Source organism: Lactuca serriola, chromosome 5 (assembly GCF_051521515.1).
Source record: "Lactuca serriola cultivar US96UC23 chromosome 5, Lser_US96UC23_V15, whole genome shotgun sequence".
Classification (NCBI taxonomy): Eukaryota; Viridiplantae; Streptophyta; class Magnoliopsida; order Asterales; family Asteraceae; genus Lactuca; species Lactuca serriola.
This window is the reverse complement of record NC_136412.1, coordinates 5,156,651-5,228,739: the sequence shown is the minus strand read 5'-3', so window position 1 is coordinate 5,228,739 and position 72,089 is coordinate 5,156,651. Positions and strand designations below refer to the sequence as shown.

General features: G+C 41.6%; 2 protein-coding genes, 1 long non-coding RNA gene and 1 other non-coding gene across 5 annotated transcripts; 1 reads left to right on the top strand and 3 right to left on the bottom strand.

The window, feature by feature from the left end:
- Positions 1 to 37,324: 37,324 nt before the first annotated feature.
- Positions 37,325 to 38,903, bottom strand: LOC145055778 (uncharacterized). The gene is made up of 3 exons (XR_013685341.1): positions 38,734 to 38,903; positions 38,473 to 38,542; positions 37,325 to 37,587 (listed from the first exon to the last, which is right to left on the bottom strand). It is a non-coding gene; the product is annotated as an uncharacterized LOC145055778 (long non-coding RNA).
- A 4,059-nt stretch (positions 38,904 to 42,962) lies between these two features.
- Positions 42,963 to 43,069, bottom strand: LOC145055971 (small nucleolar RNA R71). Its single transcript, XR_013685513.1, has one exon. It is a non-coding gene; the product is annotated as a small nucleolar RNA R71 (small nucleolar RNA).
- Positions 43,070 to 44,022: 953 nt separating this feature from the next.
- On the top strand, positions 44,023 to 47,928 carry LOC145049300 (uncharacterized). The gene is made up of 3 exons (XM_078997727.1): positions 44,023 to 45,402; positions 46,099 to 46,592; positions 47,418 to 47,928. Exons 1-3 carry the CDS (start codon positions 44,023 to 44,025, stop codon positions 47,926 to 47,928), a joined length of 2,385 nt encoding a protein of 794 aa, XP_078853853.1.
- A 10,011-nt stretch (positions 47,929 to 57,939) lies between these two features.
- On the bottom strand, positions 57,940 to 59,406 carry LOC145051845 (LYR family of Fe/S cluster biogenesis protein). Of its 2 annotated transcripts, none has more exons than XM_078999671.1 (3): positions 59,197 to 59,406; positions 58,692 to 58,814; positions 57,940 to 58,367 (listed from the first exon to the last, which is right to left on the bottom strand). In XM_078999671.1, exons 2-3 carry the CDS (start codon positions 58,795 to 58,797, stop codon positions 58,228 to 58,230), a joined length of 246 nt encoding a protein of 81 aa, XP_078855797.1. In that variant the 5' UTR covers positions 58,798 to 58,814; positions 59,197 to 59,406; the 3' UTR covers positions 57,940 to 58,227. The 2 variants fall into 2 exon arrangements, with proteins under 2 accessions (XP_078855797.1, XP_078855796.1); XM_078999670.1 differs by having other exon boundaries at positions 58,692 to 58,818; positions 59,197 to 59,405.
- Between the last annotated feature and the right edge of the window lie 12,683 nt (positions 59,407 to 72,089).

Below are 72,089 nucleotides of genomic sequence, written 5' to 3'. Positions count from 1 at the left end.
GTTAGAGGGGGGTTAGAGGACTGGAGTTCAAGGTAGAACTCGCCGAGTTGATCTTGAGACTCGACGAGTTGAGTCGGGGTGGCCCCGCGATTCATGCCAGGTATAACTAGTCGAGCAAGGGGAGAGACTCGACATGCCAAGCAAGACTAGAGAGACAGTGGACACGTGTAGACTCGCCGAGTCGCCCAAGTGCACTCGACGAGTCGGGTCAAAGTTGACCGTTGACTTTTGTTGACTTTTAGGGTTTGGTCAACAATGGGGCCTTTGAGCCAAGAGAGGGGTAAAATGGTCTTTTACCCTTCTGAGGGTGCTAAGAGAGGGTTGCGTCTAGTCCCGAGAGTTACATTTATGAGAGTATTTACTTTATGTGATTAGGCGGAGGCTAGATCGTATTTCTACCGAGTCAGAGATTTACCGAGACATCTGAGGTGATTCTTCTCACTATACTTTACCTAGTGTGGTAACAGAGTTATGTGATAGTGTATTTTCGAGTTATGTGAAAGTGTATATGCATGTTATTTATGTGTTGTGATTTATTGTGATATTTGATATGCATGATTCAGAGTTTACAGAGTAGGACCAGTGGGTCCATAGAGTTAGGGTCAGAGGGCCCACAGAGAGTTGGGGTTGGAGGGTCCTAATGAGACACATTGACCAGAGGGTCAACAGAGATATAGCCTTGAGTGGATAATATGTGTTAGAGTGGTATTTTGGGGAACTCACTAAGCAATTATGCTTACAGTGTTATGTGTTATGTGTTTCAGGTACTAGCGATGATCGCGGGAAGGCGCCGACATGATTCGTACACACGCACACCGGAGTTTATATGTTTTTGATCTTGGGGTTTTGTATTGAGATAATGTTGATACAATGTTTTGAAAAGTGAATGTGAATGATATTATATGGTTTTTAAAAAGTGAAAATTTGTTTAAATTTTTACGGTGTTACAAGTTGGTATCAGAGCCTTGGTTTGAGGGATTCGGACGCATCTTCGGGCGTATCTGAACTCAAACTGAGGATTTGAGGAAATTTTTTGATAAAAAAGTAAATTTTTAAAGAGTAAAAAGGAGTTTTGAGACAAACAGAGTAGAGCCGTGTGTACGATCAGCCAGCGCTCGAACGGTGATTTCCCAAAATACCCTTGCAATAAGTGTTATAAGATATGTTATGCTATGCTATATGATGAGTTATGTTATGCATGCTAGAGTAGACTAGGTATTCTTATTAGGACTAGAGTGGCCTGATATGTGATGCCTTAGTCTAGGAGTTTTGCTGCTAGAAATGCTTGTGGAAGTTTAGATAGCAGCGAGGAGCTTATGAGAGATCTGCTAGTAAGTAGCACATGAGTAGAGAGAGTAAAGTACTTGGGATTTAGGACTCTGGGAGGAGGACTTGGGATGAATGCTGATGCGATGTGGACGGTAGTATTGGGCCCGTACTACCGAAGACACCGGATCAGTGCGCAGTCCAAGTAAGAATCCTCAGAGTACTAAGGAACAAGTAGGATGGAGTTTTCGAGTGTGAGTATGCTCGAGTGAGTCCCTAATATTCCTTATGTTGTATTTCAGAGAGAGATCATGGTAGGGACACGCCACACACTAGAGATCAGCAGTACGAGTGATGAGGAGATCCGTAGGATCATCCATGAGGAGGTGGCTATGGCCATCAGGGCAGAGATACCAGAGATGTTCGGGTCTATCAAGACCACTCTGATAGAGACATTTGACGAGAGATACGCTGCTCTTTCTGAGGCTGCGGTTGCTGCGGCCACTGCAACTATAGCTGTGACTAGGCCGCAGGGTGGTGATGCGTTGCTGTTCCGAGAGTTCAGCAACACAAAACCATCGGAGTTTGATGGGACCCAGGACCCGATTGCAGCGATGAGGTGGATTTCAGAAATTGAGGAGTGTTTATTTACTTGCTCATCTCTGGAGCATTTGAGAGTCCGATTCGCGTTGAACCAGCTTCGCTTGGGAGCGAAGGACTGGTGGAAGTTTGTGACGGTGCATTATTCGCCTGCTGAGTTTGCTGCAGTGACCTGGGAGAGGTTCACTGCTATGTTTCGAGATGAGTACGTTCCCCAGGTGGAGAGGGAGCGTTTGGCCCAGGAGTTCCTAACCCTCAAGCAGGGTACTAAGTCTGTTACAGTGATTACGAGGATGTTCCATGAGCGGGCGATGTTCTGCCCAGAGCATGTGTCCTCCGAGCAGGCACGTATGAGCCGATATCTGAGCATTTTGAAGAAGGATATACAAGAGTTCGTGGCGAACTCGACATACTGGACATTTGCTGAGCTTCAGGAAAATGCCTGGAAGAGGGAGATAGAGCTGGAGACCCAGGCTAGGGAGGAGGCTGAGTCTCAAGGGAGAGATCGGCGACCGGCGCAGTCTCAGCCGGTAGCCAAGCGGGCCAAGCCTGCTGATTCGAGATCTAGGAGTCAGAGGATCCGCACTTGTGGCAAGTGCGGCAAGAGCCATGAGGGGGTGTGCAGAGCGGGGTCTTGCTACAAATGTGGCAAGGAGGGGCATATGGCCAAGGATTTCCCTAAGGGGTTGGCAGTATGTTTTCACTGCAACCAGACCGGACACCGGAAGGCAGAGTGTCCATAGTTGCGAGGGACAACTCAGGGAGCATCTTAGGGATCTGCCCCTGCTGCAGTGAGAGCTACAGACAGTTGGCCTGTAAAGGCCGAGGCACCGAAGGCACGAGGGAGAGCCTTCCAGTTGACCACGGAGGAGGTCCGCGCAGCGCCCAATGTCGTGGCTGGTATGTATTCTTTCATGTATTTATTTTGATAATGAGATATTGTGCTTATATTATGTTATGCGTAGGTACTTTTATTGTGATTTTGTACCTGCCTTAGTGTTATTTGACTCGGGTGCGAGTCGATCTTTTGTATCTTTGGCTTTTAGCCAGCAGATCAGTATTAGTCGGGAGGCGTTGAGTCGACCTCTGAGAGTTTCTATAGCTGACGAGAGAGCGGTGTATGCCACAGAAGTGATTCAAGATTGTGTACTCGAGATTTTTGGAGTGGAGTTTCCAATTGACTTAGTCCCTATCGCGATGGGAGATGTCTGTGTCATCGTGGGCATGGACTGGTTGAGCAGATTTGGAGCAGTTATCGATTGCGAGCGTCAGCTAGTGACCATACGAGACCCTAGTGGGGGAGTTCTTACGGTGTACGACGAGGGTACACGTTTTGGGTCAGCATTTTGTTCGGCCGCTAGAGCGAGACAGAATCTACAGCAGGGCTGTAGGGGATTTGTAGCGTATGTGATGGATATGAGGGTTGATTCAGAGAGATCAAGGTCAGTCGAAGAGGTTCCGATAGTGCGCGAGTTCCCGAATGTATTTCCGGAGGAGTTACCGGGTGTGCCTCCCGAGAGGCAGGTAGAGTTTAGTATTGACTTGGTTCCGGGGGCTGCGCCTATCGCCAAGGCGCCTTATCGCCTTGCGCCTCCAGAGATGCAGGAGTTATCCTCGCAGCTTCAGGAGCTATTGGGGAAAGGGTTTATTCGGCCGATCAGTTCGCCATGGGGAGCGCCTATCCTTTTTGTCAAGAAAAAGGATGGTTCACACCGGATGTGCATTGATTACCAAGAGTTGAACAAGCTGATGGTCAAGAACCGTTACCCATTGCCGAGGATCGATGATTTGTTTGATCAGTTACAGGGAGCATCTTGGTTCTCCAAGATCGATTTGAGGTCTGGATATCATCAGGTGAGGGTGCGAGATGAGGACATCCAGAAGACAGCGTTCAGGACTCGTTATAGGCATTACGAGTTCGTGGTGATGCCTTTCGGGCTCACCAATGCACCGACAATGTTCATGGATCTCATGAACAGAGTGTGCAGGCCGATGTTGGATCGCTCGATGATCGTGTTCATCGAAGACATATTGGTGTATTTGAGATCCAGAGAGCAGCATGAGGAGCATTTGAGGGAGATCCTCGAAGTTTTGAGATCGGAGAGGCTTTATGCCAAATTCTCCAAGTGTGATTTCTGGTTGTGAGAGGTCCAGTTCCCAGGGCACCTCGTTAACCAGAAAGGGATATTGGTCGACCCGGCCAAGATTGAGGCAGTGATGAGTTGGGAGGTGCCGAGGTCACCTACCGAGATCAGGAGTTTCCTAGGGTTGGCTAGTTATTATCGGAGATTTATCAGGGATTTCTCCAAGATCGCCATGCTACTCACCAAGTTGGCCCGGAAGGGTGTTGCTTTTTCATGGGGCCCAGAGCAGCAGGCCTCCTTCGAGACACTTCGCCAGAGACTATGCGAAGCCCCGGTGTTAGCCCTTCCGGAGGGGATGGAGGATTTCGTAGTGTATTGTGACACGTCGATATCAGGGTTGGGAGAGGTGCTTATGCAGAGGGGGCATGTGATAGCGTATGCATCAAGGTAGCTGAAACCTCATGAGTCGAGGTATCCCACCCACGATCTGGAGTTGGGGGCAGTGGTGTTCGCCCTCAAGATCTGGCATCACTATTTATATGGGGTTCGGTGTACCATATACACGGACCACAAAAGCTTGAAGTACTTGATGGATCAGGCCAACCTGAATATGCGACAGAGGAGATGGTTAGACGTGGTAAAGGATTATGATTGTGAGATCCTGTACCACCCGGGTAAAGCTAACGTGGTAGCCGATGCCTTGAGTCGCAGGGTAGAGAGCGTGCCGATGCGAGACGTTTGCATGAGATTGTCAGTGATGACTCCGGTGTTGGACACCATTCGAGAGGCCCAGGCTGAGGCCATGAGACCGGATAACTAGAAGAGAGAGCGAGTTATCGGGCATGTATCGGAGTTCGTTACCGATAGCCGGGGCTTATGACATTTCAGGGTCGGATTTGGGTACCGTTTGTGGGCGGAACGCGTACCATTTTGATGGAGGAGGCACATTGATCGAGGTTCTCGATCCATCTCGGGGCCACTAAGATGTATTTAGACCTGAAGAGAGAGTATTGGTGGCCTTGTATGAAGAGGGATGTCGCATGGTTTGTAGAGAGATGTTTGACCTATCGCAGGGTTAAGGCCGAGCACCAGCGTCCACATGGTAAGATGCAGCCGTTAGAGATTCCTGAGTGGAAATGGGAACATATTACCATGGATTTCATCACCAAATTGCCGAGGAATGCGAGAGGTGTCGATGCAATTTGGGTGATTGTGGACAGGTTGATGAAGAGCGCTCACTTCCTTGCTTTCAGTGAGAGCTCTTCCGCAGAGAGGTTGGCAGAGATGTACGTGAGGGAGATGGTATCGTGGCATGGAGTGCCGATCTCGATTGTCTTAGATCGAGATGTGTGTTTCACTTCTAGATTCTGGAAGAAATTTCATGAGGAATTGGGTATGAGGATGCATTTTAGTACCGCATACCACCCACATACTGACGGGCAGAGCGAGCGGACGATTCAGACGCTCGAGGACATGCTCCGAGCATGTGTGCTGGATTTCGGCGGGAGTTGGCACACGTATTTTCCCTTGGCAGAGTTTTCCTACAACAACAACCATCATTCGAGCATTGGTATGCCACCCTTTGAGCTGTTGTATGGGAGGAGGTGTCGGACCCCCATTTGCTAGGGATAGGTAGGGCAACGTGTGATGGGTAGTACAGAGATCGTGCTTCAGACGACATAGCAGATACAACAGGTCAGACAGAGGTTGTTGACCGCTTAGAGTTGCCAGAAGAGTTTTGCGGACAGGCGCCGGTCCGAGCTCGAATTTCAGGTCGGCGACTTCGTGCTCCTGAAGGTCTCTCCTTGGAAAGGAGTGATCCAATTCAGGAAGAGGGGCAAGCTGGGACCCTGATATATTGGTCCTTTCAGGGTGATCGCAAAAGTAGGCAGGGTAGCCTATCGGTTGGAGCTACCTGCAGAGTTGGGGCAGATTCATGACACCTTCCACGTGTCGCAGTTGAGGAAGTGTATAGCCGACGAGTCGGCAGTGGTACCATTAGAGGATATTCAGGTGGATGCGAGCCTGAACTATGTTGAGAGTCCGGTGGCGATTAAGGATCGGGAGATCAAGGTTCTAAGGAACAAGGAAGTGCCTCTGGTGCAGGTCCAGTGGCAGCATCGGAAAGGGTCAGAGTTGACTTGGGAACCGGAGCGTGAGCGGCATCCAGAGTTGTTTGCAGAGTGAGACTTCGAGGACGATGTCTGATTCTAGTGGGGGAGAATTGTAACATCCAGATTCCTAGGTATATTATATTATTCATTTATTTTGGAGTTTGTGGAGGAACTCGGCGAGTTGGTGCTTAGACTCGCCGAGTAGGGTCGCGGATTCTTATCCGGGTTCATGACGGGACTCGGCGAGTTCACGAGTGGACTCGGCGAGTCCATGCTATTTAATGAAACCCTAATTTCCCGGGTTTGGGACCTATTTAAAGGCCCTTAGGGCCGTCATTTGCGGCTACCAAACCCCAGAGAGAAACCCTAAAAGAGCTAGAGCGTTTGTGAGAGGAAAGGAGCCATTTCTTGATCTTTGTGGTTGATTCTTGCAAGAAGGAGGTGATTCCAGCTTAGAGGAGACCAAGGAGGTTGTGCATCTGTGGATTTCGAGCAAAAGACTTCATCTTTGAGGTATTATATCGCCCCTTTATCTGTCTTGTTGAAGGAATCCATAGAGGTAGAGTTTTTATGTCCTTTATTGGAATGAATTATGGGATTATGGCCCCTATTCATATTGAGACTTCAGATCTGGACCCATAGTGGTCTAATGAGCTTATTCCAGCTTGCTTTATGTTGAGCTATGGAGGTAATGAGCTTAGGATGTTATTTTTGGGGCTAAATCACCAAGTGAAACCTCCTAAGCGTCCCATGAGTGTCAAGATTCGAGCTTTACGTGTTTATCAGGCTTGGGAAGGTCAGATCTATGGACCAAAGGAACAAATCTGACCTCAGGAGATCTATTGAGTTTGTACATGCCATGGACTCACCGAGTCCAAGGGAAGACTCGGCGAGTAGGGTTAGGGTTTCCCGTAAATCAGTTAGTGAGTGACTTGCCGAGTTGGAGGAATGACTCTGTGAGTCAGAGGGGGGTTAGAGGACTGGAGTTCAAGGCAAAACTCGCCGAGTTGATCTTGAGACTCGGCGAGTTGTGTCGGGGTGGCCCCACGATTCATGCCAGGTATAACTAGTCGAGCAAGGGGAGAGAATCGACGTGCCAAGCAAGACTAGAGAGATAGTGGACACGTGTAGAGTCGCCGAGTCGCCCAATTGCACTTGACGATTCGGGTCAAAGTTGACCGTTGACTTTTGTTGACTTTTAGGGTTTGGTCAACAATGGGGCCTTTGAGCCAAGAGAAGGGTAAAATGGTCTTTTACCCTTTCTGAGGGTGCCAAGAGAGGGTTACGTCTAGTCCCGAGAGTTATATTTATGAGAGTATTTACTTTATGTGATTAGGCGGAGGCTAGATCGTATTTCTACCGAGTCAGAAATTTACCGAGACATCTGAGGTGATTCTTCTCACTATACTTTACCTAGTGTGGTAACAGAGTTATGTGACAGTGTATTTTAGAGTTATGTGACAGTGTATATGCATGTTATTTATGTGTTGTGATTTATTGTGATATGTGATATGCATTATTCAGAGTTTACAAAGTAGGACCAGTGGTCCATAGAGTTAGGGCCAGAGGGCCCACAGAGAGTTGGGGCTGGAGGGTCCCAATGAGACACATTGACCAGAGGGTCAACAGAGATATAGCCTCGAGTGGCTAATATGTGTTAGAGTGGTATTTTGGGGAACTCACTAAGCAATTATGCTTATAGTGTTATGTGTTATGTGTTTTAGGTACCAACGATGATCGCGGGAAGGCGCCGGCATGATTCGTACACACGCACACCAGAGTTTATATGTTTTTGATCTTTGGGTTTTGTATTGAGATAATGTTGATACAATGTTTTGAAAAGTGAATGTGAATGATATTATATGGTTTTTAAAAAGTGAAAAATTGTTTAAATTTTTACGGTGTTACACATAACGCAATAAGGTGCGCCTTGACACGTTATTTGAGCACCATGCTTAACAAACCCGCCTTGGATGTTTTCGTAACGGCTACACCATGCCTTGCGCCATTGCACGCCTTGAGACACGCCATGTACCACTTTTTAGAACCATGCCTATAGTATTACGTTGTAAATTACTAGAGATCACAAATTGCAAGAAATATCAACGTACTTTATGCTCACGAGCAATGTACTTTTTTTTACCTATAGTAACTACGTACTATATATCAATGTACTTTATTTTGTACCCATAGGAGCAACATACTTCAAATTTTTCTTTTACGTTTAATACAAATATATCAAATGAGCTTTCTTTTACATATTGGCATCATCAGCAGTAAACTGTAAGTATATTGCTATTATATGTAAAGAAATAAAAGTATGTTGTTAATATGGGTAGGGAATTGTAAGTACTTGCAATAAATATAAAATGTGTAAGGAAATGTAGGTACATTAGTACATTGTTCTTAAGGGCATAAACTAAAGCACATTGCTTGTTTTGGTAAAAAATGTAACATACATTGCTTAGTCCTGCAACTTTCCCATTTTACATATACATGGATAATCAATATTCTCATAGCATCTAGATAATCAGAAAATCACAATCATACAATTTTATCCAAACACCTCCACATTCCACAATTTTGTCTATTAAAATCGCTTTCATGGGTCATAAACTATATAAAAAAAATTAATCCCAAATTTTGTTAATACACTGCACTTTTAGTGATCTGTGCACACTTCTTTTAGCATTAGACCCTGATCGATGCCAATGAGAGAAAATTACAGTTTTTTGTTCGACATAGAGGTGGAACAAGCGAGACAAAGGCAAAATCAAATACCTTCCTCGTCCTCATCACTAAAAAACTTAAAAAAATTAAAATTGTTATAAGGGCAGTTATGGTACTTACTTTCATTAGTATTGACACCCGGAAGAGCAAAACGAAACAGAAAACCGTCATTAGATTCTGAGATATCAATCGAGGTCATTTCCCGTGACACAGTCGGAAAATAAACCTAGAATGAAACAAGTTCGCAAGCAACGAACTTGAGAAGAAGCGTTCTAGAAATCTACCGGAATAGAGAAAATCACGATCTTAAAAAAAAACAAATATATTGTTATCTTGCAGCTAAAATAGGTTCTTTATATATACAGAAGAACAATAATAAAAAGGAAATAATAATAAAGGAAATAACAATAATAAAAAAGGAAAACTATTAAGTCCCTCCTACATCAGTCTCCTCCACCTCCAAAGAACTTGTCCCCAAGTTTTCTTTTGGATAAAGAACCTCATCTGCATGATACTTGTGAATGTCAACCATGTTAAAAGTATTAGAAATGTTCATAGATTATGGGAGAGCTACGGGATAAGCATCATCAATGATCTTCCGTAACATTGTGAATGGTCCATACTTGAATGGTTGTAGCTTGTTATACGTGCCAATTAGGAACCTCTCTTTACGGAGGAAGACCATCACGTCATCTCCTTCTTGGAAAACCTTATCCCTTCTACGCATATCAACAAAAACCTTGTTCTTCTTCCCTGTAGCCTCTAACTTAGCTTTACCGACTTCTTTAATAACTAAAATCTCTTCAGCCATAGTCTTAGTTGAAGTACTGACCCCAAGAGCCTTAGGTAACTTAACCAAATCAACCATATGATTAAGAACAAAATTATATACTAGAAAAAAAAATGTGATTTCCCTATCGTAGAATGCAATGCACTGTTGTAAGCAAATTCAACTTGAGGCAAGGCCAAATCCTACTGTTTTGGTTTTTCTCCATAAACACTTAGGATCATATTCCCCAAATTTCTATTGGTTACCTCAGTTTGTCCATCAGTTTGTGGATGAGCTGTAGAACTCCTAATTAATGTTGTCCCAAATATCCTCTAAAGAGTGATCCAAAAATAACTAAGAAACTTGGTGTCTCTATCAGAAGTGATGAACTTAGGAAATCCGTGAAGACGCACAATCTCTCTAAAAAACAATTTGGCTATATGCATCAACAGTCTTCTTGCAAGTAATAACTTGTGACATTTTGGAGAACCTGTCAACTACCACGAACACAAAATCTACACCTCATTGTGTACAAGGCAATCCCAACACAAAATCCATAGATAAGTCTTGCCAAATATCATCTTGAACGGGTAAAGGCATATAAAGACCGATATTTTGAGACTACCCTTTTGAAACCTGACAAACATAACACCTTTTGACACTAGTACCAACATCTTTCCTCAAGTGCGGCTAATAATACCTCTCCTCTAGGCCAGTAATGGTCTTGTCTCTACCCAAATGTCCACTAAGACCACCACCATGTAAATCACAAATTAACTTCTCTCTCAATGACGAACAAGGAATGCACAACCGATCTACGTTAAATAAATAACCATCCAGGATGTGAAAATTTGTAGAAGTATGGTTTGCGTTGCACTTGGCCCATAACTCTTTGAATTCAACATCTATTTCATACGATTCCTTCATAAGCTCGAAACCCACAACCTCCTGTGATAAGGTAATTAACAAAGGTGCTCTTCTACTTAAATCATCTGCTACTTTGTTAGTATGTTGAATGATAAATGGAAACTTTTACAGAAAACTTACCCACCGAGCATGCATTTTGTTTATCACCTTTTGGCTGTGAAGAAACTTCCAAGCTTGGTGATCAGTGAACAAAATAAATTCTTTTTGAACCAGGTAATGCTCCCACTATTTTAGAGCTCTAAATACGACATAAAATTCCTAATCATATGTACTCCATTTCTGTCGAGCCTCACTCAATTTCTTGCTGAAATAAGCTATTGGTCTTTTCTCTTGAGACAGAAAACACCAATCCCTACTCCACTATCATCACATTCATCTTGGAATATTTTGTTAAAATCAGGTAATGCAAAAATTGGTGCAGTGCAAAGCTTTTCCTTAATTATAGCAAAACTTTTCTCTTGTTCAACGCCCCAATGAAACTTTCCTTTCTTTAAGCACTCAATGATATGATAAGTAATACTGCTAAAATTTCTTACGAACCTCCTATAGAAGGTAGCAAGTCCATGAAAGTTGTGTACCTCGATGACTGGTTTAGGGGAAGGCCACTTCCTGATAGCTTTTACTTTGTCTTCATCAGCATAAATTCCTTCTTCTCCAATCACAAAGCCTAAAAAGAGCAACTTGTTTGTGCTGAATGTACACTTCTTCAGATTTATGTACAATTGGTTCTATTGTAAAACCTGTAGCACCATTTTTACATGCTCCAAGTGCTCTTCTTTGGTTTACTATAAATTAGAATATCATCGAAATAAACCACTACAAAAGAACCGGTGAATGGGCGAAGAACCTGATTCATCAGTCTCATGAAGATACTAGGGGTGTTTGACAACCCAAAAGGCATCACTAACCACTTGTATAACGCATCTTTGCTCTTAAAAGTCGTCTTCCATTCATCTCCATGTCTAATTTGGATTTGATGGTATTCGCTGCGAAGATCTATTTTGGAAAAAACCTTAGAACCAGTTAACTCGTCAAGCATGTCTTCCAATCGAGGAATTGGGAACCGATACTTGATAGTTATCTTGTTGATGGCTCTACTATCGAAACACATTCGCCACTGGTTTCCTTTCTCAGGAACAAGAAGGACTGACACTGCACATGGGCTCATGCTCTCTCGAATGAATCCTTTCTTCAGCAAGTCTTCAATTAGTTCTCTCAAAATCTCATTTTCTTTAGGACTCATACGGTAATGGGGAAGTTTTGGTAAGCTCGGTCCCGGAATAAGGTCAATCTGATGTTGAATATCACGTATATGAGGCAATTCTTACAGTAGTTCTTCTGCAATCAACTACTTGAAATCTTTCAAGATCTCCAATACTTCTTTTGGAATTACTATTTCCTTTTTTACCACACTCATCAATCCTTTAACTACCACTGGACATAAACATTTAGGTGTTGTTTGTTTTTTTCCTAAAAAACCTCTTCTAACCATTTATTGTTGCGCTACATAACACTTGGCCTTTCGCAGCTGTTTGTTTTTCAAAAGACTTCTGACTTAAAAACTGCTGCTCATGTGTTGTGTGGCGCAACACTTGACCCTATGCTTCAAACCTCTTCACACTTTACTTTAACTTATTGCAGCAGTCTGCTGAGATTAAAAAACAATCAAACTTTTTTTACATGCTGCAGCTGTTTGGTCCCCCTCTTCTGCTACAAAGGGTTGCAGAGGTGGTTTGCAGACTTCAGACATATTCGCTTCAAAAAAACAAACGGCACCTTAGTTTCTTTAATTGCCTCATTAAGTTCTTTTCACTTTGTGTCATAATCAAGAAATCAAACTTCTTTTTCTCGCTCTAGTCAAAGTGTGAGACAGGAGCCATATCAATCTTGTGTCCGCTCAATGTAAACATTAGCACATTATCTCTTCCTCGATATTGAAACGACCCAAAAATACAACCCAAAAATTTCTTTTAAAAACATTATCAAACCATAATATAAATGTCATATAATAAAAACCAGTATCATGTGTGTCAAACTCATCATAAAACTATCTCAACAACTAAATGATAAGAAAACATCAGAGTAACTCCCAGGATAAAGTTGAAGTTGTGGTGTGTGCCATGCCATCATCTCGAGCTCTTCCCCTTACTAGCGGAAGTACCTGAAACCAACAACTGAAAATGTAAGCACAAAGCTTAGTGAGCTCCCCCAAACTACCACATACCATGCAATAACATATAAAGCACATATTGGGCCTTGCCACTGCATCAGACCGAAGTCTAGAACTAACCAGGGCCTTGCCCTCTGCATCGGACCGAAGTACGAAAATTACATCGGACCGAAGTCCGGAACTAGCCAGGGCCTCGCCCTCTGCATCGGACCGAAGTTTGGAATCTGCATCGGACCGAAGTCCGGAACTAACCGGGGCCTCGCCCTCTGCATCAGACCAAAGTCCGGAAACTGACTGAACATAGCATAGCATAAGCATATCATATAGCATAAACATATATACTGCATACTACATCAGACCGTAGTCCAGAACACATAACACATAATCCTGCCTGAATCACAAAGACATCAGACATACTAAATACTGCATCAAACCGAAGTCCGGAAACTACTGCTAAAAAAAGGGCCGACATTGTGGCCGTAGACCCGTTCCTACTGGAAGGAAACCCACCTCGTAAGTTGGGTGATGAAAATGCTACTCGGGAACTCTCTGCTGCTGCTCCGGTAACTCTCCGGCTACAATTCCCATAAATACACTCGATCAAATATTGATAACTAAACTTAGGGTAAAATGACTATTTTACCCCTGGACAAAGTCAACATCCTAGTCAAAGTCAACTCCCAATTAACCTGACTCGCCGAGTTGGGCCGCCAACTCGCTGAGTTCCTGTCCTCTTTTCTAATCCTCTATTCGCTTCTACTCGTCGAGTTTAGCAAAGACTCGACGAGTTCTTCTTTGATACTAACATCGAGTTCATCTTCATCTGACTCGCTGAGCCGTATGAAAAACTTGTCGAGTCCTACTTCATCCTATGAACGTGTCCAGCCTACGACTCGCCGAGTCGTATGAACAACTCGTCGAGTCTGTTCTTGAGGCAAGACGATTGCCTTGGACTCGTCGAGTCAGGGCGTAGACTCGCCGAGTCCCTCCATTACTAGATATGTGTCTCAACTCACTGAGTCCATTTCTCACTCACTATAACCACTCATGACTCTCAAACAGGGAAAATCGGAGACTCGCTGAGTCGTCAGCTTAAAACGCATGCAATCCCGTCTCTACTCGATGAGTCGGGCTTCTGACTCGTCGAGTACCTCTTAGGGATGTCAAAAACCTCCATGGGACCCTGTTCCCGTCGGACCCCGATACTGTACGGGACTAATTTTTAAAAAAATCCAGGAGTGGGGGCGAGATTAACCCCCGTTTATTTTCGGGACCGGGGTCGGGAGTGAGTATTTCCGTCCCGTACTATCGCGAGGGCCCCTTTTATATTTATATAAAAAAATATATACATATTTAATGTAAAATACAAATGGAAATCTAATTTTAATTTTAGGGCTTCGCACCGCTTCAACTTTATTTGGTCTTCCCAAAATCCAAATCACGATCGGATCGATTGACGACTACCTCCGACTGGATTTGTCATATTTTGCATTTGTAATGTTGGATTTGTCTTTGTAAGATTGTTGGAATTGTCGTTTTGTAATATTGGATTCGTAATGTTGGATTTTAAGTTTTTAGTTTCTAAAAGATTAAGTTTTAAGGTTTTAAAGTTACTAAAAACAGACTTTTTGCCTAAAACAAAGCAGTTTTTTAGCAAAAAAAATCCAATTTTAAGCCTATAAACCGGGGGAACGACGGCGGGACCCGGGGCGATGGAGGTAGCCGAGGACGGGACCAGGGGTGGGGGCAACAACTGATTTCGGGGGTGGGAGCGGGGGCAGCTATTTCCGCTCCCGTTTACCCCCGTTTGCCCTCGTTGACATCCCTAGTACCTCTTATGAAATGAAAATACTTTATTTAAATTACATACCTAAAATGGGGCGTTACAACTCTCCCCCACTTATCTTAGACTTCTTCCTTGAAGTCGGCCGCTGCTGAATCCAAAAATAAATCTGGATAATGCTCCCTCATCTCCTCCTCGGCCTCCCACGTCCACTCTGAAACCTTCCGGTGCTGCCACTGCACCTTCACTAGCTGGACTACCTTGTTCCTCAAGGTCTTCGTCTTCTGATCCTAGATCGTAACGGGTCTATCGATGTAATTCAGGCTGCTATCCACCCGAATATCCTCCAAGGGTACAACCGTCGACTCGTCCAACAAACACTTCCGCAACTGAGAAACATGGAAAGTGTTGTGGATCTGGCTAAACTCTGCTGGAAGATCTAACCGATAAGCAACCTGACCCACCCGGGCCAAAACCCTAAAAGGACCAATGAACCTGGAGCCCAGCTTGCCCCTCTTCCGGAACCTGATAACACCCTTCCAGGGTGATACCTTCTGGAGAACCATATCGCCCACCTGAAACTCCAAATCTAAACGCCTCCTGTTGGCGTAACTCTTCTGCCGAATCTGAGCAGTCTGTAGCCTGCTACGCACCTGCTGTATCAACTTCGTGGTCTTGAGTACTACTTCCGTACTCCCCAAGACTCGTTGACCGACCTCACCCTAACAGATCGGGGTCTTGCACTTCCTCCCGTAAAGCATCTTGAAAGGAGGGCGGTCGATACTAGCGTGGTAATTGTTGTTATACGAAAATTATGCTAATGGAAGATACGTATCCCAACTGCCACCGAAATCTTATACACATGCCCGAAGCATGTCCTCGAGAGTCTGAATCGTCCTCTCGCTCTGCCCGTCCGTCTGTGGGTGGAAAGTGGTGCTGAAATGGAGACGAGTACCCATCTCGTCATGAAACCGCTTCCAGAACCTGGAAGTGAAACGGACGTCTCGGTCTGACACTACCGAAACAAGCAATCCATGCCATGCCACTACCTCACGCACATAGATATCAGCTAGCTTCTCGGCCGATATACTCTCCTGAATCGGTATAAAATGTGTGCTCTTGGTCAGCCGATCCACTATGACCCATATCGAATCAACTCCCCGTGTAGTCCTGGGAAGCTTAGTGATGAAATCCATGGTGATGTCCTCCCATTTCCACACTGGAATGTCTAACAGATTAATCTTGCCGAGGGGTCTCTGGTGTTCTGCCTTGACCTTCTTGCAGGTCAGACATCTCTCCACATACCAAGCCACGTCCCGCTTCATGCAGGGCCACCAATAATCGGGTCGAAGATCTCTATACATCTTCGTCGCCCCTGGGTGGATGGAGAATCGAGACTTATGGGCCTCGTCCATCAACACCTGCCGTACTCCTTCCCCAGTACGGCACCCAAACTCTCCCATGATGGGTCAACAATCCTCGACTGTCATAGTCGAAGGAAGCTACTCGGCCCACAATCCTCTCACACTTCTGTCTCTCCTCCTTCAGGCCCTCGACCTGTGCCTCTCTAATATGCTCCAACAATGGAGTAATCACTGTCATCCTCAGGCATATATCTCTGATTGGGGCGTTACCGCCTTGCGGCTCTGGGCGTCGGCCACTACGTTGGCTTTGCCCAGATGGTAAAGGATCTCACAGTCATAATCCATTACTACGTCTAACCACTGATGCTGCCTCATGTTCAGATTCGGCTGATCCATGAGGTACCTCAGACTCTTGTGATCCGTGTAAATGGTACAACGGACCCCATAGAGGTAATGTCGCCAAATCTTGAGGGAAAACACCACTGCCCCCAACTCTAAATCATGTTTCGGATAGTTAGCCTTGTGATGCTTCAACCGTCTAGAGGCATAAGCTATCACACAACCTCGCTGCATCAAAACCGCTCCCATGCCTATGATCGATGCGTCACAGTAGACTACGAAGTCATCTACTCCCTATGGCAGGGTAAGAATCGGTGCCTCGCACAGTCGCCGTCTGAGGGTCTCAAAAGCTGCCTGCTGCTCAGCTCCCCCAATGAAATACCACCGACTTCTTCGTCAGCCGAGTGAGCGGAACTGCTATCTTGGAGAAGTCCTGGATGAATCTCATGTAATACCATGCCAGACCTAGGAATCTCCGAATCTCAGATGGAGTCCTCGGGACCTCCCACTGCATCACAACCTCTATCTTGGCCGGATCAACCAATATACCCTTTTGGTTGACGAGGTGTCCAAGGAACTACACCTTGCGCAACCAGAACTCACACTTGGAGAACTTCGCGAAAAGTATCTCCTTCCTTAATGTCTCTAGAACCTCTCTCAGGTGCTCCTCGTGCTGCTCCTGAGACTTGGAATAAACCAAGATGTCATCTATGAATACTATCACAGACCGATCCAGCATCGGTCTGCATACACGGTTCATGAGATCCATGAACGCGGTTGGAGCATTGGTGAGCTCGAACGGCATCACCACAAACTCGTAATGACCATAGCGGGTCCTAAAAGCGGTCTTCTGCACATCCTCATCTCTGACCCGCATCTGGTGATATCCTGACCATAGATTAATCTTGGAGAACCAAGATGCTCCCTGAAGCTGGTTAAACACGTCATCTATCCTCGGGAGTGGGTAACGGTTCTTCATCATTACCTTGTTCAGCTCCCAATAATCTATGCACATACGGTGCGACCCATTCTTCTTTTTCATGAACAGTGTAACGCCCGTAGATCCGGGCTAGCCAATTTATAGATAATAGGGGACGAAAACGACTTTTAGACAAAATATTATTTATAAGGAATAATCTTAACCAAGTTTTAGAATATGTCTCAAGGGTTCCGTACATATAAGGAACGCCGAAATCCGAGTTATAACGAAGAAGTTATGGTCCGTCGAAGTTTTACAGCAAAACCGACACGACACCGGGAGACGTAAAAAGTGGATTTATGATAGAGTGAGTTTTAGCCTTAGTAATCTAAAGCAATGTTGTATCATATGTTAAACCGAGAGCGTGCATAAAAAGAACGCCTAAATCTGACTTCGTATGAGGAAGTTATGATTTTTCGAAGTTTCAGTTTAGTAGTGTATAGTCCGAAACTCGAATTTTAGTTCGAGCGGTTTTTGGCGTACACGAACTAAATTAGAGTTAAAGATCTCATTAATAGGAACTCAACGGTAAAAAGACAGATGAAAACGGAGTCCGTATGAAGGAGTTACGAATTCTCCGCGGTAATTTAACAGTCTAATATCCTCCTACTGTTAAATTTGAGATCGGTCGAGAATTAGCCGATGAAGTCAAAATTAAAGCTATAGATCTTGTTTTTACCTACGCGTGGATATAAAGAACGTCGAAAACGGAGCTCATATGCGAGAGTTATGATTTTTCTAAGTCGGGAGGCTGATACGTGATATTGGGTGACGTGGCACCACCAGAATTGGACATGTGGCACCACCAGAAGGCCACCACATGCACCAACTCGGTGAGTCTGAGTCATGACTCAGCGAGTCCATCAGAATTTTGCACTATAAATAGAGGTGACGGGCATTCCAACTTCCTCACACCTTCAAACCCTTCTTTCTCTCTCTAGAACTTCTCTCTAAGCCTCCCTAACCCCCCAAAAGCCTAGCGAACCTCCCTAGCACCCGAAGGAAGCCCCAAGACTCCCAGAGTCCCGAGAAAAGAGCCTTTCGGCTCGGGAACGTTGCTTCAGCGAAGCCCGGTTTTCGAGAAAACTCATTGTAAGTGAGCTATGTCTATCCTATCTTTAGTATAGCTTATGTTTCAATATAGTAATATTCTTAGGACCTTATAAGGAGTATTTGGGCTATTATTATGGGTTATATAAATATTTTTTAACGCTTATATAATAGTAATAATATATAGGGTATTAATTAGTCTTGGTGAATATTAGACTAAACTCTAGTGGTAATGATACTAGGTTTTGACCGAGGAAAATTGTGTTGAGAGTAACGAAGTGTTGTCCGAGTACCGAGTCACCACCGTATCAAATGAGTGCATAGTCACTTTCATGAACATGATTTTAATACAAGTATTGATTGAAGTATTAAATATATGCTTATGTGCGAATTATTTGATGTTGCCTGAGATACGTGTTAAAGAACATATCTGATTATATATGATGATTTAGGATAAAGAGTTAACCTAAATTAATTATGAGGAATATTGGGTAGTAATTTCTTACGAGTATGAGTGAGTTATACTCAGAGAATAGAACCTTAGTATATGTCATTGATCCGGGAGCATGGATTAGACATAGTCATTGTCCCTAGTCCGAGAGCATGGATTAGGCATAATCATTCATCATTAATCCGAGAGTATGGATTATTCGTTCATCCCTAGTCCGAGAGTATGGATTAGGCATAATCATTTGTCATTTATCCGAGAGTATGGATTAGTCATTCGTCCCTAGTCCAAGAGTATGGATTAGGTAAAACGATTAATCTTAGGTCTGAGAGTAGGGATAGTCTCGTTGTGAGGATCGACGGGGTGAGATAGGAGTTGTTTATATATATGGTAAATTGTATATTTTGTGAGTTCTAAACTATATATATGGTATAACATTGTGGGATTGAAATCCGTATGTACTCACCAGGTTTTCCAACCTGACCCACTCAGTTTATTTACATCACAGGTGTCGATATGAAGTTACATTACACTGAGAGATCAAGGAGATGTAGATCACTGGTGTTAATTATTGTAAGTTCTGTTTATGCTTATGTTCCTGTATTGACGATGACATCCCAATGTTTTAAAATAAAAAAGTACTTTTCTTCGGAAATGCTTTGATAACGTTTTTATCATGTTTTACTGGGAATAAATTCCGCAACATTTTTATTATAAGAAGTACTCTGATTTTTATAAAGCATAAACAAAATCGGTCTTTTCTGGCCGAGAAATTGGGGATGTGACAATTGGTATCAGAGCATTAGTTTAAGCGAACTAGGAATAAGGATTTATTTTCTAGACTTAAACTTAGGATGCTAAGCGATGATCGTGAGGAGTGTGTCTAATATATTTTAGGTAGTACACATGAATAAACACAAGCACTAGCTTATTTTAGGAATGATGCCTAAATTGCTTTTATGTGCTAAATGATTTGTGATGCTTTATGTTATCGTTTGATCGGATCTATGGTCTGTTGCCGACCGGATCTGGAAACTTTATGTGTTCAGGTTTCTAAACGTTTAATTACGATATTAGAACTGGCATATAACTTTTCGGAGTAATAAGGAGGATTACACGTCTAAATCTTCTCTATCTATTTTCTCGTCTTAATGCACTGAACGCATACTTTCGTAAACAAAGCATCATGGTGAAGATGCATAGAGAATCGAGTAAATAGAGAAAATGAAAAGGCTTATGATAGTGAATGATACGTATCAGAAGATATCATAAGAGAGGTATCTTGCCTTTAAAATACTTCTGATAAAATAGCAGTACGTCTAGAGAAGTACGGTACATCTGAATGTACACATTTGATTGACGGGATGATAGAATGATTGGGGGGATGATAGAATGATAAAATGTCATTGGCAGTAATCTCCGCCACAGTCTCGGTAGTCTGAGTAAGATCCTGAAACTCCCTCGCTAACTGTTGCACCTCGATGACCGGTGCAAACTCTGCTCTGAACCTGGTAGTGAAATCAGCCCAGGTCATGGCATCGAAAGCTGCGTCATCTCCATTGACATGTCCGACCTCCTCCCACCAATCTCGTGCCCTGTCCTTCAGAGACAAGACTCTAGTCTGACCTTGTCCCCCTCGGGACATCTGTTGGTGCGGAATGCGTTGGCCACGTCCGCCAACCATCTAGTACTCGCGATGGGGTCTCGGGCCCCATGATAGTTTGGGGCTCTACAAGCCCGAAACTCCCTGAACGTGAGTGTGCGCGACCCCATCATGGCCGCCACCTCAGCACGAAATGTGCTCAACCTGTCGTCCATAAGATCCAAAATACCTTCCTTGATCGAACCGAAGATCACAGGAGTCCGATCAAGTATGATGTGAGTAATCTCTGAGGAGAGAAACTCCCTAGTCTGCTCATCTAGATGCTCGGCCCCCGAGCCTGATCTTGATCCCTCGTCGGCTCCTGAACTGCCGACTGTTGGCCTAGGTCATAACACCACCATTTTGAAACACACAATGAAAAAAAGTTAGTAATACTGATATATCTCGAGGGATCACTACTACTACAAGTTCCCCGGTCTCGTCTCAGCCTTCCTCGACTCAAGTACGGATCCTCTTCTTTTAGTAGTACGGGCCCATACCACCTTCCACATCTATCCGTACTTTCATCAAGAACTGCCTTGACTCCACCAAGTCACTTCTACCGCTACTGATCTCTGCTACTCTCATGCTAGGCTTGCCGTATGGAACCTTTGACTCCAACCCAACTAGTCCTCAGCTGCTGAAGGCCTCTTTGTATTGCCAGTTAGCCACCACATGGATACCATCACATGCAACGAGGCTTAGACAATCCTTCGAGTAAGTGACTCATCCCTCACTCTGAGATTATTCAACCCTGATTGCATGTGACTTAACGTACCAACATAATAGCTAACTCCCATCACTCCGAGTCCCACAAGGCACAAAGCAAGCAGCATTCAGACAAAGGAAACTAACTCAAGCAAATCTATTCTCATAACAAGAACCTGTACTAGCATACTCTGCTAAGCTCATACTACCAGACATAACCTAAACAGGCTATCCTACTTCTGTCTATTCAATACTAGCATGCAATTCTCATAAAGATGAAACACATAAAGTAGGCACATAAGGCATCATCCCTAGTTCCTTAGTCCTATTCTAGCATGTTGTTCTACTGAAAATGAAACTGATAATCATAACATAACTTGTATGGGTAATTTTGGAGTACTTACTTGAGCTCGGCTGATCGCATGCACCACACCCTTTTTCTCTTTTCAAAACTCTTTTTCTTTTTAAGTTCTCTTCTTTTCAAAAATTCTTTCGAAAACTTTTTTCTTTTGAAAACCTTTTTACCATTTCCTTAGTTTGAGTTCAGACACACCCGGAAGTGTATCCGAATCCCTCAAACCAAGGCTCTGATACCAACTTGAAACAACCCAAAAATTTCTTTTAAAAACATTATCAAACCATAATATAAATGTCATATAATAAAAACCAGTATCATGTGTGTCAAACTCATCATCAAACTATCTCAACAACTGAATGATAAGAAAACATCAGAGTAACTCCCAGGATAAGACTGAAGCTGTGGTGTGTGCCATGCCATCATCCCGAGCTCTTCCCCTTACTAGCGGAAGTACCTGAAACCAACAACTGAAACTATAAGCACAAAGCTTAGTGAGCTCCCCCAAACTACCACATACCATGCAATAACATATAAAGCACATATTGGGCCTTGCCCACTGCATCAGACCGAAGTCCGGAAACTGCATCGGACCGAAGTCCGGAAACCAGGGCCTTGTCCTCTGCATCGGACTGAAGTCCGAAAACTTCATCGGACCGAAGTCCAGAACTAACCAGGGCCTCGCCCTATGCATCGGACCGAAGTTCGGAAACTACATCGGACCGAAGTCTGGAACTAACCAGAGCCTCGCCCTCTGCATCATACCGAAGTCCGGAAACTGATTGAACATAGCACAACATAAGCATATCATATAGCATAAACACATATAATGCATACTGCATCAGACCGTAATCCGGAACACATAACACATAATCTTGCCTGAATCACAAATACATCAGACATACTAACCACTAAATAAGACCGAAGTCCAGAACTACTGCTAACAAAAAGGGCCGACATTGTGGCCGTAAACCCGTTCCTACTGGAAGGAAACTCACCTCGTAAGATGGGTAATGAAAATGCTACTCGGGAACTGTCTGCTGCTGCTCTGGTAACTCTCCGGCTACAATTCCCAAAAATACACTCGATCAAATATTGATAACTAAACTTAGGGTAAAATGACTATTTTACCTCTGGACAAAGTCAACATCCTGGTCAAAGTCAACTCCCAGTTGACCCGACTCGCTGAGTTGGGCCGCCAACTCGTCGAGTCCCTGTCCTCTTTTCTAATCCTATATTCGCTTCTACTCGTCGAGTTTAGCAAAGACTCGACGAGTTCTTCTTTGATACTAACATTGAGTCCATCTTCATCTAACTCGCCGAGTCGTATGAACAACTCGTCGAGTCCTCCTTCATCCTATGAATGTGTCCAGCCTACGACTCGCTGAGTCGTATGAACAACTCGTCGAGTCCGTTCTTGAGGCAAGAAGAATGCCTTGGACTTGCCGAGTTAGGGCTTAGACTTGCCGAGTCCCTCCATTACTAGATCTGTGTCTCAACTCACTTAATCCATTTCTCACTCACTATACCCACTCATGAATATCAAACGGGGAAAATCGGAGACTCGCGACTTGACTCGCCGAGTCTGATGAGCAACTCACCGAGTCTCTTGCATGCCATCACTATACAATCGATTTTGATCGATTCCAGTGCATCCAATTCATAGATCTGGGTTCCTAGGGTTGGTTTTACACGTAAAGTTTCCAACTTTACCTACATGCACAAGAGAATGGGGCTTAAACACCAAAATATCCAACAATATGCACTTAGGGTTTGGAACAAGGATATATTTGCATAAAGGTAGCTACTTTGAGCTCCTAGAGCTCAATAACATCTAGATTTGTGGTTTCCATCCTAAGGGGAGTCCAATTATCGAGTTTGAATCATAAAAAGTTCCAAGAGAGGCATAAAAAAGCATAAATGAGGGTTTAATGGAAGAATAAGCAAGTTGATATCTTTATTACCAAAATATGTAGCAATTGGAGGCTAGTTTCTGGACTCCTTTCTCTTCTACTGATCTTCTTTCCTTCCTTATCTTTACAACTTCCAAGCTAGCACAAAACACTCAAGTTCAACAATGGGGCTAGGGTTTACAGAGAAATGCTCTAAAGGATCTGGAGGCTGATATGGGAGGCTATAATGACGTTTAAATAGGGTACAAACTCGGGGATTTAGGATTTCATCCAGACTAGCGGACTCGCCGAGTCCAAGAATATAGACTCATGCAATCCCGTCTCTACTCGACGAGTCGGGCTTCTGACTCGTCGAGTACCTCTTAAGAAATGAAAAAATACTTTATTTAAATTACATACCATAAATGGGGCATTACAGATATGTAATATCATTGTCATATTGCGAAGGACAACCAAGTATGACATGACAAACATCTATATCAAGAACATCACAGAGTACTTCCTCACGATAATGCTTCCCAATGGAGATTGGAACTCTACAAGTTAGTGTTACTCGTACCTGAGAGCCTTTACTTATCCACCCTAGGGCATATGGCTTCTCATGTGGCTTTGTGAGTATCTTCAAGAATTCGATCAGTTTCTGAGAAACTAGGTTTTCTGTGCTGCCATTATGCGCAATCAAGTTACACACTTTGTCTTTAATAGAACATCGTGTTCTGAACAGATTTTTCCGTTGCCATTCTATAACGCCCCGATTCTCAGGTATTGTTAAATAAGAATGCTTGGTTTTAAGTCCTACTCGACGAGTTGGTTGCCCTACTCGTCGAGTAGCAGCGGGGTGGGATCGCGTGTTAAGTGACCTACTCGACGAGTCCATATAGGGACTTGACGAGTAGGAGCTAGCAGATGAAACCCTAAATCCCGGGGTTTACACCCCTATTTAAAGGAGCCTCAGCCTCCTTTGGCCTCTTTGCAGTCTTTGAGAGCTCCTTTAAAACCCTAATTCGTGTGGTATTCCATTTTGGTGTGTCTTAAGCTTGGAAATAAGGTTGGCTAGAAGAGAAAAGCTAGAAGTGCAAAGGAATTAAAGCAAGGAAGGTGTGGGAAGCAGAATTTACCTCAGCTAGCATCCTTTGGAGGTATCAAATTGCCATCCTTACTTCCCCTTTTCCCTATTGTTGAATTTTTAGGGTTTTTTTTATGGATTTTGAAGTTGATAAGGTGGGCTGTGCGCTAGATCTGAAGTTGTAACTTTAGATCTGGACCCTCCTCAAGTTTTAGAATCATAAAGTTGTTGTATTGGTCATGAATGAGGCCCTCCTTGAGCATGAAGCCCCATTAAGAACTTAAAATAGGCATTAAGAGCCATTGTAGCCTTTCATGCACGTAAAGTTTGCAACTTTACGTGAAAAGCATGCATTAGGAGCTTGGATCTGTGATTTGGAGCCGCTGCATGGCTCAAAATAAGTCTATATGGAAAAAGGACTGAATAGACTCGGTGAGTCGCAGGGTCGACTCTGCGAGTCATATGAAGATGGCCAGAGACTCAACGAGTTGGATGAACAACTCGGCGAGTCCGATGAAGATTGCCCTAAACTCGACGAGTTGTATGAACAACTCGACGAGTCGGATGAGATTTCCCCATGATATGTATGCACGTGTATCTGTCGAGTTCATAAAGCAAACCTGACGAGTAGCTTGAGATTTTGATCGTAAACTGAGGGAACTCGACGAGTCACTCAATGACTCGGCGAGTGGACAAGTACTTCAAGGAACTCGGCGAGTAGCCGAGGGAACTTGGTGAGTCAGGGTCAACATGGACTGTTGACCTTGACCAAGGACTTTGACGTTGACCAGAGGATGATTAGTTGAGTGATGGGTTACCTAGAGAGGTTGGGGAGCTTATATGGTGATTCTGTCATGGTAATAGGTGGTGGAGTTTCTGGCAGTGATTCTAGGGTTGGAGTTTATCTACCGAGTTGACATCTGCGAGGTGAGTTACCCTCACTATATCGAAAGGGTCTAAGGCACCAAGGCCGACCCTTTAGTTACTATGGTTATGATATGATATATGTGATTATGATCTGATAGATCGGGTTCAGGATAGACAATATGTTATGCTCTTATGATCCTTAGGGATTGGTATGTTAGTGGCCTACTAGGTAGGTTCTCTAGTTATGAAAGGTTGTTATGATTGATGATTAGCGAGAGAGATATGTTTGATGTCTTTATATGCCAATGTATGTTAGTTATGCGCATATGATTATTTGCTCGTTGGTTGGGTTGAGGCGGTCCTGCTTTGTGTTGAAGGCCAACATACCCTATGAGCGGTCCGGGAAGAATGTGGACCCACGTGGCGGTACAGTCATACCGAAGGCCCGGTATAGATTCAGTTAGAATGTAGGCCCTATAGGGCGGTCCGGTTAGGCCGATGGCCCAATATGTATGTTGTTGATTTATTTGATGTTGTTTGGTATCTCAGTGTGGTATTGGTATTTTGGGGGTAGCTCACTAAGCCCTCGGGCTTACAGTTTTTAGTTTATTGTTTCAGGCACTTCAGGAGATCGTGGGAAGGCGAAGGCGTGACCATACCGCTCCTCATCCTTATGATCTATTTTTGGGACACTCTGATGGATATTGATTCGAAAATGTTTTGTAAAAAATTACTATTTGGTTTCTTTTGTTGATTTAAAAAGTTTAAATTTGGCGAAAAATTTATGGGTGTTACACCTTCTTCCGTAGATGATAACAAGATCCTTTGAAGCACGATATTTATTATCTCATTCGACTCTTCCTCAGCAAATTCAACGCATGCACACTTATCTTTGTCTTTATGCTCATCCTCCCCCTCAAGGAATGCTACAGTTCTTCTACCTGGACAAACATTCGACTTGTGACCATGTCCCTGACAACGGAAACACTTGTCGAGGGTCGACATTGCATAAGTATTACCCTGTTTCTGGTTTGGTGTTTCACTTTGTTGAGCTTTATCATGACCATTGTTAGAACTATTGGCTCCTTTGTTACCAAGGTTAGCATCCTTTAACGCAACATTCTTCTCCTTATCACCAGTGGACTCAAAATTACTTTGAGGGGGTATCTTTTGAAAGAGGAGAAGTTACGGGGTGACTTCTCAATCAACTCAGCCTTCAACGCTAGACTAGAAGCCTCCTGAACGGTCCATATAGTTTGCAAACCCATCTTTTCATGTATAGAACCCTTTAAACCGTTGATGTACCTAGCAACATTTTGATTTTCGGTTTCACCAAAATCATTGCGCTTAGAGAAATGCAAGAACTCAACCGTGTACTCTGTTACGCTCCTTTTTCCTTGAACAGTTCAATATACATTTATAAAGGATCTGCTCATAATATTCTGGTAGAAACCTGTCCATCATGAACTATTTTATTCGCCTCCTAAGTCAGACTTGTCTTTGTCTTTGAACAACAAGTTTATCCCACCACACATCAGCAATACTCTTCAATCTAATAGCCACCATCTTGACTTGCTTGTTCTCAGGGACACCCATGACTTCAAAGAATCTGTCAACACTTATCTGCCAATCTAGAAAATCCTCCACTCCCATTGTTCCATAAAACAAAAAATATCAGCCTTTACACGATAATCATGATAATTCTGTCAATTCCTTTGGTCAATCCTATATTCTATAGGATCTTCTTCATCAGAACTTGAATTTTCAAAAACAAAACGATTGTTTCCTGCTCTTGGATCCCTATTCCATTCTCCTTCTCTGTTTCTTGATTGATTTGTGTTGTTGATCTGAGTTGTTAATGTTCTTACCTCATCGGTCAAAGCAGTTAGGGCCGTGGTAATAGCCTCTGTAAAACGCTGAAGATCTGCTCTGGTCAATTGATGGCCTTCCATGGTCGATCAAGCTTGAAAAACGAGACATGAGAAAGCCTGATACCACATGATGCAGTCGGAAAATAAACCTAGAATGAAAACAAGTTCACAAGCGATGAACTTGAGAAGAAGCGTTCTGGAAATCCACCAGAATAGAGAAAATCACGATCTTAAAAAAAAAATCTATTGTTATCTTGCAACTAAAATAGGTTCTTTATATATAAAGAAGAACAATAATAAAAAAGAAAAACTATTAAGTCTCTCCTACATCAGCCTGATACCTCCACCCCATGTGTGGTGGTCTTTAAAATATCGTTCAATTCTTTCTTGGTGGTCTGTGGTGGCAGAAAGAGCATGGCTGGCTGATTCTTTAAAATTATGATAAGCCCCAATCCCTTGTAGTCTACAAAAGGAGGACCAAGAAGCCCAGAAACGATGCAACCGAGTAATCCTTTGCAGCTAGAGTCCAATTTATTTTTTACAAGTTTTTGCCTTTTTTCTTTAGCCATTTTGAAATCTGTTTCAGGTAGTGCTCCCACCATTTTGTTGTTGGGTTTTGAGCATTCTAACAATCCTAAGTGTATATGCAACCCTAAATACCTTGGATCTATGTTTTCTCTATTTTACATGCAATTATGAACTTTCCAAGGTATTGTTCTATTCTAGCATTCAAAACTTGAACAACACAAGTTAGAATAACATACCTTTTGTTGGTGCTTGTCTTCATGAATCTTGAGTGCTCAGTGCCCCAAGTGTGACACCTCAAATGGTTCACACAACACCATAAGCACTTGGAATAACTTAGAGAGAAATTAGTACACTTCTCAAATCGGCTTGCCCTCCATGTAATACACTAGTCCCGATTTTCCAAAGAAAGAGATCATTATATAGTGTGTTGCAATTAGGGTAAACCCTAATTGTCATGCCTTTCCATTTCCTTGGATCCATGGGTTCAAATACACCATGGAGCATCCTATGGGTTTTAGCCCAACTTGATAATCCATGGAGCATTAGCCCACTATATAAGTATGGATGATTTACACAATCAACCCATATATTTAATTAGTCTTCTTTTGATCAATTAATTAATTCTAAATTAATTCTTGATCAATACTAATTAAATAATCTTATTAATATATTAGAACTTATAATATATTAATAAACCTTAAGTGTTATTTCTCTCATTTTAGTCTATCCAAGTGCATGATGCCATGCAACCCAAATGGACCATGCCGGGTCGGGTCAAGTCTTACCAATTATAGTTATGGACTTAGACATTAATCCAACAGTCTCCCACTTGGATAAGTCTAAAACTATTATTGCAAGTATGACTTTATAACCCGACTAGCAATTGTAGCTCTCAAAAGCTTCTGTCGACCTCTGACCTTGTCGATGAACTCTGACATTTGTCAATGACTTGTCCATTAGATAAGTGATAATATATTTCTCCATTCTAGATATCATATGGACTGAGACATGGATTATAATCATTCTCTCTGTCCATTTGTTGTTTCCCAATGTCTAATTTATGATGACTGACTAGTTTGAACAAATCAAATCAATCTAGGCTCGACCGAACACTTATATTTTGTCATCACTAAATCATTGAGGGGACCACAGATATCGCTTTTATCCCATTAAGGGTAAAAGGAATGGATAAACTTTGACTCATATGATTGTTGTACTACTTGTTGAATCATACACAAAGGCACGTTTTATAACATCGAGTTACCAATGCGTTTTCGTACAATCAATGTATAACCAACTCATAGGCAACAACTCATATCTCTAGGTTTGAAGAATATAAGATATTATCATCTCATGATTCACTCGTGATAAAATCCATGAAGTGATTCCAAATGAGCATGGGTTGAATCCTACACTCAGAACTTATGAGTACTCATGAATGTTGTAGCAACCATTGCTATGTCTAATGCACATTAGACAAATCATACAAGCCAGATTCATGACAATCTTGATTCGTATCTACTTCCAACATATGACTGACTGTGGATGGTTTGAATATCTTAGTCATTCGGGAAGAATGACCTAGTTATTCTGGAAGTCAAAACATGCAAAGTGAAACACAAGAATAATACTTAATCCTATATGGCCCCAAACTCTTGAGTGTAAATAAAAACCCTTTTATCTAAGCACCATATTGATTACTCATTATTTATGTTTCGATTAATCAACTTAATACTTGAATTAAAAACAGTAATGATGCCATGCTCCAAGCATGCACACTATGTTTGTCTAAACAATAGCTATGCCATACTCCAAGTATGCACACTATGTTTACATACGGTCCTCTCTTTGTGAAATAGATTGATTGACAACATTTCAATGATGCTTATTTCACAATTCCAACCCTTATTGTAAATGTAAGAATACCAAACTCTTACCATTTACTATAATCTTTAGATTCTAAACTTATATGCAATGATCCCTTTGTAATGACTATGCATAAAAGTCACAAAGACTTGGCAACAGACATTGTAGAGTTTTCCAATGGAAAGCAATTCCATGAAGTCTCAAATTCAAAGTACATTTCTTTGAACACCCTTCCTCGCATTAAGTTCTTTAATCTTACACAATTTCAAAGAATAACTTCCACCTATGGAAACAATTCCAAATTCCCATTTTGACCATCAATTTTGAACAAGAGTTGCCTCTTTTCAAAATATGTCAATATGGTCTTTATTCTATACTTCCAATTGTCCATGAGCAACCAATCTTTGGTAAACCTCAAATTGTCCTCGACAATTGTTTAATCATTTTAGTCATGTCCGATTCTATTCCTTTTCCCTCTTAATGCCCTAAGCATTAGGAAAATTTAGAAAGAATGTATATTATAGCACATGCAATCGATCCTATATCCAAAGCATACGGGACACGATTCATGCTATAAATTTTTTTATTTACCATGTTCTCACAATTCGAACTATGAAGAGGGATGCCGTAATCATAATCGAATTTTAAGAATGCAACATATATAAAATTTCATTATGTTGAACAATTCCAGCATAACATTCATATATATCTTTGACTAAAGTTGATTAAAATTTCAATCTAAGCTTGTAGAATTGGAATGAAGTATAACATCCTCTCCCTTAATTATAGCAAAACAACTTTTCAAAACAAATTGAAACTTTTGTTTTCTATAATTAACATTGCAAACTTGCAACATAATCATCATGCTCCCACTAGCATAACGATTATTATCTTACTAGTATAACACTTATGCTCCCACTAGCTTTGACATGTATCCAGAAATCAACTGGACTTCTAGAAATCAATACTTTATTGACTTTCTTACCAAAGTTCAGATTTTTGATACTAGATTGCCTTGATAAGACTTTATCAAAATCAAACACCCTTCCCTAGATAGCTCATATGTGTGTCTAAACCTTTTACCATTCTCACTAGTTGGTGTGCTGATTAACCACACGCACTCCACTAACTACATGAGAATGCAAACTTCACACTTGCTATCCACTTAAATCTACTTAGTGAAAGAGTTTCCTCACCATCATTTTCATGAATCGGAGAGAAAACTTATGACACTTAGATTTTATGGTGTAAGTGTTCCTATCCATGTGAATTTGTCATAACCATAATCACAAGACAAGGTTAGTGGCAAATCCAAACACATATGGACTGAACTTGTTCAATCTTAATTTCTCGTCACCCGGCAGCACAAGGGCCTACCATCGCTTCCAGGTTGTTATGCAAATAGTTGAGAACTCTCAGAACTCCAATGCAAATCCAACCTTAACTGGGATGGGCACAGAATATGTCAACAAGATAGGTTACAAACCTCAAGTCGTGGGCTAGTGATTAACAAATCTCTTGATTAGTTCTTGGACCTATCTTAAGATCTTTTTAAGACTCCCACTGACCTCTTGACATATATGATTCTCTTTGTCAAGAACCATTCCTTGACAAAACAATTATTCAAGAGTTAGTGCAGATTCTTATCAAGTTAACCACTTTTCACAATTGGTCTTAGTTGGTATTTGTTTTATTCAAAACATCACAACTTACCAATTTCAAATGTACAAGAGTAGGAAACATCTCACTCTACATTTGACAAGTGTTATAAACTTTCTAAAGATTATGTAACTCAAGGCTCAATCTTGGAGTATGACTCTAAGATTTGATTTTGGAACGAAGTATGATTTATCTTTTGATTTAACCATTTCAACAATTCATGTTTCCTCTCCTTAGCCAAACAAAATGAACTAAGGTGTCCTTAGAGGATCAATTGTGATACGTTTTCATAATCACTAATATAATCATAAAACAAGATACTCAAGTACTCTCCCATCACTTCAGATTGGAAATTTTTTTATCTTTCTGCCTTATTTGATTCTTCTTACTCATTCTGTCTATCATTGAAACTTCTCCAATGATCCAATTATACTTAAACTTGTAAGTATAACCATATTTACTAAACTTTAGTAAATCATAATGAATAATCTTATCAACTTTTGTGGTGGACCTGACTAGCACATAGCCAAGGGTACCCAATCCTTTAATTTAGTCCTTCACTTGACTCACATATCCATGTGAACAAGGAATTAGTCTTAATTTCCCAAAGATGAAAACTTCTCATTCATCACACAATACAATTTGCATGATTCCAAGTTCCTAACCAACTGAAACTTGGGTGATGAGAATCTTTCCTTATTTGGTAAATTATACTACCACATATGAGAGAATCAAATCCATTTTCCAATATTGCTATTAATGGAAACATATAATCAACAATTTTTCACAAATGCCATTGTAAGGATATTTAAAATAAATAAAATCAAAAATTTTCTTTTATTTTAAAACTTTGCGGAAAAACTTATCCTTACAACCCATATGAAAACCTTGTTGTTATCTATTCTCAAGCAATATGTCCCAACTCTTAAGTAACAGCTCAAAATTCTGATCACCGAACGATGCGATCGAAATCCATCTTCGTGATCACAATCAACATATACTTCCTTTAAGTTTCTTCACTTTCTTTGATTCTTAAAACATCAACATGTGACCCAGTCACATCATGCAATAAGAGTCTCAGAATAGAAACTTAATAGAGTTAGACAATGGACTTTACCTGAAGTAGAGTCAAACTTATTGACTTTACCATCCTTAAGATCTTTCAGGTAAATTTAACAGCTTCGCAACCAATGTCCTTCCTTTGGCAACAAAAACATATGGACTCTTTGGAAACGGTACATGGGACTATCACAGACTTAGTCTTTCTCTTTACCATTTGGTGAACCGAGTTGACTATGGCCAATCCCTTTCAATTGGGAAGAGAAAGTTTTTCTGGACTTCCAATGTCACCATTTTCAATGTCCAAATAGGTTGGGAAGTAGATCTTCCAATCTAATTTGTTTTACCAATTCTCCAAATCATTGATGATTCAACATCATCAAGCAAATAGGTAAGATCATTAAGGGTCATGTCATAGTCTGTTATCAGGAAGTGACTCAAGAACCCCGTCAACGGCCAACTTTCCTCAAGACTTTGACACCCGACTCTCCCGACTTGTCAATATGTGACTTAAACTCTAAGATGTAAGCACATATAGACTTTGATTGCCAATAGGGATTGAGTGACTTAGAAATTATCAAGTCTTGAAACTTGTGGGATAAGGAGATTTATTGGAGGAGGTGGAGGAAGTGAAATATGATTCCCAGTCCCACTAATGCACACCAAAGGGATTGATCTTTAACCTTGGTTGCCATTTGGGATATCATCTTCATTAGGAAGCTTGTTCCTAAAGATTTGGGAAGACCATAGTTGTTTGAAGGAGACATCTATAAGGGAGAAATTCAAGTTAGTTGATTTAAATTCCTTAACATAACACCCAATATGAAATATTAAGGCTAGGACCCAACAACCTATTTATAATTGGAAGAGGGATGCCGTAATCCAAGTTATAAAATAGTTGAAGGTAGGTAAATGACGATTTACCAATTTCCACCATGAAAAACGAAATGTAATTAAGTTTTAATTGGATTTGAAACTCCTAGATCTTTTGAGATACATTGAACTTTCAATGGCATGTTTGAATCTCAATTGTGCCCTCTCAAGTTTGTGACTGGGATGCCGATGATCACAAACAAGGTGTGAATAACCATGCAAATTGACTTGGTACCCTTAACTTTATTACCTAATCGATGTGTCGGTTAACCACACACGCTCCACCGATCTATAATAAAGTCAAGTTAGCCTTTGCTACTCTTACTAGTCCTTGTTAGTGTGCCGGTTAACCACACACGCTCCACTAACGACCTGGTAAGGTACAAAGTGTAATTTCATAGGTTAGCACCTATTTCACATTTTCCTAAGTAACTAAGATTGGGAATTTATAAGTGTTTAGTTACTTAGTATTTATCATTATACTTTTAATGAAGGGAGAATTATAGTCCTTATCATACCCGTTCGGCTAACGACCCTCCATCAGTCAAGGAAGCGTCCACCCATTAAACTGTCATTTTATAGGCAGCAACCTTATACCCCCCCCCCCCTTATAGACCGGCTTCGTGAATGAGGCCTACTAACGGTAAGATTGACTTCATCTTATACATATCTATATAATTAAAATTATAGTAATAGCATAAGTGTTGAATTTTAAACCTTTTAAAATTGTAAGGTTCTATTTGGAATTAAAGTATACATGAGGGGTAACTTTACAAATTCCAAAACTTGAGGGAAAGTTTTGAAACTATTCAAGACTTTTCATTTCATAACTTATGAGTTTAATGGTTCATTAAAATGAAGACTCTTCACTTTAATGTAACCCCTTATTCTTTAATAATACCTTTTAAGAAGTGATTTTTCAACATCCATAACTTGAAGACAAGTTATGGAGCCATTAAACAATTTAATGGAATAACTCTTCATTTTTTATGTAACATACAACACTTTTATGAGTTTTTAAGATTCATAAATATGACTTTCACATAACTTGAAGACAAGTTACAAAAACATATTTTATGAACTTCTTTTAGATTAATATGGATTGAAAACAACTAATACACAATTTTTTCATTATCAATCTAAAATAACTCATAAATCAAGGAAACATAAAATTCTTGGAAATTCATAGCTTGAGGACAAGTTATGAACTCCATACAATTTTTCATCAAGATCATGAATTATACTAACAAACAATTTGCACATAATTCCTATGATCTAACAAAACTCATAAGCATGATCCTTCATAATCAAAAATTTTCAAGAATAACAAAAACACATATAAACTTGAAACTTTGATTATAGCATTGAAATTGGTTTAACATAATCATTACCACATTAAAAACAAGTTTTACGAGTACAAACCAGTCAAAGGTAATGATTCTAGACCAATTCCAGCACCAAAACTCGAAAATATGTTGTCAGGGGGTCCAACTCATCGAGTGCATGAACAAAATCGACGAGTTGGATGCTTTTTGCCTTGGACTTGTCAAGTCCCTTCATGGACTCGACGAGTCAGCTGTGCAGACAGCAACAAAATTCGATTTTAAGCAGTTTTTGCAACTATAACAAGAAAACAAGTCTAGTCTCTGATACCACTGTTGGGTTTTGAGCATTCTAACACTCCTAAGTGTACATGCAACCCTAAATACCTTGGATCTATGTTTTCTCTATTATACATGCAATTATGAATTTTCCAAGGTATTGTTCTATTCTAGCATACAAAACTTGAACAACACAAGTTAGAATAACATACCTTTTGTTGGTGCTTGTCTTCATGAAGCTTGAGTGCCTAGTGCCCCAAGTGTGACTCCTCAAATGGTTCACACAACACCATAAGCACTTGTAATAACTTAGAGAGAAATTAGTACACTTCTCAAATCGGCTTGCCCTCCATGTAATACACTAGTCTCGATTTTCCAAAGAAAGAGATCATTATATAGTGTGTTGCAATTAGGGTAAACCCTAATTTTCATGCCTTTCCATTTCCTTGGATCCATGGGTTCAAATACACCATGGAGCATCTTATGGGTTTTAGCCCAACTTGATAATTCATGGAGCATTAGCCCACTATATAAGTATGGACGATTTACACAATCAACCCATATATTTAATTAGTCTTCTTTTGATCACTTAATTAATTTTTGATCAATACTAATTAAATAATCTTATTAATATATTAGAACTTATAATATATTAATAAACCTTAAGTGTTATTTCTCTCATTTTAGTCTATCCAAGTGCATGATGCCATGCAACCCAAATGGACCATGCCGGGATGGGTCAAGTCTTACCAATTATAGTTATGGATTTAGACATTAATCCAACATTTGTGTGACCAGTCTTGGTTGTGGGAGACCATCTTTTTGGTCTGGTCTGGTGAGGTGGCATTCTCCTTGAGTATTTATGGGCGTTTGTTTTCTAGAAGGGGTAGAAAAGAATATTGTAAGAATTGATTTCTTGGAGAGCCCAATCCTCTCGAATGATTGGAACTATCAAACTTTGAGCTGCCTTTTTCTTCTTCATTTTTACTGTTCTATTGTTGTGTTTGAGTGTAAGCATCAGGGGGTTTAACAAATGGTATCAGAGCAATGGCCGGTGCTGGGAAGAATGCCGCTGCTCCAGACAAGCGGATAAAGGCGATGGAAGAAAACCTGGGAAAAGTACTCAATGAACAACAACAACAGAAACTGGTAAACCAACAGCAAGCTAGGGCGGTGGTAGATGTGAGGCTTCTTCAAAACGAAATGATGAGGAATTTAGACCTGATGATGGGGCATATTGATTGTGGGAAGGGATCAACCACTCCTAACTCAGGTATAGGTACTCCTCAAACTAACACTGGAAACAAAAACCCTACACGAGATGGAAGCAGTGGATCCGGATTTGGTTATGGTGCGGGGTTAGAAGGACCTGAGTTGGTATTTGGATCTTTTAACGGGACAAACCAAGGAAAGGGACGATTTGAATATCGTCACCGCAAGATAGATATGCCAGCCTTCGATGGGAAGGACCCAGATGGGTGGATTTTGCAGGCAGAGAGGTACTTTGCTATCTATCAACTTTTGGATGGAGAAAAAGTTGAAGCGGCGGTGCTGAGTTTAAACAGAGATGCTCTCTCATGGTTCCGATGGTCAGACAAATAGAGTCCGATCACGACTTGGGGTGATATGAAGGAAATGCTTTTCAGAAAATTTCGTCCCACCCAAGACGGCGACATGTACGAGCAGTGGGCAACGGTTGAGCAGACAAGAACGGTGGCAGAGTACGTACGCCGGGTCATTGAGCTCGCCGCCCCTGGAAGACGTATCTGATCGAGTTGCGATTGGTACCTTTCTTAGTGGGCTAAAGCCTGCTATCAGAAAAAAGTTATGAATGTGGACTCCAAAGGATTTGGACCGCGCCATGGAGTTAGCCCAACAAATTGACGAGAAGAACCAGGATGATAGTAGACCTAGCAGAGTCGGATCATTAGGGTACTGGTCGGGTAAATAAAGCAATCCTCGCATTAGAGAAAAACCGACGCATCCCACCAACACCACAGGTCCACAGTTTCCAACACTCGACGACCCCTTGGAGAACGGCGACTGTCGGAAGCTCAGATATCGGACAACGAGCAAAGGGATTATGTTACAAATATGATGAGAAGTGGAACCCCAACCACAAATACAAAACCTTATTCAATATAATCTTGATTGAAGAAGATGAGTCCAACCTAGAAGAAGAATTCGTGAACATCCCGGAAGAGGAAATCAATCTCGATATGATAGAAATTGATAAACCTATTAAGGTATCGCTAAACTCAGTGTCTGGTCTATCCTCTCCTAAAACGATGAAATTACAAGGAGTAGTTATGTCGCAACCAGTTGTAGCACTAATTGATCCCAGAGCCACACATAATTTCATCACCACTACACCGACGATAGTGAAGCAGGACGGGGAATATATCAGGGCTTTCTCCTGCAACTACAACAGATCGACATCATCGCAGAGTTCTTGCCCTTGAGATTAGGAAGTTCAGACATTATCTTGGGATTGAAATGATTGGAAACCTTGGGAACTACTCAAACAAACTGGAAGACCCAGACAACGAAATTCGATATTGGGGGAAAGCGGGTGAAGCTCCAAAGAGACCTATCACTGGGAAAATCCTTAATATCTATGAGGTCTATGGAGAGGGAACTCAAACGCAAGAGTGAAGGGTACGTGGTGGAATTGTGTGACATCCCCAAAATCACGGCCAGAAAAGACCGATTTTGTTTATGCTTTATAAAAATCAGAGTACTTCATTTTATAAAAATGTTGCGGAATTTGTTCCCAGAAAAACACGATAAATACGTTATTAAAACATTTTCGAAGAAACGTATTTATTTCATTTTAAAACGTTTGGGATGTCATTGTTAATACAGAAACATAAGCATAAACAGAACTTACAATTATTTACACTAGTGATCTACATCTCTTTAAATCTCTCAGTGTAATGTCACTTCATATCGTCACCTGTGATGTAAATAAACTGAGTAGGTCAGGTTGGGAAACCTGGTGAGTACATAGGGTTTTCAACCCACAATAATATAGTTATTATGTTTAAACAATCAAACAATCAACCCAATTACCCATCCCCGTTATCTTCTTTTAGTCTTCCCTAAAGATATTATCTCAAGGGTCATCTCTTATATCATATTTACTTTTCATCTCCTTACATCGTATTTCCTTATATGATTGTTCTTACGAACTTTACCTAAGGATCATCGCCTACATTGCATAGACAATACTAATCCGGGGATTACTCCCTCAATATGTGTCTAGCAAGAGTTAGGGTATCATCGCATGATTACGCAGCCACAACATCGCCTGGACTTGTAAATCATGATAAGGGTTAGTCTATCATCGCATGAATACGTAGCCACAACATCGCCTGGACTCGTACTTCATAATAAGGGTTAGACTATCATCGCATGAATACGTAGTTACAACATCGCCTGAACTCGTAATTCATCACCTACAGGTTGCTAGCCTGCTGGTGTTTCCACGGGGTTGTCTATAATAGTCCGTGGTCGCCATCTATACTCTGGTAGATGACTACATCTCCAAATTGTCGGACAAGGTTGTAGTATCCTACATCACCAATTCATAGTCACCTATCTATCATCACCTATCTCTCATTATTTTATTTCATCACTCACCAACTATTTCATCTACCCATGTTTTATCCCAACATATTTGTAGATATAAAATAAATATACAGTTTAAATCATTTAAAACATGTATAAATCATTCATCCAACATAGACAACAAGTATTCAAACAATATGCACACATAGCACGTAATTTATATTAAAATACTTCATATGTATGTGTAAGATGAAAGTAACTATGCACTCACCTGAGTAGGTGGTGACTCAGCACTCGGACAGCGCTTCGATACTCTCAAAACGATATTCCTTTGATAAAACCTAGTATCGATACCACTAGGGTTTAGTTTAACGATAACCGCGACAAATTAATTAGTCCGAGTATTATTAAGCGTTAATAATACTCGATATAACTCATAATAATAGCCCAAATAATTATTTTAAGGACCTAATAACATTCCTATAATTATTTGAAAGCTATATTAAAAATTGCGTAAGCGTAGCACACTTACAGCGAATTTTTATTAAAAACCGGGCTTTGCTGGAGTAGCGTTTCCAAGCCGAAAGCTTTTCTTCTCGGAGCCGTCGGGCGCTCCGGGGCTTTCTTCTCGTGCTAGGGAGGTTCCGTAGACTTGGGAGGGGTTTAGGGAGGCTAGAGAGAAGTTAGAGAGAGAAAGAAAGGCTTATGGTGTGAAGAAAATATGAGGAGTTCACCCTTGTATTTATAGGAAGTGTATAGTAAAGTAGTCTCCAAGCTTCGTCCGTAACTTTTGCATACGAGCTCCGTTTTTGTCTGTCTTTTTACTGTTGAGTTCCTATTAATGAGATCTTCAACTCTCATTTAGACCTCGTTGGCTAATTCTCATTCTATCTCGGATTTACAAAACTGTATCAAATTCGTCGCGCTCGAAAAGTAGGGACTAAGCTTCGTCCATAACTTTCGCATACGAGCTCCATTTTTGTCTGTCTTTTTACCGTTGAGTTCCTATTAATGAGATCTTCAACTCTCATTTAGACCTCGTTGGCTAATTCTCATTCTATCTCGTATTTACAAAACTGTATCGAATTCGCCGCGCTCGAAAAGTAGGGACTAAGCTTCGTCCATAACTTTTGCATACGAGCTCTATTATCGACGTTCTTTATATCCACGCGTTGGTATTTACGAGTACTATAACTTTCATTTAGATCCCATCGGCTAAAAATCGACCGATCTAAAAATTCAGATTTCGGGTTGTGCACTGCTATGCTAAATCTTAGAAAAATCATAACTTCCTCATACGAAGTCAGATTTGGGCGTTCTTTTTATCGATTTTCTTAGTTTAACATATTCTACGACTTTCGTTTAGATCGCTAAGGCTAAATCTCGCTCTATCGTAAATTCACTATTTACGCTTTCCGGTATCGTGCCGGTTCCGTCGCGAAACTTCAACGGGTCATAACTTCTTCGTTATAACTCGGTTTTCGGCGTTCTTTAGATGTACGAAAACCTTGTAACATACTATACAACTTGGTTAAGATTATTTATTCTAAATAATCTTTTGTCAAAAAGTCGTTTTCGACCCCTATTGCCTCTAAATTGACTAGCCCGGATTTGCGGGCGTTACAAATTGTGCAACTCGGAAGTCCATGCAACTTCTGGGAAGGAGGTTCCAAATTTTCTTAACAATCTCATACAACGTTTCCACAAGATCTTTGAGGAACCTGCTGGAATGCCCCTAGAAGAGACATTGAGCATGCAATCACTCTCCAAGAAGGTACTCCTCCTATTAATGTCTGACCTTATCACTACCCCCATTATCAAAAAGAAGAAATAGAACGTGTGATTCGTGAGATGTTGTCGGCTGGAATAATTCAAGCCAGTACCTGTCCCTACTCTAGCCCGAATATACTCGTGAAAAAGAAAGATGGGTCGTGGCGTTTTTGTGTAGATTATTGTGCTCTGAACCGGTCTACAGTTCCTGGTCGGCTTCCTATTCCTGTGATTGATGAACTCCTTGATGAGTTACATGGGTCTACAATCTTTACCAAGCTTGACCTTTGCTCGGGATACCACCAAATTAGAGTAAAGGCTCCTGATGTTCATAAAACATCACTCTGGACTCACGACGGGATTTATGAATTCAAAGTAATGCCTTTAGGCCTTTGTAACGCCCCGGTGACATTCCAGTCATTGATGAATGAACTTTTTCGACCATACCTTCGTAAATTCATCCTTGTGTTTTTCGATGACATCCTCATATATAGCCCATCGGTAGAATCACACATACATCATCTTACTGTTGCCTTAGAGAAATTGGAACAACACAAGCTTTATTTAAACCTCAAGAAGTGTGATTTTGGACAGACAAGGTTATCCTAGTTGGGGCATGAGATATCATCAGAGGGGGTTGATATGTGCATAATTAGTTAGTTATTTAGCATACATTTTTATTCATTTTTAACTAATTATGTGAATAATATGGACAAAAGGTACTTAATATTGTTTAAATATTGTTTGCAGTCCAAAAGACATGCTTGGGAGTGAAAGGGAACAAGGGAAAACAATTAGAGACCAAAGAATGAAGATTGAGGGACAAAAGTTTATCTACTCGGCGAGTACACGAGCCTACTCGGCGAGTAAAACAGAATATTCCAGAAGATAGCCACGACTCCTGATGTAAGACGGATAACTACGAGTCTACTCGGCAAGTTGGGTCTGCTACTCGCCGAGTACACCCTGTTTTGAGATATCTATAAAAACCGAGCCTTTATCCGATGGGACTACTTTTCTGGCGTTTTTTGAAGATCTAGCTGCGATTGAGAACCCTTGAAGGCGCTGAGGAATTCTAATCTTCAACCTTTTGAAGAATTGAAGCAACTAGGTTAATCATTCCACTTAGCTTTAGGAATTGAGTATGTTTAATCTAGCTAAACTTGTTTTTGTGTTTGTTTTTACTGCAACTATGAGCTAAATACGTTTTTGTTTCTGTTTGGGGAATACCAAGGAACTCCTATGGTTTAATTCTTAGCTTTTGGTTAATTGTTTATTGGTGATCTATTAAATTAAGTTTGTTAAAGAACCTTATGCATTAATCACAATTATTTTCTGTTAATTGGAAGACAATTAAGCTGCATGAACATCTCTTAGTTGTTAACCTCATATGTCTATGTGAACACTAACTCATATGCTTAGGAATAATGATTATGAAACTAAGATTAATGAGACAATAGTTAGATTAATGTGTGAGCTTGTTTGAGAAACCATCAAACAAGAGGTTAATTGAACCACTAAATTGATTAACCACTACAAATCTTATTTAATCCAAATTGTTAATCTAGGGAATTAATTAGCTTAAACACTTGATCACTGCTTGAATTAATTAATTGTCTAAGGGTTAGGAGTAATGAACATGAACCTAACCATTATAATTGGTAGCCAATAACAATTAATCTATCATAAATACAAAATAGACATAGGAGTGAATTGGTTGAACCTAAATAGAAACATCTTTATTAAATTTGGTGAATTAGTTGTTTGCTTTAGTTATTTAGTTAATTAAGTGTTTTAAGGTGTGCTTAAGTTTCTAGTCTTGCAAAACTAGAAGAAAAACCTTTTACTTTCATTAATTGCTTAGTTAAAATTAGCTATTAGTTTAATTTTCCGTTCCCTGAGTTCGATACCTTACTTACTAAACTATACCACTAAAAGACAGGTTCACTGCCTTTGTGTGCTAAATTTATTAATAAAAAGTAGGAATAAAACAAGTGCATTTACACACATCAAGTTTTTGGTGCCGTTGCCGGAGAAGGGTTCTAAATAATTAATCTAATCCCTAATTTTTTCGATCCTTTGTGTGAGTTTACTGGCACAAAGTTAATTTATTGCAAATTAGTAGTTAGAAATTAGGTTTTAGCATCTGTTTTAGTTTTAAAATTAAGTTTAAGAAATCTTCAAAATTACACTGATACTCGCCGAGTGCAGTCGCACCTACTCGGCGAGTACAAACGTATGTGGCAGATTAATTTTCGATTTTTTTAGTACATTTTTTTGTTCTTTTTACGTTTTTATCTTCTTTATTTCAGGACTTTCATGACTAGAGGATCAAACACCCTGTTGGTACCCCCGTTTGAAGATCCCGAATCCGCATTGAAAAGGAACAAAGGAAAGGACGTGGAGAGCTCGAGTACACCAAAGAAGTCACCTTTGTCCAATTTGAAGACTGTTTTTGGGAAAAAGAAGAGCAGCAAATCAGGAGCATCCAGTGCCTCTTTGACAATCGAAGACCCAATTCAAGAAGATATCGAGTACGAGACCAAGGAAGAAGAGGAGCCTACATACGAGCACGAAACCGATTCCGAGGAAGAGTTAGCTATCACAATGGCTAACATTGATGAAATCCCCATGGGAGAATGGAAGAAGAGGATGCGCGACGACACTGGCCCGGGACTTGTGCAACCCGCAATTCCCGCGACTGCTACTTTCGAGCTAAAGGGTCATATCCTAGCTTTACTTAGAGAAATACTTTTTCATGGAAAAGACCATGAAGATGCCTACAAGCATTTGGACGAAGTCAATGATGTAGCTGATTACTTCAATGTTCCAAACGTGCCCCGTGAGATTCAGCTACTTCGTATGCTTCCGGTGACATTCAAAGGTGCAACAAAAGACTGGCTCAAGTCACTGCCCCCCGGATCAGTCACCACTTGGGCCAAGATGAAAGAAGAATTCATTGATCACTTTTGCCCACCTTCCAAGATAGCCAAGTTGAAGAAGGCCATTGCTAACTTTGAACAACAAGCTGGAGAGTCGCTATATGAAGCATGGGAGAGGTACAAGAGCTTACTAGGAAACTGCCCACACCATGACCTAAACATCCAGCAAGAAGTCTCCATCTTTTATGATGGAGTCAATTCACAACCAAGCAGTTACTAGACTCGCAAGGCCCGCTCACAAAGAAGCCACCCCTGGTGATCAAAGAATTGATTGAAGAATTCTCTAAACACTCTAGAGAATACCGCAACCCTAGACATGATGTCACTAGAGGAGCCGCTTATGCAGCTATTGAAGACTTATCCGCAGTCATGGCTATGCTAAAAACCATGGATAGGAGGATGGATAAAATGGATCAAACGATCCATGCTATTCGGGTGGGTTGTGAAAACTGCAATGGGCCTCACCTTACTAGAGACTGTGATTTAGATGAGAATGGCAATAAGAAGGTGCATGTGTGTTACTCAAGTGGAGACCGATATGATGAAGACTGGCGCAAACAAAAGAAAGAGTGGCTCCCTTATGAAGAGTACAAGAAAGCCAAGGAGGAAAGGTTTAGGCAAAAAGGGAGAGGATTCTACCAAAAGGAGGAGCCAGTGCAAGAGAGGAAGCCAAGCTTGGAAGAAATGCTCACCAAATTTGTAGTTGCTTCAGAAAAAAAAAACATAGTGACCATGATGCTGCAATTCAAGAAACAAGGACCATGCTTAGGAACCAACAAGCATCTATCCACAATATAGAAACGCAGCTTGGGCAACTTGCTCAACAAATCAACCAAAGGTCACCGGGCGAACTTCCTAGCAAAACTGAAAATAACCCATGAGGCGCGCACATAAACATAGTCACAACAAGAAGTGGGAAGATAATCACTCCCCTGGCACCTATTCAAACTGAGTCATCCAAGGAATCACAGAAGGAGGAGGCAGAAAAGCAAGCAGAAAACCAAAACATACAATCTGACAGCCCTACTCACCGAGTACCACGTATGGACTCGGCGAGTACACCACCAAATCCCAACGAGCAGGTCCCTGAAAAACTTTACCAGCCTCCAATGCCATACCCAGCCCGAGCTAAGAAGGAGAAGCATGAAGAGGAGTATCAGAAGTTTCTAGATCATATCAAGACTCTTCAAATCAACATACCCTTCATTGAAGCCGTCATGCAAATGCCCAAATATGCAATGTTCCTTAAGGAAATACTCACTAATAGAAGGAAGATGGAAGAAGTGAAGAAGGTAGTACTCAATGAAAACTGCTCAGCTGCTATGCTAAATAAGCTACCAAAGAAGAAAGGTGATCCGGGGAGTTTGGCTTTACCTTGCCAATTTGGCAACTTGGCCACCATTCATGCCTTAGCCGATTCGGGAGCAAGTGTGAACCTAATGCCATATTCATTCTTTAAGAAGCTGGACCTCCCGGAACCAAGGCCAATTCGCATGGCAATTCACTTGGCAAACAAGACAGTCACCTTCCCAAGAGGCATATGCGAAGACATACTAGTCAAGGTGGACAAATTCGTCTTTCCCGCTGATTTTATCATTCAAGACATGGAGGCGGATCCACAAGTGCCAATCATCCTTGGAAGGCCCTTCCTCAACACGACAAGTGCTATAGTAGACATGAGGGACTCGAAGCTCACCTTGCGGGTAGGAGAAGATTCAGTCACATTTGGGGTAGACCAAGCTATGAAATATTCGAGGAACAGTGATGACACGACATTCTCAATTGATATGCTTGACGAATTATTGGAGGAATGCATAACTGAAGATTCCAGCAAGTTCACAACTAATGATAAAGAATTTGATCTAGAAAAAGACTTGATGGAAATTGAAAGACTGTTGGAAGAAGCAGATTATGAAGAATTGGTGAAACACACTGATAGTCCTACTCACCGAGTAGGACCGATCTACTCGCCGAGTTCCTCCCCAGAAAAGGCAAAAGTCGTGAAGACAGCCACAAACTCGCCAAGTACCATACCTGCACTCGGCGAGTCCAACAGTCAGAACCAAAAACCGGACCTCAAAACTTTACCAGAACATTTGGAGTATGCTTTCCTTGAAGAAGGCAACCAAAAGCCTGTAATCATAGCCGCTGACCTGTCCAATTATGAAAAGGAAGAGCTCGTGCAAGTGTTGAAGAAGCGAAAGCGGGCCATAACATGGAGCATCACCGACATCAAGGGAATTAGCCCATCTTATTGCTCCCACAAGATCAATCTGGAAGAAGGCGCAAAGCCGGTTGTACAGCACCAAAGAAGGTTAAACCCAAACATGCAAGAAGTAGTCAAGAAGGAAGTGGTCAAACTCTTAGATGCGGGAATTATCTATTCCATTTCTGATAGTCTGTGGGTGAGTCCGGTCCAAGTGGCGCCCAAGAAAGGAGGGATGACGGTCATAACCAACGAAAAGAACGAGCTAATTCCGACACGAACGGTAACCGGTTGGAGAGTGTGCATTGATTATCGAAAGCTAAACGATGCCACTCGTAAAGACCATTTTCCTTTACCTTTTATTGATCAAATGTTAGAAAGACTATCGGTCCATAGCTACTATTGCTTTCTAGATGGATTCTCGGGTTATTTTCAAATACCCATAGACCCAATGGACCAAGAAAAGACCACATTCACTTGCCCAAGTGGGACTTTTTCTTATAGACGCATGCCTTTTGGGCTATGCAATGCACCCGCGACTTTTCAAAGGTGTATGACAGCCATATTCCACGATATGGTGGAAAAATTCATGGAAGTCTTTATGGACGACTTTTCCGTTTTTGGATCTTCTTTCCATGATTGTCTCACAAATCTTGACTTAATGCTTTCTAGGTGTGAAAAAACCGACTTGGTCCTCAATTGGGAGAAATGTCAGTTTATGGTCAAGGAGGGTATAGTTTTGGGCCACAAGGTTTCCAAAATGGGAATTGAAGTGGATCGGGCAAAGATTGACACCATTGCCAAATTACCCCCACCGACTAATGTGAAGGGCATTAGGAGTTTCCTAGGACACACGGGTTTTTACCGGCGTTTCATAAAAGATTTTTCCAAAATAACTAGACCTCTAACACAATTACTACTAAAAGATGCACCATTTACTTTTACTAAAGAATGTTTTGAGGCATTTGAATGTTTAAAGGAAAAATTAACTAATGCCCCGATCATTATTGCACCAAATTGGAACTTACCCTTTGAGATTATGTGTGATGCTGGTGACTTTGCATTAGGAGCTGTCCTTGGTCAAAGAGTTGATAAGCACTTTCGACCCATATATTATGCTAGCAAGACTCTAAATCCAACCCAAGAGAATTACACCACCACTGAAAAGGAATTATTAGCTGTGGTGTATGCCTTTGACAAATTCCGCCCTTACTTGGTTTTATCCAAAACTACCGTTTTTACTGACCACTCGGCTATCAAGTATTTGTTTGCAAAACAGGATGCCAAGCCAAGACTGATACGATGGGTGCTACTTCTTCAAGAGTTCGACATAGAGATACGAGACAAGAAGGGAATGGAGAATGTAGCAGCTGACCACTTGTCAAGGCTTGAGAACCCACAATTGCAAGAAGATAAAGTTGGAGACGACTTCCCGGACGAGTACATTATGGTGACAATGGGAGAAGAGCCATGGTTCGCAGACATAGCTAATTATTTAGCTACAAAATACATCCCGAAAGATTTTAGCAGTCAACAAAAGAAGAAATTCTTTTCTGAATTAAAATATTACTTTTGGGATGAGCCATATCTCTTCCGGAGCTGTGCGGATGGGATCATTCGAAGATGCGTATTCGGGAAGGAAAGCCGGAAAATATTAGAGCATTGTCATAGCGGGCCCACGGGTGGACATCATGGAGCACACTACACTGCAAAGAAGATCTTTGACATTGGGTTCTATTGGCCCACAATTTTTAAAGATGCAGCCCAATTTGTCAAAGAATGTGATGCTTGTCAAAGAGTGGGAAACATTTCATCTCGAAATGAAATGCCATAACATAGTATCCAAGTCTGCGAGGTGTTTGATGTGTGGGGAATTGACTTCATGGGACCATTTCCCATGTCTAAAGGAAACAAATACATATTAGTGGTAGTGGATTATGTATCCAAATGGGCGGAGGCGCAAGCGTTACCAACAAATGACGGTCGGGTGGTGGTGCGGTTTTTAAAGAAATTATTTTCACGATTTGGAGTCCCGAAATCCCTTATAAGTGACCGAGGCACACATTTTGCCAATGACCAATTGGAAAAGGTGTTAAAGAAATATGGGGTAACTCATAAGTTTTCCACATCGTACCATCCACAAACTTGTGGACAAACCAAAGTGACAAATCGAGCTTTAAAGCGAATTTTGGAGAAATCGGTGGGGAGCAATCGCAAGGAATGGTCGGATCAGCTAGATGATGCACTTTGGGCTTTTCGTACAGCTTTCAAAACACCTATTGGTATTACACCATATAGGTTAGTTTATGGAAAGCAATGCCATTTACCGGTGGAGCTAGAGCATAAGGCGTTTTGGGCTTTAAAGAGGTGTAACTTCAACATGGAGGAACTAAAGAGCAACCGGTTAATGCAAATGAATGCTCTTGAGGAGCTGAGGAATGATGCATACTCTAGTTCATCGCTTTATAAAGAGAAGACCAAGATGTGGCATGACAAAAGGATGAAAGATAAAGAAATTCATGAAGGCCAAAAAGTGTTGCTCTTCAATTCACGACTAAAGCTTTTCTCGGGAAAACTCAAGTCAAGATGGGATGGTCCTTTTCTAGTGAATACGGTGTTTCCACATGGTGCTATAGAGCTATTATCAAGAGATGGCATGCCTTACGACATTTATACTCGGCGAGTAGAACCTTTCTACTCGGTGAGTAGCCACTTTACATGGATGAAATATAAATCTGTAAAAAAGAGGGTTTTCACCCATTTAACCCCCATACTCGCCGTGCACAGCGATTTCTCAAGCAACCAATGATTTCATGCGATTTCGTCTGATTCTCTTCGATTTTCCACTCAATCTTCATCATTCAAAGAAAAAGGTATCATGGCTAGAAGGGGGCAGTCTTCTCGTGGGGGGAGCCAAAGTGATATCCCATGGCTTTCTTTTCAACAAACACTTCCAAGTCATCACAAACAAGGGCCAAAAACAGATTGGAGGCGCTCAAGCAAAAGGAAATCCATTTACCAAACGCAGTTGACTGGGGGTGGTTGGGAAATGTGGGATTGGAGGAGGAGCTTACACCTTACTTGGTGAAGGAATGCAGTTTGGGGTATACCACCATCACATGTGATGGTTGGTTACAACTATTCAAGATTCAAGAGCCTGTATATGCCGAGTTGTGTTGGGAATTTTTCGCTACCATCTCATTTCGAGGTGGTAGTGAGTATTACAATCCCAACATAATTTCTTTTTCTTTGGGTGGGGAGCTGCGACAATGCAGCATTGCTGAGTTTTCTTGGAGGCTAGGAATTTATGACTAGAGCACGATGATTTCTAAAGACTTTGAAGCGTTCTTGGAGAACTGCCATAAGGAACTTCCCGAGGTAGTGGTGGCCTCAACATGGTGGAACACGATCGCTAACCGGGTGTATATCCCTTCCACTGCTCAGGAAGGCCACATTCGCTCACCAATCCACCGCCTCATTCACCGCTTTATGGCTAGCACCATCAACATGCGAAAGGATTGGGACAAGGTCCCAACCCTTGATATCTTCTATCTATGGAGTATTATTACTCCCGACGCTTTTTGCAACCTCCCCTATTGCATTGCCAAATTCCTTGCTGAAGGGGCGGTTAAGGAAAAAGTCAACTCAAAAATCAATGGAGGCATGTTTGTCACTAGGCTAGCGAAGTCATTTGGGGTCCTAGAGTTGCAACAAGCTAGGGCACTCACGGTTATCCACCCTCCACCATTCAACACTGCACTATATCGGAGGGCACGGATAGTCGAGAAGTTTGGCGACTCATTCACCATTCCACATGAAGACGAGTCGGCAATTCCCGAGGAGCCGGGAAGGCGGGTCCGACAACGTAGTGAGCGGGTGCGGGAAGACCCACCGGTTATTCCGGTGGAGGAGGACAATGATGGATGGAACCAATTGGAGTACTGACGCTACTTGGATGACATTGGACAAGGGGTGAAGTATAATAACCAATCTTTTGAATACCTCTTCCAACAGATGAACATTGCCCCAATACCCGGGCCCGGTTATCCATACATTATGAGTTGGGACGAGCGAATGAGGAGAAGAGATGGAGAAGGAGGAAGTGGTGCAGGAGGAGCTGACATGGAAGACTAGTTGTTTATTTTTCAAGGATAGAAGATTAGGAAGCATACTAAATTGTGAGGGTCAAGTAAGGAATGAGAGGTTTTCAAGAAAAATATGGAGTCTTGTCCTTAGGATTGCGTTCGTGAGAGTCGAGAGTAATGGAGAGTGTTGCTGCTGAAGGAATTAGAGTGAGGGTCATTGAAATTACCAATTTCAAAACCTGAGTCGAAAAGAATATCAACTGGATTAGTTTGGGCATACAGCGCCTACTCGCCGAGTGCACAAATTATACTCGGCGAGTACCTGAGATACTACACGATATAGTTCCAATTCAAGAGATACTCGCCGAGTACACGTCACTACTCGCCGAGTAGACTGGCAATTTTCGGACTCCAGAGCTGTTTTCAGTACTTTCACTACTGTATTTATCCACTTTTTGTCAACAATTGTTACTGGGAATTTTCTAAGAAGCTTGTTCCGTGAAATTTTTGAGCTGTCAACCACACGAGACGCATGACACCCAAGCCATGGATGAGCTGTTCCCATGGCTAAAGTCAAGAGAAGAAGGAGCTAAAGAAGAGAGTATCAACCTATCGACTGCTACCCTAGGGGAGTTTGTTCCAATTCCCTCTTTATATTTGCATTTTTTTTTATAATATGCAATGAGGGCATTGCATAAAATAAGTGTGGGGTAGGGGGTTGGTCGCATATTAGAAAATTTAGAATCTTAATTTAGGCTAATTTTAAAAATTGTTGCATACCAAAAATATTACTTAGGGACTTAATTTAGAAAATTTTGGTAAAAGCAAATTAGGATTCCATGTTAGAATTGTGTTGATGATTGCATGAAAACCCAAATGTTTAGTTGAGCCTATACACGTTCTAGTGCATTTGTGGCTTCCTTATTCCAGTGAAATCGTGGGACAAAAACACGACCCCACTCAGCCTGAGGGATGCAATATGTTTAGCAGCCTAAACCTGAAATGTATCCAGGAAAATTATTATCGTTAGCCAATAAAGGTTGAGGTTGAGCGCCCCTGCTTAAGCATGTAGGTTTATTGAGTGAAAAAAGTGAGGTACATGTAAAAAAATAATAATAATAAAAAAGAGAATTGCAAGAAAAGTTGAAGAATTTTGGAGCAAATAAAGTGAAGATCAAAAGATCAAAAATTCTAAAGAAATTCAAAAAGTTGAAGATACCAAAAATCAAACAATAAAGGTGGTGAATTCAAAGAGATCAAAGATCAAATTATCAAGGAAGTGAAGAATTCAAAAAGAGCTCCATAGTGGTATCGAAAAGTTGTAATTCTAGATTATGTATGCTTGGGTTGCTCAATTAAAAATACCTTGAGGGTAAGAGGTTTTCTGCGGATGGATTCGGAGGGTTTCATAAAATGAGCATAGTTCGGGGTGAGTGGGTGACTGTTTATGAGGATTGTGAGTATTTGGAGTATGGGGGGGACTTAGGACAATTTTAGACACAAATGCATGCGTTGCAGTCTTGGCATAATGGCTGGGTTAGATTGGAATTGTTATATGTGATTCTAATATGTTTAAAATTCAGTTTTGCTTGGGGGCAAGCAAAAGTCAAGTGTGGGGTATTTTGATATGTGCATAATTAGTTAGTTATTTAGCATACATTTTTATTCATTTTTAACTAATTTTGTGAATAATATGGACAAAAGGTACTTAATATTGTTTAAATATTGTTTGCAGTCCAAAAGACATGCTTGGGAGTGAAAGGGAACAAGGGAAAGCAATTAGAGACCAAAGAATGAAGATTGAGGGACAAAAGTTTATCTACTCGGCGAGTACACGAGCCTACTCGGCGAGTACAGCAGAATATTCCAGAAGATAGCCACGACTCCTGATGTAAGACGGATAACTACGAGTCTACTCGGCGAGTTGGGTCTGCTACTCGCCGAGTACACCCTGTTTTGAGATATCTATAAAAACCGAGCCTTTATCCGATGGGACTACTTTTCTGGCATTTTTTGAAGATCTAGCTGCGATTGAGAACCCTTGAAGGCGCTGAGGAATTCTAATCTTCAACCTTTTGAAGAATTGAAGCAACTAGGTTAATCATTCCACTTAGCTTTAGGAATTGAGTATGTTTAATCTAGCTAAACTTGTTTTTGTGTTTGGTTTTACTGCAACTATGAGCTAAATACGTTTTTGTTTCTGTTTGGGGAATACCAAGGAACTCCTATGGTTTAATTCTTAGCTTTTGGTTAATTGTTTATTGGTGATCTATTAAATTAAGTTTTTTAAAGAACCTTATGCATTAATCACAATTATTTTCTGTTAATTGGAAGACAATTAAGCTGCATGAACATCTCTTAGTTGTTAACCTCATATGTCTATGTGAACACTAACTCATATGCTTAGCAATAATGATTATGAAACTAAGATTAATGAGACAATAGTTAGATTAATGTGTGAGCTTGTTTGAGAAACCATCAAACAAGAGGTTAATTGAACCACTAAATTGATTAACCACTACAAATCTTATTTAATCCAAATTGTTAATCTAGGGAATTAATTAGCTTAAACACTTGATCACTGCTTGAATTAATTAATTGTCTAAGGGTTAGGAGTAATGAACATGAACCTAACCATTATAATTGGTAGCCAATAACAATTAATCTATCATAAATACAAAATAGACATAAGAGTGAATTGGTTGAACCTAAATAGAAACATCTTTATTAAATTTGGTGAATTAGTTGTTTGCTTTAGTTATTTAGTTAATTAAGTGTTTTAAGGTGTGCTTAAGTTTCTAGTCTTGCAAAACTAGAAGAAAAACCTTTTACTTTCATTAATTGCTTAGTTAAAATTAGCTATTAGTTTAATTTTCCGTTCCCTGAGTTCGATACCTTACTTAGGTGTTGTTTGTTTTTTTTAAAAAACCACTTCAAACCACTTATTGCTGCGCCGCGCAGCACACGCGCAGCACTTGACATTTCGTAGCTGTTTGTTTTCCTGAAGACTTCTGACTTAAAAACTGCTGCGCGTGTGCTGCGTGGCGCAGCACTAAACCAACTGCTTCAAACCTCTTCGCGCCTTACTTTAACTTACTGCAGCAGTCTGCAGACGTTAAAAAACAAACAAACTTTTTATTAAATGTTGCAGCCTTTTGTTCCACCTCTTCTGCTACAGAGGATTGCAGAGGTGGCCCGCAGACTTAAGACATTTTCGCTTCGAAAAAATAAACAGCACCTTACTAAACTATACCACTAAAAGACAGGTTCACTGCCTTTGTGTGCTAAATTTATTAATAAGAAGTAGGAATAAAACAAGTGCATTTACACACATCAGGGGTGAAAGCGGAAACATAAAAAATACAAGCTATGTTAGAATGGCCATCTCCTAAAAACATCAAGGAGCTCAGGGATTTTTTTTGGGTCTAACAGGGCTATTATCGGAAGTTTGTTAAAGGCTATGCAAGAATCGTAATTCCATTGACTGAACAACTAAAAAAAGATAGGTTCGGGTGGAATGATGTGGCAGAAAAAGCTTTCCAACAGCTGAAAATTGCTATGACTACAGTTCCGGTTCTCGCCTTGACAGATTTCGAGAAGAATTTCGTGGTGGAAACTGATGCATCTGGCTACGACCTTGGAGCCGTTCTAATGCAAGACAAGAACCCAATAGCCTACTACAGCTTCACCTTGGGCCCAAGCGCAAGGTTGAAGTCCATATACGAAAAAGAACTTATGGCTATTGTTAAAGCATTGCTGAAATGAGGCCCTACCTAATGGGACAAAAGTTCATTGTCCGAACGGATCAGATCAGCCTCAAGTATTTGTTAGAACAACGGGTAATTGGACAAGACTATCAAAAATGGGTCTCCAAGACCATGGGGTTCAATTTTGAGATCCAATATCGAACTGGAGCAAGTAACAGGGTAGCGGATGCCTTGTCACGTAAGGACCCCCCTATGGACTGTAACACATTAAGTATCAGGGTGTAGAAATCTTGGGAAAAACTAAGAGATGAGATCAAGAATGATGAACTGTTACAGAAAATTACCCATGAGTTGTTGGCAGACCCGACATATCATAAAGATTTCACTGTCTTCCGAGACAATTTACTACATAAGGGTAGGTTGGTCATTCTTGCTAAATACACCCTTAAAACCGACATTATCAGTGAATTTCATAACACACCTATGGGAGGACACGCCGGGGAGAAAAAAACCTATCAAAGGGCTACTTCAGAAGTCTATTGGGCGGGAATGAAGAATGATATCTTGAACCATGTCAAAGGATGTCAGACATGTCAACAAAACAAGACTCTCACCACCTCCCGAGCTGGGTTGCTGCAACCTATACCCCTCCCCATCCAATCTTGGGTTGAAATCACAATGGATTTCATCGACGGTCTTCCAAAATCCGACGGGTGGGACACAGTGTGGGTGGTTGTAACAACCCAATTTTTACCAAGGAAATTTTCATTTTTAATTAATCAAAACCATTTGCATAAACCATAAATTCCAAAACATTTGTTTTCAAATCAACATTCATTACATCATTATTTTACTTTTTAAAACATCAGAGGGTCCCAAACACACTAGAAAAGAGAGATAGAGTGCACGCCGTACCATCACTCCTTGCCCTTGCCCTTGAGCTCAGAAGTACCTGAAACAAATCAACAACCTGTAAGCGAAATGCTTAGTGAGTTTCCCAGAGCATACCACACACAATCCACATACACATATCATAATAGCTAATAAAGCTATAAACATATCACAGAAGCCATGCAATACGAACCAGCAAGTATGCCATGGGTTACCCCACATGGTCTTTACCTAGGACTGCTACGAGCTACCCCACATGGTCTTATATCCAATGCCATGGGCTACCCCACATGGTCTTTACCTAGGAATGCCATGGGTTACCCCACATGGTCTTACATCCAATGTCATGGGTTACCCCACATGGTCTTACATCCAATGCCATGGGCTCCCCCGGGGTCTTCCATACAATCATAAATCACATGGCATATCAATACATAAAATGACTAACACACATATCATCATGATCACATAATGGGCCGGCCTTGGTGCCGTAGACCCATAGGTATGGTGAGAAGACTCACCTGTCGTGAATGTTGAACTGACAGCCTACGATCAATTATGTCCCACGTGCTGCTCCAACTCAACTGCCTAAAAGTGTCATAAGATAAACTTGTCAAAATCCCCAAGGTCAACCCTGGTCAACTTTGGTCAAAGTCAAGTCAACAGTCCATGTTGACTCCAACTCGCCGAGTGCATCTAGCGACTTGCCGAGTTCCTACAGAATCCTGATCAAACCCTAGCCAACTCTCCAAGTTGTTTCATCAGCTCGACGAGTTCACTTGATATTCAGAAGGCGTGGAAAACTCGGTTCGACTCATCGAGTCCCCCCTCCCCCCCCTTTGCTTGTTGAGATGATACACTGAATCCAGGTACTCCAGGGCTTAGATCTAAAACCCTAAGGCGTCTAGAAGGATAAAGTTTCCAACTTTACCTTCTAGAATCGTTCCAAATGCTCTAAGGCTCTTAACAAGGGTTGAAAAGCCCCAAAACTTTGCCATATGGTCCAAAACTCTAGGGATCTAGAATCCCTCCTTTCCAGAAGAGTTTCCAGTCCTCAAAACGTTCCAAAGATGGAGGCTTTATGGGCATGCATGTCCAATGCATGCCGCTAGGTCAAAATGGCCAAAAAGAGGAGAATATGGCCTAAAACCCATACACGAGGAGAATATGCCGCTAGGTCAAAATGGCCAAAAAGAGGAGAATATTGTACGAAAACTCTGTTAGTGGGAGGTATGTATCCCAACTCCCTCCAAAATCCAGCACGCATGTTCGCAGCATGTCCTCCAGTGTCTGGATCGTCCTCTCGCTCTGACCGTAAGTCTGAGGGTGATATGATGTACTAAAATGCAGCTGAGTACCTAGTTCCTCGTGGAACTTTTTCCAAAACCTAGATGTAAAATTAGGGTTTTATCATTACAACGACTACTCGTTGAGTCGGCCTTCCGACTCGTCAAGTAGGGCATAGATTCCGCGTCCTTAATACACCCTCTACTCGACGAGTTGGTCCCCCAAATCGCCGAGTCCACACCCCAAAATTCTAACTCTTAAATAGATTAAGTAATACCTGGAACAGGTGTTACAGTGGTGGTCGATAGACTCACGAAATATACCCATTTTGTTCCTCTAAAGCATTTGTTCTCAGCAGGCATAGTCGCTCACTGCTTTATAAAAAAGATGGTTCGTCTTCATGGGTTCCCTCTCTCGATAATTAGCGATCGGTACCGGATCTTCCTAAGCCATTTCTGGATGGAGTTGTTCAAGCTACATGGGGTGAACTTGAAGTGGAGTACGGTGTACCACCCCCAGACAGACGGTCAGTCGGAGGTGGTAAACCGGTGTTTGGAAACCTGCCTGAGATGTTTTTGTTCTGGAAAGCCAAAGCAATGGTCAAGATGGTTAGCTTGGGCGGAATTTTTGTACAATACTTCATACCACTCGGCTACAAAATGTACGCCATTCCATGCACTCTATGGTCGTGATCCCCCTCCCATCATTCGATATGAGGGTCAACAAACTCCCATCGATGCTATTGGTGTTCTACTTGAAAACCGGGATGCCATTCTTGATGATCTACGTATGAATCTATTGCGAGCCCAACAAAAGATGCAACAGCAAGCTGACAAAAAGAGGAGGGAAATACACTATCAAGAAGGCGATCTGGTCTATTTAAAGTTAAAACCATATCGACAACAAAGCTTGGCAAAACAGAAGTTTGAAAAACTTGTTGCACGCTACTATGGACTTTATCGAATTCAGAAAAAAGTGGGGAAGGTAGCCTATACACTTGAGTTACCCCCCACTTCACTCATTCATCCAACATTCCACGTATCATAATTACGACCAGCCTATGGGACTGTACACAAGTCAACAGAATTGCCAGCTCAACTCAAGGAGGACCTTTAACTATTAGTGCAACCAGAAGTAGTGAAAGGGGTGAGACCTTCTAAAGGGAGTCCAAAAAATGAAAAGGAGGTTTTAATACAATGGCAAGGGTTACCAGAAGCTGAAGCCACCTGGGAAGATTGGGAAAAATTGGATCAGCAATTTCCAGCTTTTCACCTTGAGGACAAGGTGAAATTTTGGGCCGCTGGTGTTGATAAGCCCCAATCCCTTCTAGTCTACAAAAGGAGGACCAAGAAGCCCAGAAACGATGCAGCCCAGTAATCCTTTGCAGCTAGAGTCCAATTTATTTTTTACAAGTTTTTGTCTTTTTTCTTTAACCGTTTGAAATCTGTTTCAGATAATGCTCCCACCATTTTGTGTGATCAGTCTTGGTTGTGGGAGACCATCTTTTTGGTCTGGTCTGGTGAGGTGGCATTCTCCTTGAGTATTTATGGTCGTTTATTTTCTAGAAGGCGTAGAAAAGAATATTGTAAGAATTGATTTCTTGGAGAGCCCAATCCTCTCGAATGATTGGAACCATCAAACTTTGAGCTGCCTTTTTCTTCTTCATTTTTACTGTTCTATTGTTGTGTTTGAGTGTAAGCATCAAGGTGCTTACTAAATTAAAAGTGGGTTAGGTTGGCTTCATTTTGTGCCATGTCAGCGTCTAAGTTATCAAGAAGTGGGCCCATGGACGGGACACAGTTGAGTGGAGCTACAACTATCAGAACTTGATTGGTCCAAGTTGGGCGAGATCTCAAATTCATTATAGATATAAAGATCATATTATGCAAAATGTTAAATCACAATCATTGTTATTGCTATATAATATAAGAAAGTCGGGATACTACAAAAACACATATTCGATGAACATACATATAATTTGATCAATTACAGACATCAAATGAATATATATATATATATATATATATATATATATATATATATATATATATATATATATATATATATATATATATATATTGGGATAATTGAATAACCACATAAGGTTCAAGTCGACTAATAGTACACATTGCAAATAATCAAATAGTTTTCTAGTCAAATAAGTCGTAAATCATTTTGACACGAACCACTTATACCAATTTGTAGGAAACACGTATTCAACTTACAAATTACTCGAGCAAATAATGGAAACAAAGCTGAGCAAGTAAAATTAAGTGTTGCAAGTTACAACAAAGAAACTCAAATATTGTCTTGGATAAACAATCAAATAAATGTGTCAAATATGACAAATAATCACGTATTTAAATTTAATATAAAATAATTTCTACCACAAAATTTAAGTAATCAAATACCAAATAAGATCACAAATGAGCATATAAACACATAAATAAAACTTATTTTCAATTAAACACGTAGTATCAAAATGCTCAATTATTAGACATTTAATTTTGCACTAGAAGTTGCATAAATCTCAAATAACAAATAACAAATAGTTGCAGATACTTATCACAAAAATGCACATTATATTGTCATATACACATAATGAGTCATTTCTATCACAAGAAATTTTCAAACAAGTCGCATAGTTATAACTCTAGAAGATGGGCATTTTTGTACATGAAACCTCATGCCTGAAATTTAAACTTTAAACTGTGAACATTAAACAACAAACACAAACATTAAATATTCAACTTTAAACCTTAAACCTTAAAAATCAAACATTTAACAGCCTAAATAGTACATATTGTTTTATGAACCAGTAAAAAAACATAAATACGTTGCTATTACGGGTAAAGAACCTCTCATATGTTATTATTATTGGCAAAAAAATATAAGGAAACAACCTATATTGCTAGCAAGAGTATAGTGCATTGCTATTTCCTACAATTTCCCCTATTAAGAGTTGCTTGCTCTCCTTTAAACTCATGTTCAACAAGCCAGATCTTTTACAAATTCAATAATATGTTTAAATAACCAAAGTTTCTCATCTCCTTCAAACCATAAGATCCAAAGGTGCATTGCAGATATTTTGACTTCCGTTGAGTTGACTAAAATGGATGTGAGAGTCAAAGTTGATGGTCAATGGCCTTGCATATCAAGCATCTCATCTAAACCCTTCAGTCTCTCCATTCCTTCACTAATCAAGTAACGAATCTTTTGCTTGTCATTGCAATCTTTGTTCTTCTCCATTTCTTGTCTAACTGTTTGCATCAATTCTCCTAAAAACATATTGTTGCAAACAATAAACCCGATTTTTATGACAACATAAAAATTGGGAATCTAAAAGAGATCATAACTTATGTTTTCTAAAGAGCTAGTTTGACTTTCAAAAGGTCAAACATCATACCAAGGACAAGTGGTGGCCATTATAATCATGTTTTACGGTCTTAAGAGTAACTCAACTACCATATGATATAACAAATACAATTATTATTATTATTATTATTATTATTATTATTATTATTATTATTATTATTATTATTATTAGTTTTTATTAAAATTGCAATCATATTGTTTCGTTGTATATAGAAAGGAAAGTTTACCTTTAGTATGAGGAGGTGCTCTTTTAGCAACTCGTAATGCTTGTCTATACAGCTTCAGCACTCGAGCACGTAAAATGAAAGTTTGCAAATCAAAGGAGACGACCATAATTGACTATCTCACTCCTATCTAAAATATCATATTAGAATGAGAATCTGCTTTAAACACCTATTTAATAAAATGATCATAAATACTATAATAATCTTTTCGACCATATCTTTTAAGAGTCTATGGTGAAGCTAATAATTGAAATTTGAATGCAACTAAAATGGAGTTCGGCATATCTGTCTGAAAGCAATGATTGATGAATCAATTTAGTGACAACTGATACTAATAGCACACTATCTGAATATTATCCATGAGAATGATTAAGATAGGGAAGAAAAGCAAACAGGTATATGGAATTATTAAACGGATCAAGCAATCGGAAAGCCTAATTAATGGCTATAACAGCAAATCACGGATCCGGGATTCAAAATCGAACAAAAATCACAGATAGGGACTTACCAGGAGGCAGGGGCAGATGGAGGTTCCAGTCTAGAAGGAATGGCGGCGGAGATCGTAGAAGGTCAGCGGTTGTTCAAAAGTTTAAGGATATGGAAGCCTGAGGAGAAATCATGAAGGATGAAGGAGAGCTATGCACAGTTGAACCAACGAGAAGGCATAGGTCGAGGGTTCCTAAGAAAAAAAACCCCAAAAATCTTAAACGAGGGGATAAAAAAATTGAGTAATCTACTATCTACTATAATTATAATAAATGAAAGTATTTTTTGCCACATGTCCTCTTCTTATTCATTTGGACACATAATATTTTTTAGAATTTTTAAATTTTCTATTTTCCACTTGTCATTTTATTGTATTTTTCATTTTATTAAATTAAAATTTCACATTTAATATGTAAGTAAGGTAATATATATGTAAAGTATTTATTAGAAATGATTTATATATGTAATGTATTCAATACATTAAAGTCTCATTAATTTTAATAATTCAAAAATTTGTTATTTTTCTTATAAATTCAAACTATTCAAATTATTAAAATTTCATATTTTTTTTTTTTAATTAAACTCATATAATATATGGGTCTCACACCTAGTCTAACCTTATAAACTAGTATTTTGACAAAAGAAACCATCAACTTTTTTTAATGATATTTTTTTTCCGGAATATCGTATTTCAGAGTAGTTACAGTCATTCTGGAGTTGGGGTTGTACAAAGGTATCAGGTCTGAAATCTGACACTCTTGCGTTTCGGGCCGATAAAATTGATTACGGACTATGGATTTCGAAATACGATATTTCGAAGTATTTATGTTCATTCCGGAGTAAGTGGTGGTTGACAGGATTTGGGTCCGGAATCTGACATCTCATACGTTTCGGACTGAAAACTGTATTCCGGATTGTACTCCAGACTGTACAGGCATTCCAGAGTGTTGTTCTAACGATGTAAAGTTAGGGTATTTGCGTGTTCTTTGTTTCCCTACATGTAGTATATTTGTCTCTATGTTCATCGGTGTTCTTTGTTAGTTTTTGTAATCTAAAAGATTGAGTATGTATACGGATTTTTTTACAAGTGTTGGTTTCTGATGGAGGGCAATGACAGCATATCGCGGGGATCATTGCAATATATTGCTCTAGACTACACATGTTTTGGTGTAGATATAAGCAATGATAATAACTCTGTTGCTTTAATTACGTTTGTTGCTTCCAAGTCCATGTTACACACTAATCAAATACGTCTATCTTTTCAATGTCTTTGATCAAATATAATTATGCAGATTCTTGATGATAGCAATGTCAAATATTTTCTTAGTTTTATTAATAGTATGCCTCCTAAAACGGTACGATTGTTTGTTGTTAATAATGTTATGGAAAATGGTATCCATCGATTTGTCAGGGAAAATCGTTATGGTGACAATAGGTCTTCCAGTGCTGGAAAACCAACCATATTCCTTCTTACAATGACACTATAAATGAGAGTGTGATTTAGTTATAAAGGTAAAGGTGTTGATGATGTTTCTCTAGCAGTTGATAAATTTGCAAATGATGAGGAAAAACTCATGTTGTTGGTTGATGATGATAATATAATTCCGTATGGAGAGCCAGTTGAACATTTTCAGAGTTTCACTGAATTTGATAAGGATTATACTAAAGACTTAGAGGAGGAAATTGGGCCCTTAAAATCTCGAAAACCACAAGAGGAAAATTTTCCTTACTGTTTTTTCGATTTTGAAGAAACACAAACCACTCAGTAGGGTATGTTTGAACCTTTACCATTGCTTGAATTAGCTTAACGAAAATGTAAAGTTGTCACAACCCATAATTATACTTCCTATGCGAAGAACTATCAACTCTTCAAAAGCAAAGAAGAACTTAAGCTTAAATTAGGATTCAAATGTGTTACTAAAGGCTTCCAATATAAAGTGACAAAATCTACAAAAGACAGGTTTGAAGCTGTTTGCTTTATGGAAAATTCTGACTGGCGGATACATGCAATAAAAGATAAAAATACTGATACATTTGTAACATCCCTTTATGTAGCACCTGGTTCCTGGTACATACTCCTTGTGATTAATATTTTAATTTTATGCATTTTTGCCTTGGACTCGGCGAATTGAAGGACCAACTCGCCGAGTAGGAGCGGGATAAGGCGCGGGGTTTGAACTTTGTACTCGCCGAGTCGGTCCCCGGACTCGGCGAGTAGACCCTGTTGGACAAAAACCCTAATCCGGGCGTTTGCACCTTATTTAAACGCTCTAACTTGGCCTCCTTAGTCCCTAACACTTCCAGAGAACTGAAGAAAGAAACCCTAGCCCCCATATTGTTCTTGAGAGTGATTTTGGCTTTGTGGAGAAGGTTTGGAGCTTAGAGGAAGGAAGAGGAGGTTGAAGTGTGCAAGGAGGGGAGGTAGATCCGGAATCTACACTGTGAGAAGCTTCCATTCAGGTAGAAAAGTTCTTACCTTGATCATTAGTTCATTAGATCCCCTTTTTGTCCCAAATTAGTGGTTTCAAGCCCTAAAACCTCAAATTCCGTGTATTTTTGCTTTAAGTTCTGAAAGGACTTCAGATTGGGATCTTATGGACATCCTAGAAGTATAAAGTCTCTGTGGTTGGGATTATTGAGGTCCCTATAGAGTGTATGACCCCTTAAAGAGCTTGGATTTGCCTTCTTGAGCTCATAGGGACATGCATGCACGTAAAGTTTGCAACTTTACGTGATAAGCATGCCCTAGGAGCATAGATCTATGGGTTAGAAGCGTTGCATGTCTCAGTTTTGGTCTGTATGGGAAGTGGGTCGAAGGGACTCGACGAGTCCCAAAGCGGAACTCGGCGAGTTCTATGAAGATGGTCTTAGACTCAGTGAGTTGGATGAACAACTCGACGAGTCCTATAAAGATTGCCTGGAGCTCGCCGACTTGTTCTTCAAACTCGGCGAGTCATATGAACTTTCACTGAGTAAGAGGGGTTTAAGTGTTAAAGGTCCAACCCTTCATATCTGCACGCGGAATTAGTAGTGTAACGTAGTCCTAAAACCCCAAATCCTCTTACGGGATGTTCTGGTGAGGATTGGAAGCGAGTAGGAGATCTGCTCGTGGAACTCGGCGAGTTGCTCTCGGACTCAGCGAGTCGGATCACGAGTCGGTTCCATAGTCCCGAGTAGTGAGTCAGGGGTGACTCAGTGAGTGGAAAGAGAGACTTTGCGAGTAGGACCGGGTTAGTAGGAGAAGGACTCGGCGAGTCTGTGCCACGACTCGGCGAGTCCAGTCAACTGGGAGTTGACCTTGACCAAGGAGTTGACCTTGGACCAGGGATGGGCCAGTCAATTGACCTAAGGATATTTATGAGTGGCTAATCTATGTGTATGGGTTTGTAGCCGGAGGATTACCGGTGCAGCAGCCAGACGTCTAGTAGTCGGACTTTCGGTAGCTACTCTTCGAGGTGAGTTTCCTTCCAGTAGTAACGGGTCTAAGGCACCAAGGCCGGCCCGATTAGACGATATGCTAGTGACGGAGTATGGGCAGAGCCCGTATCTCATGGTCGAGTTTGATTATGATATATGCCAGTATGATAGATTTGTCTATACTCGTTGTCTTTGTGATACTTTATGTTATGGATTAGCAGCTGAGTGTGGGCGAGGCCCGTATCTCTCTGATAGTGGAGTGTGGTCGAGGCCCGTATCTCTCAGATAGTGGAGTGTGGGCGAGGCCCGTAGCTCTCAAATAGCGGAGTGTGGGCGAGACCCGTATCTCCCAGATAGCGGAGTGTGGGCGAGGCCCGTATCTCCCAGCTAGCGGAGTGTGAGCAAGGCCCGTATCTTCATGAGTGTGGGCAAGGCCCATATCACCTAGCTGTTCATTGTATGTTTGTATGGTATGAGGTATTATGGGGGAACTCACTAAGCTTCGTGCTTACAGTTTTCAGTTTTGGTTTCAGGTACCTCTTCTTCGAAGGGGAAGGAGCTGGTGCGGTAACGGCCCATCACACACATGCCTCGTATTCCGCACAATGAGATCTTCCTGGGGATTTGTACTCTGACATTATTATGTTTATGAAAATGTTTTCCAGACATGTGATATCTTTTATTAAATGTTATGATCGGTGACGCTTTTATTTCTAAATGCTTTACTAAGTATATGTTTTAAAAATGAAATTTGTGGCTCGTATTTTTGGGACGTTACAAGTTGGTATCAGAGCCCTGGTTTGAGGGATTCGGACACACCTTCGGGGGTGTCTGAACTCAAATCGAGGGATTAAAAGATTTTAAAGCAGAAAATATTTTCTAAAAAGCTAAGTAAAGAGTTTTAATAAGAAGAGTGTGATGTGCGCAACCGGCCGAGCTCAAGTAAGTATTCCCCAAAGTACCCATACCAGCTTATGTTATGTTTATCAGTTTCAGTAGAACAACATGCTAGAATAGGACTAAGGATCTAGGAGTGATGCCTTACGTGCCTGCTTTATGTTTTTCAGTGTATGAAAATTGCATGCTAGAATTGAGTAGACAGCAGTCGGATAGCCTGTTAGGGTTATGCCTGATAGTATGAGTTTAGCATGGTATGCTAGTTCAACTTTTCTCTATGAGGACAGATTTGCTTGAGAATGTTCCTTTTTTGTCTGAATGCTGCTTGCTTTGTGCTTCGCGGGACTCCGAGTGATGGGAGTTAGACATTAGGTGAATACGTCACGTCACATGTGATCAGGGTTGAATAATCTTAGAGTGTTGGATTTGGCCCTATTGCGCAGCTCTTGTTTGAGTCTAACCGTTGAAGGGCCGAGTCTGTTACTCGAAGGATTATTTGAGCCTCACCACATGTGATGGTATTCAGGTAATGACTAATTGACATTACAAGGAGGCCTTTAGCAGCTAAGGACCGGGTAGGGTGGAGTTAGAGATTTTCCTGGGGCAAGCCTAGGATGAGTATAGCAGTGATTAGCAGTAGTGAAAGGGACTTGGTGGAGTCAAGGCAGTCCTTGGAGAAGGTACGGATAGATGTGGAAGGTAGTGTGGGCCCGTACTACTGAAAGCAGAGGATCCGTACCCGGACTAAGGAAGGCTGAGACTAGACCAGGGAACTTGAAGTAAATGTGACCCCTTTAGGGGTATCAGTATCACTAATGGTTGTTTGTGTGTATTGCAGAATGGTGGTACTACGCCAGAGGCCAGCTGGTGGCAGTTCTGGAGAGGGATCGGGTTCGGGATCAGGTTTCGAGCCAGTAGATGAGAGGCTATGCGAGTTCATCGCGTTAGAGATCACCAGAAGCATCCTTGAGTCGACCCCCATCATTTTCGGGTCGATCAAGGAAGGGATATTTGAGCTGATGGAGGACCGCCTCAGGGCGTTCAGGAGTGACATGGCATCTAGCCAGTCAGGATCTCGCACACTGTCCTTTAAGGACTTCAGGGGCAGTGGTGCACCGGATTTCCATGGGGCGAAGGACCCCATTGCTGCCAGACGATGGATTGCGGACATTGAGTCCGCACAGCTGACCAGCTTCTGCCCCGAGGGGTCAAAGGTGAGATATACAGCAGGATGTTTACGAGATCGAGCTATGGATTGGTGGGAGTCCGTTGGTGACTTGTTGGGAGACTCGGCTGTCGAGGCTATGACCTGGTCGGACTTCGTGACCAGGTTCAGGGTAGAGTTTGCGCCGGCTGTCAAGCTTCAGCAGCTGGCCAGAGAGTTCTTAGACATGAGACAGACGACGGAGACTGTGGCGGAGATCACCGCCAAGTTCCGGGAGAGAGCATTGGTGGTGCCCCAGTATGCAGGAGATGAGGATATGAGGAGGACCCGCTATCATGACATGCTACGGGCCGACATCCGGGAGCATGTTAGATTTTCAGCTTGCCCACCCTGGAGTCCATGATTGTCATTGAGAGAGAAAGGGAGATTGATTTGGATCACATTTGAAAGAGAAAGGCAGAGACGGGGCAGGTGGTTGGGGCTTCGGGGAAGAAGCCCAAGGGATCAGATGGTAGGCCGAAAGGCCAAGGGGGGCCGGGCCGCTGCGGAAAATGCGGTAGGTCGCATGAGGGAGCATGTAGGTTGGGATCATCAGGTTGCTACAAGTGCGGCAAGGCGGGGCACTTTAGCAGGGATTGTACTGCCCCTGTCTCGGTTGTTCATACATCTGAGTTGTTGTGTTTCCACTACAACCAGAGGGGCCACAAGAGGGCCAATTCCCCCCAGTTGACGGCAGCATCAGTGCCAGTGAAGGTGCCGGCTCCAGCGACTCTGAGGATCACAGATGGTCGGCAGGGCAAGGCAGAGGCTCCAGTGGTGAGGAGCCGGGCGTTTCAGCTGATGACAGAGGAGGCACGCGCCGCACCCGATGTGGTGACGGGTATGATTCTTTCCCTCTATCTTATCTTCATGATGTTATGATATTGATATGTGCTCTGTGTATATGCGTTAGGATCGTTCCATATGAACGGTATTCCTGTTCAAGTGTTGTTTGACTCGGGTGCCACCCGATCATTTGTTTCCCTTGCGCTTAGCAAGAGGTTTACTAAGTCTTCGGGCATGTTGGATTGCCCTTTAGAGGTAGAGATTGCCGATGATCGATCAGTGCGAGCGTCGGCAGTATTCAGGGATTGTGTCCTATGGTTATTTGAAGAGCGCTATTTGGTCGATTTGGTTCCCATCCCTTTACGGGGGAACAAGGTGATTATAGGCATGGATTGGTTGAGCCCTAATGGGGCGGTGATAGATTGTGCGCAGCAGTTAGTGCGGATCAGGACCCCAAGTGGGGGAGAGTTGGTGATCCACGGCGAGAGGCCACAGTATGGACCCACAGTATTTTCAGCAGCAAGGGCTAGGCGCTACCTTCAGCAGGGATGCGCGGGATATGTCGTGTACGTTATGGATACTCGGGAGGCGGGTAAGGCGACGGTGAGCGAGGTTCTAGTGGTGCGAGACTACGCTGATGTGCTCCCGGAGGAGCTTCCTGGAATACCTCCGGAGCGTCAGGTAGAGTTCAGGATCGACCTAGTTCCTGGTGCGGCTCCGATAGCCAAGGCACCCTATCGGTTGGCTCCTCCCGATATGCAAGAGTTGTCTACGCAGCTGTAGGAGTTGCTAGACAAGGGATTTATTCGACCGAGCAGTTCACCCTGGGGAGCCCCGATCCTGTTTGTGAAGAAGAAGGACGGGTCGCATCGGATGTGTATTGATTACCGGGAGCTGAATAAGGTAACAGTGAAGAACCGTTACCCACTCCCGAGGATTGATGACCTCTTTGATCAATTGCAGGGAGCATCTTGGTTCTCCAAGATCGATTTGCGTTCAGGGTATCATCAGATGAGGGTCCGAGAGAAGGATGTACAGAAGACCATGTTTCGGACACGTTACGGCCATTATGAGTTCGTGGTGATGCCGTTTGGGCTCACCAATGCTCCTGCCGCGTTCATGGACCTCATGAACCGCGTATGTAGACCAATGCTGGATCGGTTTGTGAGAGTTTTCATTGATGACATCTTGGTTTATTCCAAGACGCAGGAGGAGCACGAGGAGCATCTGAGAGAGGTTTTGGAGACCTTGAGGAGGGAGAGCTTATACGCCAAGTTCTCCAAATGTGAGTTTTGGTTGCGCGAGGTGCAGTTTCTTGGGCACCTCGTCAATCAGAACGGGATTTCAGTAGACCCGGCCAAAGTGGAGGTCGTGATGAGATGGGAGGTTCCGAAGTCTCCATCCGAGATTCGGAGTTTCCTGGGATTAACGGGCTACTATCGGAGATTCATTCAGGACTTCTCCAAGATAGCCATACCCCTGACGCGACTGACTAAGAAAGTCGTGGTCTTTCAATGGGGGCCTGATCAGCAGGCATCATTCGAGGTTCTGAGACAGAGATTGTGTGAGGCGCCAATCTTAGCCCTGCCAGAGGGCGTAGAGGATTTTTTGGTATATTGTGACGCGTCCATTTCGGGGTTGGGCGCGGTCCTGATGCAGAGAGGTCATGTCATTGCCTATGCTTCGAGGCAGCTGAAGCCTCACGAGGCGAACTACCCGACGCACGATTTAGAGTTGGGGGCGGTGGTCTTCGCCCTCAAGATGTGGCGACATTACCTCTATGGGGTTCGGTGTACCATTTACATGGACCACAAAAGTTTGAGGTACCTCATGGATCAGCCGAATCTGAACATGAGGCAGCGTCGGTGGCTCGATGTGGTGAAGGATTATGACTGTGAGATCCTTTACCACCCGAGGAAGGCCAATGTGGTGGCCGATGCGCTTAGCCGCAAGGTGGCACCAATCAGGGATGTTTGCATGCAGATGACAGTGGTGACCCCGCTTTTGGAGCGGATTCGGGAGGCCCAACAGGAGGCCATGAAGGAGGAACATCGGAAGAGTGAGCGTATAGTGGGTCAGGTTTCCTCCTTCGACTATGATAGCAGGGGATTATTTTAATTACACCGCAGGGTGTGGGTGCCGTACCTCGGAGGCGTGCGCCAGGTCTTGATGGAGGAGGCGCACAAATCTCGATTCTCCATTCATCCCGGGGCGACGAAGATGTATAGGGATCTTCGTCTAGACTATTGGTGGCCCTGCATGAAGCGGGATGTGGCTTGGTACGTCGAGCGGTGCTTGACCTGCAGGAAGGACAAGGCCGAGCATCAGAGACCGCACGGCAAGATGCAGCCGTTGGATATTCCGTTGAGGAAATGGGAAGATATTACGATGGACTTTATCACAAAGCTACCCAGGACCGCGCGGGGAGTGGATTCTATATGGGTCATCGTGGACCGGTTGACCAAGAGCGCCCATTTTATCCCAATTCAGGAGAGCATCTCGACCGAGAAGTTGGCCGACATCTATATCAGGGAGGTAGTGGCGCGGCACGGGGTGCCCGTATCAGTGATTTCAGACATAGATGTGCGATTTACTTCCAGATTTTGGAAGAAGTTCCATGATGAGTTGGGTACTCGTCTGCATTTCAGCACCGCTTTTCACCTGCAGACGGATGGTCTGAGCGAGCGGACCATCCAAACTTTAGAGGATATGTTGCGGGCATGTGTTCTGGATTTCGGAGGTAGTTGGGATACCTACCTCCCGTTGGCGGAGTTCTCATATAATAATAGCTATCATACAAGCATCGACCGCCCTCCCTTCGATATGTTGTATGGAAGGAGGTGCAGGACCTCGATATGTTGGGGAGAGGTTGGCCAGAGGGTCATGGGAAGCACCGAAGTGGTGCTCCAGACGACAGAGAAGATCTAGCAGGTCCGGAGTAGGCTCCAAACTGCCCAGAGTCGGCAGAAAAGGTATGCCGACAAGCGGCGTTCAGACTTGGAATTCCAAGTCGGGGATATGGTTCTCCTGAAGGTGTCGTCGTGGAAAGGCGTCATCCGATTCAGGAAGTGAGGCAAGTTGGGCCCAAGGTTCATCGGGCCATTCAGGATTGTAGCCCATGTGGGCAAGGTGGCGTATAGGTTGGATCTGCCAGCCGAACTCAGCCATATCTGCAGCACTTTCCACGTCTCTCAATTACGGAAGTGTTTGGTAGACGACTCGGCAGTGGTACCTTTGGAGGATATTCAGGTCGATGACAGCCTGAATTACATCGATCGGCCTGTGGCGATCCTCGATAGGAAATCGAAGGATCTAAGGAACAAGAGGGTGGAACTCGTGAAGGTGCAATGGCAGCACCGAAAGGGATCGGAGTGGTCATGGGAGTCGGTGGAAGAGATGATGGAGTATTACCCCGAGCTGTTTCAGGATCGAGCAGCCGACTTCGAGGACGAACTCTGAAATAATTGGGGGAGATTTGTAGCACCTGGTTCCTAGTACATACTCCTTGTGATTAATATTTTAATTTTATGCATTTTTGCCTTGGACTCGGCGAGTTGAAGGACCAACTCGCCGAGTAGGAGCGGGATAAGGCGCGGGGTTTGAACTTTGTACTCGGCGAGTAGACCCTGTCGGAAAAAAACCCTAAGTTGGGCGTTTGGACCCTTTTTAAACGCTCTAACTTGGCATCCTTAGTCCCTAACACTTCCAGAAAACTGAAGAAAGAAACCCTAGCCCCCATATTGTTCTTGAGAGTGATTTTGGCTTTGTGGAGAAGGTTTGGAGCTTAAAGGAAGGAAGAGGAGGTTGAAGTGTGCAAGGAGGGGAGGTAGATCCAGAATCTACACTGTGACAACGTTCCATTCAGGTAGAAAAGTTCTTACCTTGATCATTAGTTCATTAGATCCCCTTTTTGTCCCAAATTAGTGGTTTCAAGCCCTAAAACCTCAAATTCCATGTATTTATGCTTTAAGTTCTGAAAGGACTTCAGATTGGGATCTATGGACATCCTAGAAGTATAAAGTCTCTGTGGTTGGGATTATTGAGGTCCCTATTGAGTGTATGACCCCTTAAAGAGCTTGGATTTGCCTTCTTGAGCTCATAGGGCCATGCATGCACGTAAAGTTTGCAACTTTACGTGATAAGCATGCCCTAGGAGCATAGATCTATGGGTTAGAAGCGTTTCATGTCTCAGTTTTGGTCTGTATGGGAAGTGGGTCGAAAGGACTCGGCGAGTCCCAAAGCGGAACTCGGCGAGTTCTATGAAGATGGTCTTAGACTTGGCGAGTTGGATGAACAACTCGGCGAGTCATATGAACTTTCACTGAGTAAGAGGGGTTTAAGTGTTGAAGGTCCAACCCTTCGTATCTGCACGCGGAATTAGCAGTGTAACATAGTCCCAAAACCCCAAATCCTCTTACGGGATGTTCTGGTGAGGATTGGAAGCGAGTAGGAGATCTGCTCGTGGAACTCGGCGAGTTGCTCTCGGACACGGCGAGTCGGATCACGAGTCAGTTCCATAGTCCCGAGTAGTGAGTCAGGGGTGACTCAGTGAGTGGAAAGAGAGACTTGGTGATATTGCCATATTTATACCTATTTTTAGGCAATATTTAAGTACATTTTTATTAATAAGTTGACAATATGTTTAGAATAATGGTACTTATGACTTTAAATTGTTATTTTCGGTCAATTAAAAGGATTTTCGAAGAGAGGGACCAAAAGTGACAATATGTAGAACATGGGAGACTTGGAAGACAAGAGATGAATAAATCCACGAAAGATACTAAAATCACGACGTGGCAAAGTCAGCCACGACGTGGCCAGTGAATTCTAGAAGATAAAGATCGCGATTCGGAGGAATCCTTGCCCGGTACGGATAACTTGAAGCCCACGACGTGGCCTGGATAGCCACGACGTGGCGCGGGGTTTTGGAGTCTATTTAAGTGTTCCTGATCATTACGAGAAAAAGAACCTTTTGGCTAAAGGAAGGAGTTCCAGAAGATGATTTGGAGCGAAAGAAAGGTTCTGGAAAAAGGTTTTCAACACCAAAAAGAGTAAAGGTCTATATTTTAGTTAATTAAGAACATGTTTTCTATTACTTCAAATTGTGTTGGTTTGTTAGTTGCTATGATGAGCAGCTGAATCTAGCTACTCTTGTTTAGCTAGATGAAGCTTCCAACTTATGAATAGCTCAATTTTCATGGATTAAGTTTAGTTGGTAAAAATTGCTTGTGTTTGATTTGTATAACTTAGCATGCTATTGTTTGTTTCTATAATTGCTTGGTTGCATGTTCTGTGTAGCTTAGTGACCATTAACTGCATGAATTTGTTTACCTAATGATTTAGTGAACATTAAATTGTTAGAGCTAGGATTGACCAATCTTAGTTAGTAATTAAGGTAAATAAGCTTAGTTGTGCTAGAGAACGTGTATTGTGACTACAATTGCGTTTATATAACAAAGCTTACATAGCATATTTACATTCATAATTAGTTTTGTGTTTAATTATGTGTGAACATACATGGTTTGACATGAATTAGTTAATTATTGGTAAAGTTAGAACTAAATTACTAATAACTAAAAACCAACTTAACAATCCGTAATCATTAGCTAGCCATAAGGAAGAAGTGGATTCAACCTAAACAAGAGTGTGTTTTTACTTATTGAATTTGATTTAAGTTCATCTGATCTTGTAAAGTCAGATAAAACCCCTTTTAAATTTGTTAATAATTAGGTTAATTTAATAGTAAGTAAATTAATTAGTAACACCGTTCCCTGTGATCGACACCCGACTTACCCAAACTATACTGTAATCTGACTAGGTACACTGCCTATAAGTGCATAGTTAGTTTAAGTTTGTTAGGTTATAAATATTAAAATTAGTGGGTACTTTTGTGCACATTAAGTTTTTGGCGTCGTTGCCGGGGAACGACACGTTTATTAGTTTATTTAGTTGCATTAGACTAATCAACCCCTTTTTGTGGAATAAAATCTGCAAAAAAGGTTAATTGTTTATTTATTTGTGTTTATTAGCTTAGCTTAGTTGATTAGCATTAAAAAAAATTAGTCACAGAGTCCACGACGTGGCCAGATACGTGCCACGACGTGGTTTCTGAAAATATTTTAGTTTTCAGTTTTTAGTTTATTTTTCTATTTCAGTGTTACGTTTTTTTTATTTTGTTAAAGTTACAGGAGTTCATGACTAGAATCTCAAACACACCCTTGGTGCCACCACTTGAAGATCCCGAGTCTGCAATTCATAAGAAAAAGACGCCCTTACAAGAATTGAAGTCAGCTTTTTCAAGGAAGTCGGGAAAGAAGACAGGAGAGTCAAGTTCATCCGCGAGGCACAAGAGCAATATTGAGCACTTGGATCAAACACCCGTCCAAACCGAGTCCGAATACGATACCGAGCCGGAATTTGAAGAACACACGAGCGAACCCGAGAACGAGCCAAGGAACGAGATGGCAGCAATTGAAGAGATGTCCATGGGAGCTTACAAGAAGCGAATCCGAGAAGATGTGGGTCCTGGTTTAGTCCAACCCGCAATACCTGCCACTGCCACATTCGAGTTGAAGGGGCACATATTGACTTCACTGAAGGACATCCCATTT

What these genes read in the sequence shown, in the direction of transcription:
- LOC145049300 (XM_078997727.1), top strand. Translation starts at nt 44,023, where the DNA reads ATGCCATACCCAGCCCGAGCTAAGAAGGAGAAGCATGAAGAGGAGTAT. An exon ending in AGCTAATTCCGACACGAACG is followed by an intron (nt 45,403 to 46,098) that starts GTAACCGGTTGG and finishes GAATGTTTAAAG; the next exon opens with GAAAAATTAACTAATGCCCC. An exon ending in ACAATGGGAGAAGAGCCATG is followed by an intron (nt 46,593 to 47,417) that starts GTTCGCAGACAT and finishes TACACCATATAG; the next exon opens with GTTAGTTTATGGAAAGCAAT.
- LOC145051845 (XM_078999671.1), bottom strand. Translation starts at nt 58,797, where the DNA reads ATGGTCGTCTCCTTTGATTTGCAAACTTTCATTTTACGTGCTCGAGTG. An exon ending in AGCACCTCCTCATACTAAAG is followed by an intron (nt 58,368 to 58,691) that starts GTAAACTTTCCT and finishes ATATGTTTTTAG; the next exon opens with GAGAATTGATGCAAACAGTT.